The following is a 72089-nucleotide window of genomic DNA, read 5'->3' as shown; positions in this document are numbered from 1 at the left end:
TAGCATCTACCTATTCAATTCTGAGAGACCATGGGCATGTTGTTGAAGGCATAACCCAGTAAATTTCATAACCTAGCTCCATTATGTTAGCTGGGGACCAGTTAGTAGTTGACACTCACTTGTGTTTTATGATTGCCAAGCCAGAAAACACATTTGGAAATGTGTTTCATTATTAGAAAAATCAGCGCGATGAAAATAGAAGCACGCAGACGGAAATCAGCTGACAGTGTTTAGCAGCAGTCACAGTCAGTGTTGGGCCAGTTACTAGCAATTAGAAAATAGTTATATTTACAAGTTCCTCCTTCAAAAGAAACAAAATGTATATGTAGCCCACATTATAAAACCAGTGAGCACATATTGAGAGAAAGGGAGAATGTAGACTTTGACATGCTGTTACGTTTCTAGCCAGTAGGGGGAGGTACCAGTCATCTAACTCACCTACTCTGTGTCAAGCGTCATTACCTGTCTACATTCGGCCCGCCATTTTGCAGCCATTTTAGATCACTCGAGCTCTCGGTTTTTGTCAGATCATAATCTGTGTAGATGAGTGAAGTAATCCTGCTGACCTGTTGAAAGGTGCAGGGATTCTTACGGATCAACGGTGAGTAGTATGACATCTGTAGCTGCTGATTTAGTTGAGAAATATAGTAAATCACGGAGTGAAAAAAGTCCGGTAGCCGCTAAGCTAACGGCTAACATGTAAAACTCCATTCACTTTCGCTAATAGCGTTAGCATGTAGGATCTGGGATATAGTTGTGAGTTAATCACAATTCTGTTACCTCAGAACTGTTTATGATGAATGTGTATTGTATGTATGTGAATATTAAAAGCTACTTGCTAGCTATGTTAAGTATAGAGGTTAATAGTGCAGATTTGAAGCCCTGCTTCATGTTAATTTGTCTAATAGCTGTGGAGTTTCTACTAATTGAACTTAAGTATTAGCATGTAGTCATGTGTCTTACATAGGACTGATGATATGTGTATGAATGAATGTCTTAAGTCAATGTGATTTTGTTTTATCAAATAATACTAATACTTGAACCTTATAGTATTATAATTTAATTTAGCATTGAGTTTGATCTTTGAGAATTGAAGTTGTATTGATACAATCGATATACATGTGTGACCTGTTTATAGGTCAGGTTTTTGATTCTGAGGAAAAGAATTCTCCGGTGTCAAAGAGGACATCGAGGAACCAAGATTCCAGTTAACTGGTGGCGAGCTACCCTACGATTTTTCAGAAGAGATTGGACTTTCACGTTCTGCACTCCACAGTGTGGTAGGACAGACCCTGTAGAAAGACGGATTGGACCCAACAACAATCTACAAACTGACATTTACGACTTGACTGACAGACTTTGAATTGACTTTTTGTGCACACTTTTCTTTTATTTATTTCTGTTTATTTATTTTTCTGTGTTCTATTATCAAACCAAGTTGAACTGCTGTTATGTTTAAATATAAGTTAATTTAAAGAAATTGTATTTTTGTATTTCTCATTATTGATTCTCAACTCCAGGGCTCCTACTTACCTAGAATCTCCTATCCTGGTCCAGACTAACACTTATTCTAGTGTAACCAAGGGTTACATAATAATTATACAATTGGCATAAATCTACATTCTCTGCAATCTTCTCTCTATCTATCTTGTCTGTGTGTGGAAGACATATCTTTGGATCATTTTTAATTCACTTATCAGACAGACACGGACGGCAGGTGCTGCTTCCATCATTGTAAAAAAGAAAATCATTGACCCATACACCGTACACTTTTTTTGAATGCTCTGCACACAAAATCCACAAACATACAATAAAAAGTGACAATACATTATAGAACTGTTTGAGGAGGATACAGTTAACTTAGCTTAGCATAAGCATCCAGACTCTCTTTTAACCTGGTTTGTTAATATTAACAGAAGTGTTAATGGGGAGAGCGTGGCCTAGGGGATAGAGCGGGTGCTCTGCATTAAGAAGGTCGCCGGTTCGAATCCCACTCTATCCCATCTGCATGCCTAAGTGTCCTTGGCAAGATACTGAACCCCTAGACGGCCCCTCATAAAATGATGAGTGTTCTAAAAATGTAAGTCGCTTTGGACAAAAGCGTCAGCTAAATGACATGTAATGTAATGTAAAAGTGAGAACATGGAAATATACTGTGTTATAGATAGGATAACAAACAATCCTCAAATGTAGAGTTTATTGATTTTGTGCTATGCTAATAAGCAAATATTAGCTTTATTTTATTATCTTTAGCATGTTTGCATTTTGTATTAGGGGCGTGTTAGCATGCTGATGATGACATTTAGCACAAAGCACCACTGTGTCTAATTATATTCTCCTTGACTCTTGTTTTTCTGTCTCTAAAATTAAAGCTAAGCCTGACTGTGCCTCAAGTAAACATACTTGAGGCACAGACATGATATGTAACTTCACATCTCAATCAGAAAGGAATTAAATATGCTATGTTTGGTGAACAATGAAACAATCGATCCAATTATAATAACTTTGCACCGCTAAATCTTTAACTTTACATTAAACAAGATATATTGGCTCTGCAAATATTCAAAGCATGGATTAAAGTCAAGTTACCTGCTGTGACATTAAGCGATAACAGGAACAGACAATATGCCCATCAGCAGTTTGTGCATGTTCCCTTCAGCGAGACACTGAACTCTCCTCTGCTGTTGTTGTCAGTGATTACAATTGCAGCCTATTACATCAGTGGAAGTTCAACTCAAAATCCACAAAACAGGACATTTTTGTCTGACTTTTTGCAGATTGCTTGCATTGACTTCCTCCAAGATAAAAATAGTCTTCTGACATAAGGGGAATTCATCTAAATTGGGCAAATGAGGCCCAGACGTCTGAGCTGTGAAAGACGCCCCCCCCACCAAATAGGACTGAATGAAAGGGCCAATGGGTGTGAAGGGGGGTTTGTGTGTGAGAGCACATGCACACGCACACATACACACACACACACACACTAAGTATGCATTTTTATGTGCCAGGGTCTAATTGTTTTAATGTGAGAAAATCTGTCAGTATCTGTACATTAACATATCTCACGTGACCTGCATGTCATTAGCAGAAGTAACCGTGTATTTTCAGCATGTGTGAGCATCAGTGTGTGTGCCTGTGTGTATTTATCTTTATACGCAGCTCTTTGTGTGTGAGAGCGAGAGGCGGCATTGTTGCATCTGCTCCTCATTAAAGGGCGCTAATGAACGCACGTGTGTTCCACCTGGTTTGGTGGAGTGGGGGGTTGATGGGAGCCTGGCCTTTCCAAGCTCTCCAATCGTAAAAACTGTCTCAGGACAAGTAGGGGAGCTCGATCCCCCAGACGCTCATCTGTCTGTGGGAATTCCGCTTGAATTTTCTATCAGGCTTCAACTGCTGTATTAGTGTTTAAAGCTCTGACTAATGTTTTCCGGCGGAATTACCCTTAGATGGTTTGTGTTTTATCTCAAAGACAGAGAGACTTTCTGTTTCCACTCGAAACCTAATCCTCAGCTCCACTGCTTGTTGCCAAAAGGTTCTATTCTTGGTCCAATTTTCTTTTCCCTTACATGATGCCATTAGGAAACTTCATCAACCATTTTTGGTTGATGAGGGAGGAGAGGGAGACCAGGAACACTTTCTCAGTAATCAGCTCTGAGTAGTTATCATGAAAACAATAACAGTGTAAAGATGCTATTGATTATAAATGATGTCAGCAACAGTTCATACAGTAATTAAGAAATAATAGGTATTATTGTTATTAATAACAGTAGAGTAAGAATGATAGTTTGTATTATCCTGCAGCTCTGGAGTCTGAGATTCCTTCAAAGAGAGAGAGAGAAAGAGAGACTCTGGAAGGAAAAAAAGACAGATAGTTAGTGACATGTAAATAAATGAATGTGGGGCAGAGAGACAGAGAGAAGGGGAGAAGTGCTCAGTGTGTGTCTGCGAAACAATAGAAGTTTACGTGATGCTTTCTGATGATGTTGCCTAAAGGGAGCATACATAAGATAAGGAGTATAGCCCCAAGGAAAGTTCCTTGTTGAACACCATGACTAACTTGTGTGTGCAAGGAGGAGTCATGTAAATATGATTTAAACAAGAATAGTGTCGTTCCTTTAATCCCTACATGTTGTTGCTGACTACATGGCAACAGCTGAAGGCTGTTATAACAACCAGTCTGACAGAGCTTAAATATGATTGTTACTTAACTACTCCTTGTCTCTCCAGCCCCTCCACCTCTTCTCTCCCCTCTCTTCCACCAACCTTTCTGCACTCACCCCAACCCGTCGAGGCAGATGGCCTCCCACACTGAGTCTGGTTCTGCTAGAGGTTTCTTCCAGTTCATGTTTTTCTCTCCACAATCGCCAAAGTGCTTGCTCACTGTGGGAACTCTTGGCGTTTCTCTATTATTTGTTTAATTTCTGCCAATAGATCCCTTTCACCTAGATCTTAGACACTGGACCTTTAAGTAAAACTTTTTCCAATGCAAAAACTATAAATAACCATCTTACTGGATGCTTCTGATTTTGTAAGTGGTCGGAGAAGAGAATCAAATTGTCTCATAGTGTTGGTTTCATTTGTTTTGTGGAGATTTCTGCATCCACCACAAAACAAGATGAGCTCACCCTGGAATAAAAGGCCTTTCCCCATGAAAGCTGTTGAAAAGGTGCACTGTTAAATGTAAAACTCTTTAAAGCAGATAAATACCTTGTCCCGAGAATATCAAATCCTTCTGGCCTTGATTAAAAGAAGATAATGCTGACAGTGGATATCAATTGGGCAACAAACGGTGGTCTCATTTGTTGAAGTGTCCCTCTCTGCTGACCCAGACCCTAACAGCGATGTGATCCGGTTTTGTTTGTGAGAATTAATGACCCTGAACACTTCCCACATTTCTCTTTGAGGTCTGACATTTAATCGTCAATGGATGCACCTTTGGCTTTATTATCACAGCATGTTTACTATTTGCATTCTGGCTTAACTAACGCTAAGGTATCAGTCATTAGTGTACCTAATGTATTTTTTCCTACTGAAAAATAAATGCAAATGCATCACAGTCGAAATATGTTCTGTATATCAAATGCATTTTCACATTATACTGAACACATTTATAAAACATTTGTTGTCTCAATTCTGCAGAGTTCCTATTCAAGTAAAAACAATAAACCAAAATGAAAAGTATTAAAACTGCAACAATAAAAGGGACGAGTGATAAAGAACAGTAACAAAATAAACACAAGAAAATGACAATCGTAATGATCATAGCAATCAGTCATACTCAGAAACAGAGCAGAGACAATGTGTAAACGTTTGTGGATGATTTGCAGGAATGAAATATGTTTGACAGCTTCCTGCTCAGAGCTGCAGAGGAGCAACCGCTCTGTTCAGCACTTTCCATCTTAAACAAAGTTTTCTTCAAATACAATTCAACATTATTCCAAGAGAATCAACCCTCATTATGCTGTTCAGTGTGATATTAAGGCGAAGCTGTGTTTTTTTTGTCCTATGAGCAAACCACTTAAGGGAAAAGGGGGTGTGAACTGTTGCTTCAGTTGCTTTGCAAACAGCCTCATGCTGTCGCTCTGCAGCTGTCTGTTAGTCTCTGTGGTGAGAGGCCCTCCCTCATGTTCCCCCCTGAGTCTGCTAAGGTGGGCATTGCTACAACACCCATGTGTGCTCTCCTAACACAGAGCACAGTTGGGAACACTGTCGTCACCATCACACAGAGCGGAGGTGCAACCTTTTTAATGTGCCAAAATTAAATACTGACAGACTTTGTGAGGACCAAAAACAATAAAGATATGCAGTATTTATTTATGCCACCGATGGATGTCTGATGGAGTCATTATTCAGTGTTGATGAGATTATTATTGCTTGAAGGTCATTAATGGGCGGCTGTGGCGTCGAGTGGTCGTCCTCCAACCTGAAGGTCGGCAGTTCCCCAGTCTGACCCATCTGCATGCCGAAGTGTCCTTGGGCAAGATGCTGAACCCCGAATGGCCCCCCATGGAATATTGAAGTGTGGCGATTAGATGCACTGTATGAATGTGTGTGTGAATGGGTGAAAGTAAAACTGTACTGTAAAGAGCTTTGAGTGGTCATCAAGACTAGAAAAGCTCTATATAAATACAAAACCATTTACCACTCTCACTCACTCTCACTCATCGTCATCCGCTTATCCGGGGTCGGGTCGCGGGGTGAGCAGCTCAAGCAGGGGGCCCCAGACTTCCCTTTCCCAGGCCACATTGACCAGCTCTGACAGGGGGATCCCGAGGCGTTCCCAGGCCAGTGTTGAGATATAATCTCTCCACCTAGTCCTGGGTCTTCCCCGAGGTCTCCTCCCCACTGGACGTGCCTGGAAAACCTCCTAAGGGAGGCGCCCAGTGGGCATCCTTACCAGATGCCCGAACCACCTCAGCTGACTCCTTTCTAAGTAAAGGAGCAGCGGCTCTAATCCGAGTTCCTCACGGTTGACTGAGCTTCTCACCCTATCCCTAAGGGAGACGCCAGCCACCCTTCTGAGAAAACTCATCTCGGCCGCTTGTACCCGCGATCTCGTCCTTTCGGTCATCACCCAGCCCTCATGACCATAGGTGAGGATAGGAACGAAGATCGACCGGTAGATCGAGAGCTTTGCCTTGCGGCTCAGCTCTCTTTTCGTTACAACGGTGCGGTAAAGCGAACGCAATACCGCCCCCGCTGCTCCGATTCTCCGGCCAATCTCACGCTCCATAGTACCCTCACTCGCGAACAAGACCCCAAGGTACTTGAACTCCTTCACTTGGGCTAAGGACTCATTTCCTACCCGGAGTAAGCAATCCATCGGTTTCCTGCTAAGAGTCATGGCCTCAGATTTAGCGGTGCTGATCCTCATCCCAGCCGCTTCACACTCGGCCGCCAGCCGATCCAGTGAGTGCTGAAGGTCACAAGCCGATGATCCAATGAGGACCACATCATCCGCAAAAAGCAGTGACGAGATCCTCAGACCACCGAACTGCAACCCCTCCCCACCACGACTACGCCTCGATATCCTGTCCATGTATATCACAAACAGGATTGGTGACAAGGCGCAGCCCTGGCGGAGACCAGCACCCACTGAGAACGAAACTGACTGGCTGCCGAGGACCTGAACACAGCTCTCGCTTTGGGAGTACAGAGATTGGATGGCCCTGAGGAGAGACCCCCTTGCCCCATACTCCCGCAGCACCTCCCACAGTTTCTCCCGGGGGACCCGGTCATACGCCTTCTCCAGATCCACAAAACACAAGTGGACCGGATGGGCATACTCCCAGGCCCCCTCCAGGATCCTTGCGAGAGTGAAGAGCTGGTCCGTAGTTCCACGTCCGGGGCGAAAACTGCATTGTTCCTCTTCAATCTGAGGTTCGACGATCGGCCGAACCCTCCTTTCCAGCACCTTGGAGTAGACTTTACCAGGGAGGCTGAGAAGTGTGATACCCCGGTAATTGGTACACACTCTCTGGTCCCCCTTTTTGAACAGGGGAACCACCACCCCGGTTTGCCACTCCTTTGGCACTGTACCCGACTCCCACGCGATGTTGAATAGGCGTGTCAACCATGACAGCCCCTCAACACCCAGAGCCTTTAGCATTTCTGGCTGGATCTCATCAATCCCTGGGGCTTTGCCACTGCAGAGATGTTTGACTACCTCAGTGACCTCCACCAGGGAAATTGATGACGAAACACCATCAACCTCGAGCTCTGCCTCCAACATAGAGGGCGTGTTATTCGGATTCAGGAGTTCCTCAAAGTGTTCCTTCCAACGTCCGACGACCTCCTCAGTTGAGGTCAACAGAGTCCCATCCTTACTGTACACAGCTTGGATGGTTCCCCGTTTCCCCCTCCTGAGGTGCCGGATAGTCTTCCAGAAACACTTTGGTGCCGACCGAAAGTCCTTCTCCATGGCCTCTCCGAACTTCTCCCACACCCCCTGCTTAGCCTCCGACACAGCAGCAGCTGCAGCCCTTCGGGCCTGTCGGTACCCTGCAACCGAGTCCGGAGTCCTCCAGGATATCATATCCCGGAAGGCCTCCTTCTTCAATCGGACGGCTTCCCTGACCACCGGTGTCCACCACGGTGTCCGAGGGTTACCGCCCCTTGAGGAGACCCTGAGGCCACAGCTAGCAACCGCAGCTTCAACAATGGAGGCTTTGAACACCGCCCACTCCGGCTCAATGCCCCCAACCTCCACAGGAATGCCAGAAAAACTCCGCCGGAGGTGTGAGTTGAAGATACCTAGGACGGGGGCCTCCTCCAGACGTTCCCAGTTCACCCGCACTACTCGTTTGGGCTTACCAGGTCTATCCGGAAATTTCCCCCATTCCCTGATCCAACTCACAACCAGATGGTGGTCGGTTGACAGTTCCGCCCCTCTCTTTACCCGAGTGTCCAAAACATGTGGCCTCAGATCAGATGACACAATCACAAAATCGATCATTGATCTTCGGCCTAGGGTACTCTGGTACCAGGTACACTTATGAGCACCCTTATGTTCGAACATGGTGTTTGTTATGGATAATCCATGACTAGCACAGAAGTCCAATAACAAACGACCGCTCGGGTTTAGATCAGGGAGGCCATTCCTCCCCACCACGCCTCTCCAGGTGTCTCCATCGTTGCCCATGTGGGCGTTGAAGTCACCCAGCAGAACTACGGAGTCCCCTACTGGAGCCCCATACAGGACTCCATTCAGGGTCTCCAAGAAGGCCGAGTACTCTGAGCTGCTGTTTGGTGCATACGCACTAACAACAGTCAGAGTTTTCCCCCCTACAACCCTTAGGCGCAGGGAGGCGACCCTCTCGTCTAACGGGGTAAACTCCAACACCGCGGCGCTCAGCCGGGGATTTATGATTATCCCCACACCCGCCCGGCGCCTCACGCCCTCGGCAACTCCGGAGAAGAATAGAGTCCAACCCTTATCCAGGAGTACGGTACCAGAGCTGAGACTGTGCGTGGAGGTAAGCCCCACCAGATCTAACTGATAGCGCTCCACCTCCCTCACAAGCTCCGGTTCCTTTCCGTCTGGGCCTAGCTCCAGACGGGGGCCCCGGGCTTCCTCCGGGCCGGGTCACATCTCCTCTTTTTTCGTTATTCATTGAGGTTTTTTGAACCATTCTTAGTCTGGCCCCTCACCTGAGACCACTCTGCCATGAGAGACCCTACCAGGAGCACAAGGCTCCAGACAACACAGCCCTCAGGTTCATAGGGACACGCAAACCTCTCCACCACGATAAGGTGACGGTTCCAGGAGAGACCATTTACCAAAACCATTTAATGATCAACACTGCCTGAGAGAATACAAAAACTCTTTAAATCCGCAGGATATAAATTATTTTAATAACAAAACGAACATTGTTATCATATTTTGAAGACAAATTGCTGAAGAGGAAGTTAATCTATGAATTTTGCTGACATGCGCCTGCTACACCCATGTCTCTGTCTGATATGTGGAAATCAAATACATGTAATTGTCAATGATCTGAAAGGACTTATAGTTTTGCAAGACGTATTATTGTCCAAAGGCCGCTATTTGCCAACTACTGCTGTAGTTTATCTGTGGACTGCTCCACTCAGTCAACAGACTAAAGTTGTCACGGATATGGTGAGGACCCAAAAGCAGCACAGGCAGACGAAATACCAGTCGGTAATGACTTTTATTGTTCACTGCAGTCTTCAACAGTTGAAACAGTGGCAGGGTGAAAAGTCTTTGCTCACACTGATCATCTGCGAGATCTGAGCAGGAGCGAGCCTGGTGTCGCTGACTGAAGGTAAAGTCAACAGCTGCTGGGTTACCTAGCTGGCAGACAGGTCCAGTGGTGAGCTGTGTAGCCACAGAGCCGAGCAGGAACATAACCCGGAGGGAATAGGCGAAACTCGTGGTCGAAGACAGAAGGCTGAGGTAATATCCAGGGCAGAGACGAGGCAGGCAGGTCGGCAACAGGTGATCAGTCCGGGGAAAGAACGCTGGAAAGTCAGGCATGACACAAGAACAATCTGGCACTGAAGCAAAGACAGGAGCAGGCTTAAATGCAGCCAGGGCTGTCACAGGTGTGGAGAGTTGCCTTGATGAGGAGGTGTGGCTGACTGGCAGAGTGGAGCAGAGACATGTGAGTGGAAAAATACCAGCAGACAGGAGATGAGCAGACTGTGACTCCCCCATTGACTGCTACAGAGCATATATTTTAATATTATTAACCACCTCAATCAAGTCCAAACAGTGCACTTCCTTGAGCCATTAACAATACACATGACAAGTGTGAAGCTGATAGACATATGTCTATGTCTGACAGACATACACTTGTAGGTAGACGAAAATCAAAAGCATCAGTTTGAAACCTGAAAATTGCCCGAGTTTCATAATCCATCAGAGAGAGCATCAAATCTGCATTAGCTCTTGTCAATGACACATTATTATGATGCGATAATGCAGTTTAACCACAGATTGATTTGAAAGGACTGCACTCCGTTATTAGGCAGTAATTACTGACAAATATTAATGCAATTTTAATGACCTGAGTTTTATGAGTTTAAACGAAATATGTGGAAGTCATTTGTATTTCTAAACCCCAGTAGGAGGATTTGTAAAATGTGAGCTATGATGTGAAGAGTGTGTGACTTAATCCTTCTGTGTGGACCGCTGAACTGCATTTTGAGTAAAAAATTGAACACAGGACTATATGATTATGACTAAAAGAGATTAATCAATCATAGTCATGAAGATTCAGTATCATCAATCTCATGTCTGGCAGTCCTGGCTGAGAAAGCACAGCAGACAAACAGCAGACAAACTGAAAATAGCTGATGAACAGAGTGGAGCAGCCAGAGAGCCTGATATTTTTCTCAGGAGTTTTTGGAGTAATAACCATAACATCCTAATTATTTATTAATGTCAGTGTTGTGTGTAAAGCTTGTTGTGAACCTCCCAAGTTGCCATGAAGTAAAAATAATAATAATGCAGTGCTGAAGGGAACTTACAGCTGCAGGAGTGAGCCAGCAACTGGCTATTCAGGGTTATTTGTTGTGGAAGTGAAACTTGCTCTGCTGGTGTGACACTTAATTCGTTGAGGCAACTGTGCATGTAGTTTTTATTTCTTGAACATAAACATGTAAAATTGTCACTGTATATCAGCGGCCAGGTGTTTAGGAGAGCAACATCAAAGCTGTGTGACCTAGATATAGATAAAATCATAGAGGACTGTTTATATGCTATAACAGCATCACTCTTACTGCTCCTATAAAAATAAATATAAACCCTTTCATGTAGAAAGTTTGATCTAAGGTCAGGTTAGGATCTGTTAAGATTATCAGAGCAAAGCTCATCAGTTGTATTATAACTCCATCATATTGTCTAAACTGGCTGATTGTAATGAAAATCCATTTGTTATCACCAAACTAATGCATCATTCTAACTATAGTTGGGACCGCGGAGGTGGAGGAGACAATACATTTGTTGACTCTGTCACATTTATCTGTCTCTGTGTGTCTCTCTATCTCTGAGCGGACCATTCCTCAACCGTGTCCAACAGTGACAGCCGCGCGTAATGACAGTGGAATGCTCGCTCACTCCTCATTTACTCAGAGCTGGCAGTGTAACAGTTCGCTCAGAACTCTTAAGTGCTTGTTAATTTAATATGCAAATAAGTCTCTTGTCAATCTGAGTGCATTTTAATGAAAATGTTCCTGCTCCCAAAGGGGACGGGGGCTTCTGCAGGTTGACTGTGGCTGTGTGTGAAGGGGAAAACGAATAGGGCCAGAGGGGAAAGAGCACACCAGAGAAGATGTGGTGGAAGAATAGCAGAGGCGCAATGTATGAGGGACACAGATTGGAAGGCCACATATCACGTGTTGAACTAACATGGTGGCTGGTTGTAGCCTTAACATGTGCAACACAAGGAGCTGATGCCTCTGTCACCTGCACTCTGGCCTCCTGTGGTCTGTGTCCACCAGGGTTCCCAGCAGAAAACTGGAAAACAGAATCTGGGGTGAAACATCCGCCTGCACAAGCATGATAGACTGAGACCCACACGCACACACACACACACACACACACACACACACACACACACACATACAAACACACACACAAACACACACACACACACACATCTCTCTGTTAATGACAGACCTTAGCTCAACCTTTGCCTACATATGGGTGGTGCAGCGTGCTGCAAGTAAGGTGAGCGTGTTATTGGGAAGGTGGGGGGGTGGATTGCAGGCGGTGTTAAGTCAACCAGGAACCCTCAATGTTGCTAATTTATTTACAGATTTAATTAGATGGATAGAGCCCTCACAGATATAAGAAAGAGAGGAGAGATGTTGCCAGCGTTACAGCACTTTAATTACGGTAGCAGGCTCCTGATCCCTGTGCTCCGCTGTCTGGGGAGCCAGTTAATTAAAATCCTCATTATTTTACTTTTAATTAGTTCCCCCCTCTTTTGTTTCCTTTCACCATATGGCCGTGTTCCGTGGTCAAATTAACGTAATTGAGCTAATTAAGCCGATCACTTTAATTATTCAAAGCGTTCCGATTGGCCAGGAGAACTTTTCTCCATCCCCGCTCCCTGACATTCCTGTATGAGGCTTGCAGTTGTAAAGTCGCTCTCTTTGTCATTATGCTCCTCTGCTCCATGCTGAAGGCAGTGAATTATGGCTGCAACATGCCTCACTTCCTACATGTTCCAGCCGTGTCTCATATTTCACTCTCATACTATGTAGGGTACACAGTGCAGCACTGGAGACCTCAGTGAGTTCAAAGAGGGTGTGTGTCTGCAGCTGTAAAAACTACTTCTTGACAATAATCTGGTGCTCAGGGATGGGAAGGTAAACCAAAAATAGCATGCACAGCCCAATCAGCTTTCTGGAGGATTGTCAGCACAGTTTAATGCCACAGACTTCTCTCAACACAGGACCATAGCATTATCATGCTTGGGTTTCGAGAATGGTGACAACCAGATGGCGGTTTTACAGCACACATACTTGTATTGAGCTCAGTGCCTTAGGGTGGACAAGACCTGTCTATCAGCATTCATCTGTAGTGCAGGCTGCACACATACTGTACCTCGTTGCTGTCTTTCCCTCAATTCTTCTGAGCATCGTCATTTTTCGCCATTACGGTAAGCGTGCTGCGTCATTTCCTGTTTTCTTGCCACTGGTGGTGGTCGCTCTGCGAATTAGCTCCGCTGCTAAACACAACTGTTTCTCTGTAGCACTACGGCTAAAATCACCGGTCTGTAGTTAAACACTCGCACATACCAACCCTTATTCTATCGTGCTTAGTGATTCTGTGTTCTGTCTGAGCTCACCTTCGTAGCTATATAGCAGCGATGTCTTCTCTCTCTCCCTGTTGCTCTACTGCTCTCTCTTGCTCCGAGTGTCTAATGTTTACCTACTCCTCTGCCTCCCTTAACAGTAGTGGTACATGTAATAAATGTAGTGTGTTGATAGCGATGGAGGCGAGGCTTAGCGACTTAGAAGCTCGGCTCAGCAGCTTAGAAACTCCGTTAGCTGTAGTTAGCCGGCTCCCGCTAGCCGCGGAGCCACCTAGCTTAGCACGTAGCTTAGCCTTAACGAGCAGTCCCCAGACTAGTCCTGTGCAGCCGGGAGCCCAGGGCAGATGGGTGACGTTCCAGAGGGGGCATAGTGCTAGACTTAGAAAGCCCACGATTAAAGAGCCACCAGCTCACGTTTCAAATAGATTCTCTCCACTCAGCGAGGCACCCGCTGATAAACAAACTCTGATTCTTGGCGACTCGGTTCTGAGAAACGTCAGGTTAGCGACACCAGCGACCATAGTTAATTGTATCCCAGGGGCCAGAGCCGGCGACATCGAATCTAAACTTAAGTTAATGGCTAAATCTAAAAAAGGTAAATACAATAAAATCGTAATTCACGTCGGCAGCAACGACTCCCGGCTTCGTATGTCGGAGGTCACTAAATTGAATGTTGATTCGGTGTGTGCTTTTGCTAAAACGATGTCGGACACAGTAGTTTTCTCTGGCCCGCTCCCTAATACAACAGGTGATGACATGTTTAGCCACATGTTGTCTTTTAACCGCTGGCTGTCGAGGTGGTGTCCTGTAAAGGGCGTGGGCTTTATAGATAATTGGCTAACTTTTTTGAGAAAACCTGGTCTTGTTAGGAGAGACGGCGTTCATCCCACTTGGGATGGAGCAGCTCTCTTATCTAGGAATATTACTAAGTCTATAACATGACAACCCATAGTTGGGACCAGGAAGCAGAGCTGCAGTGCTAAACACTTCTCTGCGCTCCCTCTGGATCAGTCACAAAACCCCATAGAGATTGTGTCTGTTCACCGTCCGATTAAATTATTGAAATTAAACAATAATAGAGCGAGAACTCCACACAAAAATTTAATACAAATTAAAACAACCTCTGAAACAATACAGGAAACCCAGACTTTTAAATGTGGTCTTTTAAACATTAGATCACTGGAAAAAAAAGGCTCTTTTAGTTAATGAAATAGTCTCTGATTACAACATTGCTGCTATTTTTAACTCCAGTCTATCAATTAATCCTAAACCTAAACTCAGCTACAAGTCATTTGAATGTCTGGTTCTTAGTCTTCCACGCCAATCCAGGAACTACCAACAGCCAATCATATTTGCCGTAGTTTACCGTGCTCCCAGGGCTTATACTGAATTTTTAAAGGAATTCCCTGAGTTTTTATCAAACTTAGTCCTAAAGACCGATAAAATTATTATTGTTGGTCGTACGGTGTCGCAATTGAAAATTTAACAGTACTTCCGCGCAATCCAGTTCTATCAGACCATAATTTAATAACCTTTGATTTTCAATAACTGAATATATGCCACTAATAAAAAATTCATTTTCTAGATGTCTACCTGATAGTGCTGTAGCTAAATTTAAGGAAATAATCCCAATTACATTTAAACCCGTATTAGCAGTAGATATAAACAACAAATTCTTTAAAACCATGAGCTCCATTGAGATCGACCACCTCGTCGATAGCTCTGCAGACTCATTACGATTAACATTAGACTCAATAGCGCCTCTAAAAAAGAAAAATGTCAAACATAGTAAATTAGCTCCGTGGTATAATTCCCAGACAAATGAGTTAAAACAATTATCAAGAAAACTAGAAAGGAAGTGGCGCTCCAGCAACAATGTTGAAAACCTCATAGCCTGGAAGAATAGTGTTAAAGAATATAAAAAGGCTCTCCACAAAGCAAGAGCCGCCTACTATTCAAAACTAATAGAAGAGAATAAAAACAACCCCAGGTTTCTCTTCAGCACTGTAGCCAGGCTGACAGAGAGTCACACCTCCACCGAACCCAGTATTCCTCGATCCCTAAATAGCAATATCTTTATGACCTTTTTTAATGATAAAATTCAAACTATTAGAAATAAAATCAACCATCTCCTGCCCTCAATTGGCACTAATACCCTCCCAACAACAGAGATCTCAGAAACGGCTGAGAATCCTACCCATTACTTAGACAGCTTCTCTCTGATCACCCGTGATCAGTTTACCAAATTAATCTCAGGTTCTAAACCAACAACCTGTATCTTAGATCCCATTCCTACCAAATTACTTAAAGAAATTCTGCCCCTAATTGATAGTTCGTTACTTAACATTATCAATCTGTCATTATCATCAGGTTATGTACCACAGTCTTTTAAAATAGCTGTCATCAAAACCCTACTCAAAAAACCCACCCTAGACCCAGAGGTTTTAGCCAATTACAGACCAATATCTAACCTCTCCTTCATTTCTAAAATCTTAGAAAAAGTGGTAGCCAATCAGCTGTGTGAGTTTCTCCAGGAAAATAATATATATGAAGACTTTCAATCGGGGTTTAGAGCCAATCACAGTACAGAGACAGCCTTGGCAAAAGTCACTAATGACCTTTTAATAGCCTCAGATCAGGGACTTGTGTCTGTCCTCGTTCTGTTAGATCTCAGTGCAGCATTCGACACAATTGACCATCAAATTTTATTACAAAGACTAAAACAGTTAATTAACATTAATGGAACCGCCCTTAACTGGTTTAAATCGTATTTTTCTGATCGCTCCCAATTTGTGCAAATTAATGATGAGTCATCTGTGCGCACCAAAGTTAATCATGGTGTTCCACAGGGCTCTGTGCTCGGCCCAATTTTATTCTCATTATATATGCTTCCACTAGGAAACATTATCAGGACACACTCGGTAAATTTCCACTGCTATGCGGATGACACCCAGTTATATTTGTCAATAAAACCTGAACAAAGTAATCAATTAACTAAACTTCGAGCATGTCTCAAGGACATAAAAACCTGGATGACCCGCAATTTTCTCTTATTAAACTCAGACAAAACAGAGGTTATAATACTTGGCCCCAAACACCTTAGAGATGCATTATCTAATGATATAGCTGCGCTAGACGACATTGCCCTTGCTTCCAATGAAACAGTCAGGAACTTGGGAGTGATCTTCGATCCTGATTTATCCTTTAATAGTCACTTAAAACAAATTTCTAGGACCGCTTTTTTCCACTTGCGTAATATTTCAAAAATTAGACATGTCCTTTCACAAAAAGATGCAGAAAAACTAGTCCACGCCTTTGTTACATCGAGACTGGACTATTGTAATTCATTATTATCAGGCTCCAGCAGGAAGTCGTTAAAGACTCTACAGCTTGTCCAAAATGCCGCAGCACGTGTCCTGACGAGAACAAAGAGAAGAGAGCACATTTCTCCAATATTAGCATCGCTACACTGGCTTCCAGTTAAATCTAGAATAGAATTTAAAATTCTCCTCCTCACCTTCAAGGCCCTTAATAATATAGCGCCTTTATACCTTAAAGAGCTGTTAATACCTTATAAACCCACTAGAGCACTCCGCTCCCAGAATTCAAGCCTACTTGTCGTCCCTAAATTCTCTAAAAGTAGAGTAGGAGCCAGAGCTTTTAGCCATCAAGCCCCTCGGCTGTGGAATAATCTACCACTTTCAGTTCGGGAGGCAGTCACCATCTGTTCGTTTAAAAGTAGGCTCAAAACCTTCCTTTTTGATAAAGCTTATAGTTAGAGCTAATTAGTGCGCCAGAACGTTACTTGTTCTATTTTATGACACATGACACACGGAGCTTCTCTTTCCAGCTTCTCCTTCCTCTTCTCCATCCCTATCCCCCTTCCCCGGAATCCCTTTGCTTTATCACCCGCAGATCCAGGGCCTCTGTGGCCGCACCATGGATTATGGTTTGTGGATCGCGCACCGGGGGTCGCGGTGTTGGATCCAGTGTGGCGGATTCTGAGTCATGTGGGCTGATCGTGGTGCTGGTGGCGGACCCTGTGTCGCTTTGGCATTGGGCACGGGCGGTGGACCAGGACCGCGGTGGTGGCTTGTGATGGGTCCTCCTGGTGGGCGGCGGTGGACGGTGACTGAGGACTGAAGTGGCGTCTGGTCTGGATGGTGGATCGTGGTCTAGATGGTTGCTGAGCATGGACTGTGCTTCATCAATGCTGCTAGAGACTTTGATTATTGATGATGTTCTCCTGCACGTGGCATCTATTGCACTTCTGTCCGTCCTGGGAGAGGGATCCCTCACATGTGGCTCTCTCTGAGGTTTCTACATATTTTTACCCTGTTAAAAGGGTTTTTTGTAGTTTTTCCTTACTCTTGCTGAGGGTTAAGGACAGAGGATGTCACACCCTGTTAAAGTCCTATGAGATGAATTGTAATTTGTGAATATGGGCTATACAAATCAAATTTGATTGATTGATTTATGTCCTGTATTGATTATAGTAAAATCTATTGAAAAATAGGGCCACATTTTAAAATTATTGGATCCAAATAAAAATTCAGAGTCTTGGCTGAAAGTAATGATCCGTGACATTTTCATGGCAGACTTTTTTTTTTATATTTTACTTATTTATTGGTGTATGTAACCATGTTTTAGTGTTGAGATCAAGAAAGTGTTGATCTTTTATCAGCTGTAAAAATCCTCACAACCAATGCCCTCTACATTTCTAGTCTATTTAGAGAGCATAAGCTATTATATACATCATGCCAAACAGAAACTGCCTGCTCACAAATCACATGATGCACGAGGCCAACTGAACTGGTGGGTACGTAAACTGCATCGCCATAGATCAGTTCACCTAAATACAAGATACAGATTTTCTCACATATATCCGCACACAAATTATTTAGCTTATGATTCTCAGAGTTCGGTTCTTCGACCTGTGATTTATGCACAGATATTACCCTTGTACACTCTGTTGATCGATGGATGTTTTTGTGGCAATTTGAATGAAATATAAAAAAATAAAAAAAATGCAATAAGAATTTACTTCCCAGTCATTGGGGGCACACAAACATGGGTTTTCATGGCAAAAAGCTGCTCCAAAATACTTCTTAAGGTGCCCTTATTTACTCATCCTGTGCCTCAGCGTGATGAGAATTGCAGCAACGAATTTGGAAGCAGAAGCAGTGACATTTTCACAACAGCAGTGAGGCTAAGCAACAAATTATTGCTAATTCTGTGGTGTTTGTGGTAAAAAAGAAGTGGATAGTTCACACAGTAACATGTACGCTTTTTAGTAGAGCTAAGGTCTACTGTTTCTGTCATTGCTGTTCATGTATTACTGACAAGCATTATTGAAGAAAACTGGATTATTTAAGGAAGATTGACCAGAATTTTATTTCGCATAGTAACCATATAAATATAAAAGAGACCGGGATAGCCAGATATGACAAGACATTTAAACATTAAATAGGGCTGTCTAACAGCAGTTAGGTTTTCACTACTTAAAATGACATAAAAATCAAATATTTATGTCAAAATGTTGATTCAGTAAAACTATTTGAAATGATTATAACTATCACAAATATTTATTATTACATTTGAATACTTAGATGGTGAAAAGGGAAAATGTAATTTCAGGCATCAACAAATGCAATGTCTGATGCATTTAGAAATGTCACCTTAATTTTAGATATGAGAAATTATATTTTTACTAGCTGCGAGTCAAAGCCAACATATCAATAACATGACTGACTTATTTAGGGTCTAATCATTATCTGTAAGAATTGTACATATTTGATATGAACATTGCGACACTTGACTTGGTGATATCACTAACATTTTGTATAGTAAAAATCAAGTTATCGTCAAGGAAATATTACATAATACACGAGTCAACTTGGAATCCTAACATGAAAAAAATTCGATTACAGGTATCTGTAATCCAGTTTGAATAGAAGTAGTTGGTAAAAGTTGATCAATAAGTCAATAACAGACATTTCAGTTAGTCAAATATCTATTGTTACTAGTTATTAATTGATACATTTTTAAATCAATATACATTTATTATGAAATAATTTGAATATATTAATATTTTAAAACATGAAAATGTAAAAATTTCGCAGACTTTTTAGAATGAAAACAAGGGTTAACAAGGGATTAATGCAGCTCAAATACACCAAACATAAAAATATTTTAGATTTAAAGATGGTTTAAATGAAAGTAAAAATAAAGAGTGTTGAATTATTGTATTTTTCACAACATTCTATCAATAGATGCCAGAGTTGGAGCTGAGCATCTGCGTTCTTGTACAGTTCAGACATCTGGAGACACAAAGCAGACTGGACTGTCACAGAGATGTTAAAGCAGCACATTGTCTGCTTCCAAAAACTTGGTCTGGCCTCTCCACAAACAGAGGCCTAGTGCTTTGAGCACCTGGCTCACAAACCTGCAGATCACCTTTAGAATGGAAATGGCCTATGTGTAGGCAGCCATCTTGGATCTATATCACATGAAAGTCTGGGCAAAAAGGAGGCTCCATGAGTCCTCTTCATCTTCGTCATGAGCATGTAAAAATATCCTGGCATCATCCTGTGTCTTCACGCAGTGTGAGGTGGAGGAGCTCAGGCAATTACACTCATCTGCATGTGTTAATATGATTAATTAGCAGGAATAAACACTTTCCTATGACACAGGCTACATGGTGAGCCACACACCTGCAGAAGCTCTGATAAAAGACATCGCCTCATGGCAAAGAGCCTTTTCATGGGATCTGCTAATTGGCATCTGAAAACGTTCCATCTAATTAGGAAGAGACAGATGAGGCTTGATTAGTTTGAATTCAAAGTGTAACTTGTGGTGCGGAGGGACTCGGGGATGTGCCGAGATTTTATTTCTACACCATCACAATACAAAGATAGTTGTAGTGATCATTTGCATACGTTAATGAATTTGCGTGACGCTCCTTGATCAGAAGTGGAATAAATAATTGATGCAGTATCAGCACTACCATGACAAGTGGGACTATTGAAATAGCTAAGCGCATTAAGGTGCAAGTTTGATGACTGCCATGCTCCTAGGCAAGGTGTGAAAGTAGAGCAGATGCTATCTCGTGCTTCCTGCACGCTGCAAACTCTACCACTGCTATCACACTAATATTAACTCCCAGCCTCTGACGATATGTTGAGACTTTGAACGTAGCTTTAAAAAGACACATTGAGTTAGAGCGAATTAGACGCAGCCCAAGAAAATAATTTGCAAAAGCCATGCAGAGTGGCAGAGAACAAAGAGCGGTGATGGGAAACAACCCAGGCTGTGTGGGAGCTTTAATTGCAACATGGTAAACAGTAAATACATAGGATTGTTTCAAATGCCCTGGATGAAAAGGGGGCCACTCCCCTTTAATTAGCCTGCTTTCCGATTAGGCTTTATTAGAGGCATGCAGGCCGGCAGGCAGCCACTGAACCAGTCAGCCACGGGATATGCCCAAAGTTCAGCCCCCCAGGAGCTCTAAGAGCACAGATACAGGGCTCATGTTTAATTGCCTCTGTAAATGGTCAGAGCTCAAGCCTCCTAATTCCATTCCTCTGGGTAATCAGGCATGTTTTTGCCATACAGGGCTAAAGAGAGTGAGAGAGTTAGCCACATGCTAGGTACCATGCAACACAATGTCACTCTTAGGCTGTTAAGAGGCTACAAAATGACCCCAGCTCACTTCGCAACACAAAATTAATTTTAATAGGATTTTGTTACCTCCAAATATTTTTCTCACAATGAACTAGAGAAATAAAACTGCACAGAAAAAAAAGGCATAACCATCACTGGATCATTTCAGTTCTTTGTGCAGGGCATCAGAAATATCAGTAATCACACATAATAGCAATATTAGATTATTAGAGTGCTTAAAAAAGTGTCTGGTCAAACCCATTTTAAGGTTTTCCCATGATTTGACATTTTCAGATTTTGCCTGGAACCTCACATTTTTACAATCAATCCTCAGTGTGTAAGATCTCAGATTACCATATACAAGAGAGCGAGATCAAGAGTTCGTTAAAAACCCTGACCTTCAGGGAAAATAATGCCACATGGCGTAAGCAAAGCTTTGACAGTCATGTAACAGCAGTCCATCAAACATTCATTTGAACATCTTTTGTTCCCTCTTCCAGTTGGCGCTGGGTTTCAACGTCATTTTTTTCCTCGAGCTTTCCCTTTGTCCTGTTGAAGCCTTTTGCCAGTGCCCACAAACACTTCCAAGTCTTTGCATGATGCACAGACCACTTTTACATTGAACACAACATAAATGTCACTTTGTATGTTCTATATAGAGTCTGATATGATCTGGAGGGGGATATCTTGGCGAAAAACTGCAGCCTCTCCGAGTAAAAGAGGCAAAGATGGTGATGAAAATCCACAAAGGTGACAGTAGCAGGAGAAGAGGAGGTGCAATGAGGAGAAGTGAAGCTGAGGAGAAAAGGCAGGGAAACACGCAGCAATGCTGGCACTCAGCAAACCTGCAGAGCAGAGAGCAGGAACAGGGTCAGGGTCACTGCAACAACAAACACCTCACAGACAACAATGTGGCCTTCTGGTTGTGAGAGTATAAAACCCCAGAGCAATTTTCTCTGGTTTCTCTTGTTTCATTCCTATTGAGGAATTCTCTTTAAAAAAAAATAATCTAAAATTAAACTCCATTTTAGGTTAAAGAGACAAATAAAACGAAATATACTATTGAGGATTATCTAAATATACAACACATTATGACATAAAACATTATTTAGATTCTAACACTACTAATCATGAACAACATTTTAATTCAAGCAGCTTATGAAGCTACATTTTAAAGATATGTTTTGTTGATAATACTATAATACTATATTATGACTGATGCATTACTATTTATGCTGTATATTAATCTAGTATCTGGTCAAGGTAGAGCTTAGTTTACTTAATCTTACATACATTTAAAAGAGATAGGTATGCGTATAGAAACTTATGAGTACATTAGTAAAGTACATATTATCCTCCGAAATGTAGTGGAGTAGAAGTATAAAATATCAGATATGGAAATGCTCAAGTCAAGTACCTAATTTGTACAATGCTACAGAGCTTTGAGCAAACTGAAATTTGTATGTACATTATTTTTCTGTCTTGGATTATTTACCTATATTCTTTCTGTATTTATTTTTCAAACTTACAATAATATCCTTCCATTCCTGAGCAGACACATAAGATAAACAGTCTTGATCTCATTATAAAAAATAGCACCTCTGATTTTTCTGTCTTCACATTTTACCCTACAGTGCTTCATCGTTTTTCTTCATATTAATACCATGTCCTGCTGCTGTAGCCCCTTTTCCCAAAGGGGAAATCAACAGATTTTATTATTCACATTTGAGCACTGAGATATTGATGTAAGAGAGATTTTACACTCTGCTGTAAATTCAGATTGCTGCGTTGTGTCATGTCAGCAACCCTTTTTATTTACCTTCTGGTCTGTCAACACAGAGTTGCTCTGAAGTGGAGGCATGTGGCTGTTGAGCAAGGCAGCACCGGGTCTGTCGTGCTCGCAGAAGATTGTACCATTGATGTAGTGGAAGCGATCGCCAGGCATCAGTCTGTTTCTACAGGTGGCACAGCTGAAACACTGCAGAGCAGCAGAGAAAACACAGAGGGTCAGAAAACAAAGATAATTCAACTCCTTACAGCATGGTTTACCACATCCGTTCAAGTGCACCTTTTTCTTTTCTCCAAAATGTCAACAAAATGTTCCAACTGCTATGAGAAACTGATACTGAATAAGGTTAATTAAATAATGGATTATGTGTTAAAATGACAGCACGGAACAAAACACATTTAGGAAACTTTTGCTTTCTCTTCTAAAATTAAAAAAGGAAATATATTTCCATCTTGCAGTTTTTGCCACCAAATCTCAGATGTTTCCGTCAAACAAGCAGCAGGAGACAAAATGGAGTTGATGTGAGAGCTTGGGATTTACCTTGAGGTGGTAAACATTTCCCTGTGCCCTCATTACCATTTCGTTGGCTGGAATCGACTGGCCGCAGGCGCTGCACGCCCCGCTGTGCCCGAACAGTCTGCAAACACAACAACACTGACTGCTCAGTCTGTGTAGCCTCCAAAATATAAAACCGGCAACTACCTCTCCTCCTCCGTTTCCTTCACCTCGTCTTAGTTGCCCTCACCTGATGTAGTCGCTCCGACAAAGAATCATGCCCCCTTTGCTGTAGCAGGTGGTGCCAATGTCCCCCAGTTGGGCTTGGCAGCAAGAGCACTTGAGGCAGCGAGTGTGCCAGTAGCGCTCCATAGAGAAGAGCAGGAAGCGGTCTGCGATCTTTCCTCCGCATCCTGCACATGACCTGGGGGCCGTCGGCATGCCTGAGGCCTGGCTGTTCACCATATTGTGATGTTGCCCCTCAGAGGCTCCTACATGTGGAATAGAGGAGCGACAACTGAAACAGGTGCAGAGCTAGACCCTGCTATGTTCAAGTACCCATTTCTTGTCTGACATGAAGCTCTTTAATAATTCCAGCTTGAAAGATTGTGGTGGCAGCTGATTGCTTTGATATACAATATGCCTATTCCAATATTACTGGAAATATATTTATCTTTACAATTGCCGTTGCTGCTCCCTTCATGTCTGTCAGACTTTTTCTATTGTATAAATACTTTAAACAATGATACTCCATTTAAACTCTCCATATATGTTCAACACTGTATTTTCTCATCAATGATGTAAACATTCTTGTTTTCTTGATAAGCTCTGCTTCACGTGACATCTACTGCACTTCGGTCCTTCCGAAGTAACTCTCTCCGAGATGTCTTCCTTCTTTTACCTGTCAGAAATAGTTTTTTTGGTAGTTTTTCCCACTTGCTGATGGTTAAGAGCAGATGTCACACCTTATTAAACCCTAAGTGGCACAATGCTATTTGTGAATATGGGCAATACCTATATCTTTGATTAGATTTTCAATGTTTTTTATTTGATTCTACTGCTGAATATGTACTTAGCCGTTTTAAATACAAAGAGGGATAGTGACCCCCCATCCACAAACACAACCAGTTTTCTTTCCACTTCCTCTACAAAGTAGTTGCAGAACTTGAACATGACTGCAGCAGCATTCAGAGCTCTAACAGGTTGACCGCCACACACTCGCCATTAGAACCGAGTGACGTGTCGAGTCATGCTGCCTGGAGGTGATTGATTTGATAAACACGGTGGAGATGGACTCTCATGCACTAACATCTGCTGTGTGTTTCCATGTGTGTGCGCCCAGAGGAGGGGGAGGCACAGTCACCGAATGGGACTTCAGGAGCAGTGCCTGCCCGGCACTCGATGTAACACTACCAGCGGAATAAAAGCATTCTCTGACATTTCCCTGCCTATTGAACCTGAGTACATTAGCGTCAGTGGCATGGTGTTTACCACCAGGTGATGCTCGCTTCACTCACTACTGTGCGCGCGGAGGGAGAGGAAAAGAGGAGACGTGTTACCTTGACGTGCCGAAGCTTCTCCTCCTGCCTTCAACTTTCAGGAGCTGGGGGGATTTTGACCGGAAACTCGACGCGCTCGAGTTGAACACCAGCTCTTCTTCTTCTTTTAGATTGGACACGTCCTGTTCTCCATGGCTTTTCAGAATAAAAGGCAGCGCCAGCGCAACGTGAAGCCTGGCGGGACGGCGCGGGGACGGAAACGGTTGAGCAAACTCTCCCCCATAGACATCCAGCTCCTGACTAATAACTACAAGGAGCAGACATGACGCAGTCTCTTTCGTCCTCACAGCCCGTCAACATTGCTCCTCCGACTCCACCGCTTCTGACAGCGACACTCTTCATCAAATTGCGCAAGATGTTATTTAAATGAGCAGGAGGGGGACGCAGCCGACGTGAGGCGTGCAGCATCCAATAGGAGCGCGGGGGGCGCGGCCTCAGTCAAAATGATTTACGAGTTTTTAGTGGCTTATTAATATGCAGAGCCCCGTAAGGTATTACTGTGTGTGTGTGTGTGTGTGTGTGTGTGTGTGTGTGTGTGTGTGTGTGTGTGTGTGTGTGTGTGTCTGAACATTGTACATTGTACATTCAACACGCCAGGTTTTTAATAGGTCTTATTGAATAGGAAAATAACTGTGGTAGGAGGACATGCGTTAATAAAAACATTAGTTTGTTCTTGAGGATTGAACTTATTCTAGTTTTAAAGAAAATAAGTGATGAAACATTGTATTCAGCTACATTGCTCCAAAGAATTGGATGGACAATTGTCCAAAGTTCTGTACATTTATCAAGTTGAAGTTGAGAGAAAAACAATGCACACAGATTCATTTTTTTTGAGGATTGGGGAATTTACTCTTTCACGAGATCTGAGCAGGATTTTTTACCTTGATATATGAAGCCATGTGAAATCAAGTTATTATCCAGCACTGTGTGCGTGTGGCTGTACATTTGTAATAGTTCAGATTTTCTACGTAAGCCTAAATACAGGGATGTGCTAGACATTTGAGTGCGAGACATTTGAGTGCGAGTGCAAAATTCGAAATAAACTTTTATTACATAAATTAAGATCAATATGGGTTGACATTGTGTACATCATTAAAAGCAAAAATAAAAAACTAGCTAATTCAGACTCCCAGTCACAATGTAAACTTCTGTTTGGACAGTGTCACATGATAAAGGGCAAAGTGTGTGTGTGTTTGTGTGCGTAAGGGCTACAATATGGTCATTATATAGTATTAACTGACAAACCCAACACTGTTCTAAGGCTTGAGGCCTCAGTAGCTGCTGTACTTCCAGCTGTGTTCCAGTAGAGGACAGCATCCCATATTTCTGTGAGCAGACCTTGGCAGGTCACTGTACATTCTGATACACAAGGTTAGAGAAGATAAAATTAGTGGCAAAACAAACATATTACGAAAAACAGTTACGGGAAACTATTGTCCTTGAAGTATGTCTGTTCCATTTATTTCAAAAGTGATCACCAGAAGTGTAACTTCGGGAGCTAATGTGTGACACTTATGAAGTGACAGATCAGTAAGTTTCAAATAAGTTTCTATTCACATCTGTGATACACCATGAATTAGAAGATATCGTCATCAAGTATTTCAGTTCAATTATGTGACCAAGTAGAAAACACTCATTATTTCTGAATGGATTCCTCTCTGTTTGAGAGGAATCCAAGCATTACAGTTCAAGCATTACAGTTTGTTAAGGTTAAACAGTCAATTTGTACGTTGTGTAACACTTTCAAGTGTGTAGAAAAACAGCAAGCACGAAAACAGTGCTGTCAATTGGTTGCCTAAAGCCTGAAACATGCTTCTGCGACTGCGTCTGCGTCTTTTCACGCCGCTGTGGCGCAAGACTCGTTTTCATTCATGCTTCCCCAACCGTTGCGCGTCTTACAAAGTAATGCTTTTTGTCGAAGACGACCTTAGAGACGCCTTCTTTCTTCTTCGTCGCTTGTTTATTTACATAGCCACTGCGGCTCCTCGTAGCCTTTTTCTGGCGGACAAATCCGCCAGTCAGTGACAGGTTATACAAGTGATCATACTATCGGATATCTTCTGCCAAGTGCTCTTCTATTTGGTCCATATTCGTTCTTCTAAATCTTCCGTGATTTCTGCCGGTATTATGGGGCATGAAACCGGAAATGCAGCTCAAGAAGGGATGTAGAGCAGACCAATCACAGCCTTGCGGGCTGAGTGAGCTTGCGGAGCTTTGACATAAATTTTAGAAAAGGGGGTCGACACCCGTCAGCACGTAAGGAGGGATACATAAGCACGTAAGGGACCCGGAAGGGCCCCTTACGGGCCTGTGAAAACGCAGAAGCATGTTTCAGGCTTCAGGCTAATTCCTTCTTCTTTACTATTGACCAGGGTCTCAGTGTCGCTGTTGTCTTGGTGTTATTTTTTTCACTAGAAGTCTTCAAAGTCTATGCATTTCAAATCTTGTACATAGAGTCTCTACATTTAGTGCAAAGTAGATCATTGCACATGCTCGCAGTGTGATTAGATTCGTAGGTGCACAAGTAGACCAAACTAAAAGCTGCACATGACTACATTTTATGTTCAGATGAATCATCAGAACAATGAAAATATAGGATGCTAAAAAAAGACAAAAGTGTATTTGTCAAATTTCAGACCACAGATCTTGACATGTTCTCTTCACTCAGAGCCCATGTTGTTTAAATAGCAAATGCTCATGGAAGTGTGGTGAGTTGCACATAATACCATATAATCTGCATAGCAATGAAAACGGTCTACACATGATTTGCCCCAGGGGTTGCACTTTGTTAGGAACAACTCTACACCTCCTTATTCATCGAATCTTCCAGTCAACCAATCATGTGTCAGCTGCTCAGTGTTTAAGATCCTGCAGATACAGAAGCTTCAATTATTTTTCTAATCTAAAATCAAAACGATGAAAACATGTGAACTCAGTGACTTGGACTGTGACATGATTGTTGGTTTGAGTCTTTCTGAAATAGTATCTAGAGTTTTTACTCAGAATGGAGCCAATAACAAACAAACATTCAGTGAGCAGCCCTTCAGTGTTGATGAGAGAGACCAGAGGAGAATGGTCAGACTGAGCTGACAGAAAGGCTAAGGTCCTATGGTGCAAGACTTTGTGACCATGACCAGAGCGATGTAAACAAGATAGATTTCTCTTCTCAAAAATATGACTGTTGCTGATAAAGATATCAAACTGTTATCGCACCCTTTCTAACAAACTGTTATAGTGAAGGAAGGTGCGTCAGACTAAATGCATATATTTCTTTTCATGGTGGATTTAACAAGATCAGCGAGAACTCATGTAAGATGCACACCTATGTTTACATGCTACCAGAACCTGCAATACGCAAAAGAGAGAGAGAGCTGCTCACATAAAGTGACTTGTAACATTTAATATTTATTTTTGAATCTTTCTAACAAAGAAGAAAGTGAGTCATTAGTGTAACAATCGTAAGATACATAAAATATAAATGATCGTGTTTTGTGGAGCGGGGAAGCAGTAGAAGCAGTAGCACAAGTGCTAGACACATTGTGAGTAGTTGTTTTAGGTTGTTCTTTGAATCAGTTTTGACGTCACAGTGTTTACTCGACACTGAACTCTCAGTCAAAACAGGATCCTTTGTGGATATGCTGAAAAGATGTTCCATGAAAAGCCGTGGCACTTTTAAAGGAGGTTGAGTCATGCTCCACACATTCATTTTCAGAACAACAAGCCAATAACAAGTCATATAGAGACGTGTTATTGTCCCACATTGTGCTGAAAAGGAACCTCTTAGATACATCCTTTTTCACAGTGCTTGGAGGGTTTGAGGTGGAATTTCCTATGCTGTAGTCAGTGTGGGAGCCCAAGACCAACTCCCACCTCTGCCTGAGGAGCCCGTTGATTTCGGACATATTTCCTGTTCCTCTGTCAAGCCCCTGCTGAAAGCCAAAGCTTTCTCTGAGGCCGGTCAACACCTGTAACTTCCTGTCTGGATTCCTAGCCAATACAAACTGCAATGGAGAATCACAGCACCACAAGCTGCCAAGACAATCACGTTTAGGAAGCTCCCTCTCTGTGATCCTTCCATCTCTCCGGCTCTATTTTTCCTCTTGCACGGGCAAGCACCTCAGTGTTATCTGACTAATGTGGTATTAATGAGTCATTCTAAACGCCTGACGTCTCCTGAGTCCACAGGTATTTGATTGTCATTGAGTCGTGCAGTAGTGTGTTGCAGAAAGAGAAACTCAGCAGTGTGATTACTTCTCAGTGGAGATCAGTGCATTTCATTTATTTTAGTAATGGTGCAAGAACCAACCATTAGTTGTTATACTCCTTGATGCAGTCCATAGTATCATCAGTATTATCAATCAACCAATAACATTTGTTTGTATAGCCCATAGCCACAAATCACAATTCTTCTACAGGGCTTAACAAAGTGCAATATCCCCTTCCCTTAACTCTCAACAAGAGTGAGGAAAATGTCAAAAGCAACCTTTTAACATGGAAGCAACCTTGAAACTTCAGAGAGAGTCCTCTCCCAGGACGGAGAGAAGTGCAATAGAGGCTGTGTGAAGTAGAGCATATCAACAAAATAACAATATTTACAACATTCATGGGGAAAAAAACTGTGTCTAAGAATAATGATATATGTGAGTAGGCATATCAAAGCAAGTGGTAATCTTAATCTACAATTAGCTGCCACCATGTTCCATGATCTAGTAACTACGATCACGATCCAGGATTATTGCTGCAGCCACAATCCTGGATCTGCAATGATAAAGCACAAGGACTCAAGTGAAGAATTTACAGTTTTTCACAATTGTTCACACACATTTTTTTCAAAACAATAACACCTATCTCAAAACTTCACACAGAAAACTGAAAACCTCACACACAAAATCCTAAACCTGTCACCAGTGTTGGGAGTAACGCAGTACAAAGTAACGCCTTACTGTAATTCCACTACTTTTAGCGATAACGAGCATGTAACGAGGTATTTTTTTTAAATCAAGTAACGCAGTTACAATTACTGAAATTTAAATGAGTTTGTTACTCGCGTTACGTCGATCGCGATCTACCGGTCGACCGCGAAGGAAGTGTGGGTCGATCGCACTGGACAAGAGGCAGTCATGAGGACGCTCCGGCGCACGTAACAGCTCTATTTCTTCCCCCCCCCCACACTGTTAAATGACTGAGACAGTTATTTTGTATTAAGTTAAGTATTAAAAGGGATTTTTGTACTACTGCTTTATTTGAAGGCCTGTTGCCCTGTTGATTACAAAAAATATGTTTATTGTGTTTAACTGTTCAGTACTATTCATATTCATTACATTTAAAAAGCAGACATAAAAGTAACTTAAAAGTTACTTTCCCTAGTAACTAATTACTTTTGATATACAGTAACTGGTGAAGTAATTCAATTACTTTTAAAAGAAGTAACTAGTAACTGTAACTAATTACTAATTTTCAGTAACTTGCCCAACACTGCCTGTCACTCCCTTTGCAAGATGACTCTTTGCCATCAAATCTCTTAACTGTTCAAAAAATGGAACTCGTGTTTTCATTTGGTACACACAGCCCTATTTTCAAATGACACACACACATACCATTCATTGGGTACACACAACTAAGCATTTGCTGCACACTGCTAAGCATTTACAGCACAGTGTACTGCAAAATTCAGTATGCAAGATCACCATGGGATCTTGCACCATCATGCCCACCTTTGGGCCTATAACGCTGCCCGTCTCCTGGTCTTCCTGGATGGCCTGCCTGACCGACTGGTACCACCTGGCCAGGTAGATGACCCTCAGCGGATCGATCACGTTGTCATCTGGGACAATGTGAGCTTCCACCGGGCTGCTCGAGTGCGTGAGGGGTTCCAGGACCACCCACTTCCGTTCTATACCTTCCACCTTATTCTCATTTCCTGAATCCCATTGAGGAATTCTTTTTTTCAGCTTGGAAGTGGAAGGTATATGAACGGAACCCACAGGACTGGGTCCCACTGCTCCAAGCTTCATGCGCCACTCGAGCCGTTTCTTCCAACATTGCCTGTGATGTGGATGAGGCCCTCTGGCCAGACAGGAACCGGGGGTTAGATACCTAATTCATTTTTGTGAAGGGGGGGGGGGGGTTGAGCAGGCACTGGACTGTTCTCTGTGTGTACTGATATAAACCTTTTTTTGCTGTATATTTGTAGCTTGGATGCCAGACGAACTTAGCCCCGCCCACAACATTTTAGGTCGGGAAGTTCGGTCTGGAGTCGCTCCGTTGAGGAGAAATTATGCCCGACCGGGCCAATCAGATTGTCAGGGCGGGCTTTATACGATGATGGACAGATGATCAACGGTAACGTAACCAACCACGTCATCAAAGTGCCCTTGTGTTGAATTCGTTTTCAACAACCATGCCTGCCGCTGGAGAGCTGAGATGTGTAGATGCTGCCATTGAGTCTGTTTTAGAAGACATCGACAGCGCATTAATTTTGAAAGAGGAACAGAGAACGTGGAGGCGACGCCAAAGCACCGCGCTAATCCATATCTCGCCGACGCTTGGCTGTTAACACCGGACACTGAAGCGACGTTGAACCGCCGAGCAGCGTTAATAATATCACCCGTTGATCCAGTAGATTAAAAGCATATACTTACTTGTTGCTCCAACATTAAGCAACAGCGTCCCAACATGTGTCCTCCTTGGTGTTATCTTTATACAACATGTTCCGAGGATCATACAAATCACTGTACTTCTCCACTTCAATTATTAATTTAATGTCATCCATGTTGAAGAACTTCGCTGTTTGCTCTGTTAAGTGTCGGGGGTAAATTACATATTCTCCACTCAAGCCTATGTGGAGAATACGTAGCCCCCTCTCTCTCTCTTTTTATCTGTATCACTGATTGTGTGGCTGTAGTGGATGGGCAGAGGGGGACATTTAATAATGTCATTGGTCAAATTAAAACTCCAGGACAACAGAAGGGGACTTCAAAGTATGGGATGCATATTTGATCATTTATATCATATAAAATATGTCATCAATATAGTTTAAAATCGATTTTCAGTGTGTTTCCTGGTGCGATACGCTCGCGTCAAGAGCAAAAAATAGACTCAACGCCGAAACAATCGCTGCACGGCTTTGTGCCGGTCACACCGGAGGCTGAAGCACCGCGCTGCGCCAAGGCTGCCTCGCGGTGCTACAGCCTCCGGTGTGACCGGCACAAAGTTTTAACATGGGAGTGGATGGGAGCCAGCTGTAATTTAAGGCTTGGCGCTGCGCTGAAGCGTCCGGTGTGAACCCGGCGTTAGTAAATAACTCACAATGCGTTGCTTACCATACGTCACATACAAATTTGCTCTGATTGGTTGTAGGTCTATCCAATTGAGCGAAGAGGAATTTTATTTCCTGGTCAGTTGAAACACGCCCCATAATCACAGCCCAATGGAGCGGTCTCAGACTCACATTCTGACTAGAATTGTGAGTCTGACAACGTCAGGCTAGCATATTTGTGTACTGTTATAAATACAAAAATTAGGCCTACACTGAGACATTTTACAAAAGGAGAAATGGCTCATTCTCCAGGCATTGTGATTCATAAGGTGTGTTTTCAATTTTGCACTTCAGTGTGCTGTAAATAGTGTGCAGCAAATGCTTAGTTGTGTGTACTCAATGAATGGTATGTGTTGGTCATTTGAAAATATGTCTGTGTGTACCAAATGAAAACATGAGTTCCATTTTGTGAACAGGTAAGAGATTTGATGGCAAAGAGTAATCTTGCAAAGGGAGTGACAGGTTTAGCATTTTGTGTGTGAGGTTTTCAGTCTTCTGTTAGCAGTTTTGAGAAAGCCGTAATTGTTGTGAAAAACGTGTGTGAACAATTGTGAAAAACTGTAAATGTACAGATGGTGTCGGCTTCCCGAACTGAAAGTGGGAGATGATTCCACACGAGAGGAGCTTGAAAGCCGAAAGCTCTGGATCCTACTCTACTTTTAGAGACTTAAGGAACGACAAGGTATGATGCTGCTATATTATTAAGGGCGTTGTAGGTGTAGAATTTTAAATTCTCTTCTAGATTTAACCGGAAGCCAGTGTAGCGAAGCTAATACTGGAGAATGTGCTCTGTCAAGACACAAGCTGCAGAGTTTTTAACGACTTACTGCTCAAGCCTGATAATAAGGAATAACAATAATCAAGTCTGGACGTAACAAAGGCGTGGACTAATTTTTAAGACAGGACATGTCCGATTTTTTAGATGTTACATAAGTGAAAGAAGGCGGTCCTAGACATTTCTTTGAAGTATTTTTTTAAATTGTATTTAATTTTATTCTTTGAATTAGTCGACTTGTTTTTTTTCCTCATTACTTTTAATAATTCAATTATTATATTAGATATTATATGGATACTATCTGTCGGCATATTTTTCTGTTAATGCTATGCATTTTACTGAAATGTCCAAATGACAAAGGAGCAATCAGACGTTGTCATGGGACACCAGCCTTCATGTCCGACAATTCTGCTGGAAGGATCATTTTCCTGAATGTACACCAACTAAGAAGCCTGAGCAGACAAAGATTGTCATCCAGTGTATGGTCTGGGTCAAATGAGAACCAGTAGCGTCATCAGTGACGACAGCAGATGGTGAGGAAGTCTCCATGGTGAGATGGTATGCCATTTGTGCTTTTAGCTTCCTGCCTGTCGGTGAGATGGTAAAAGAATTTAACCTTGTCTGAAGATAAATGCAGAGAGGAATACTCGACCAGTTGTTGGTTAAATTTACAATAGATATAGTTCCAGTGATAAAACATTTTCTCTAGCCCAGGTTATAACATCCATCAAATAAAGTGTTCTAAGTTTTCACACTATACATACTCGTTTGATCCATTGTTGATATGGAAATAGCGATTGGTCCAATGCTAACTTTTAAACAATTTAATGGCTGTTTTATATGACTACTGCAGTGCTTTCATTTTGAAGACCCATTTGTTTATGGTCCTTTTGGAAGCAGAGATAACTGGAAAAATTACAATTTATTTATTCTTTTTGGCCTTTCATGATGTCACATCAACATCACCTGATAGGGAATACTTCTGTATCAATGTAGGCTTTCAATTATCTCTTTATGTATTTTCTAACAATATTTTAGCTTGATTGAAGGTATTAGTGCATATGTGTTGCTGGGTTATTTTGTGCGCTGTCACACACACAGGGGCAAAAGATTACCCTGCTGAAATGGCTATGCCACTGTGCAGGGTATGTAAAGATATGGCAGACATGGAGCACACACCACTGACTGGGACAGTCAGGAGGTGGGTGTGTTCTTCCTCCTCTCAGAAAGGGGCACAGGCGAGGGTCAGGAATTTAGTAGCCCACTGTAATGTTTGTGCTATAGAGGCAGCCACAGCATTGTGTAAGGCCATGAGACAACACGAACACAGAGTTCTGGCCGAAGTTTTGTACTGAGAAGCTCTTTGATCCAAGATTAGGGGTTCTATCATTACCACAAAGATCTGAAAAAGATCAGAAGTGTACTTTGACTTATTAGTTTGATCCATGTCCTGTCAACCAACATGGAGGAGGTTGGATTTATGATCTATACTGCAACTTGCCAGCAGGTATGGATCAGGACTATGGATTTAAGATTTCATTCAATATCCTAATTCATTATTTCATTAATCAATATATCTGACTTTTCCACATGCTTTAACATTCACTCCAAATATTCAGATTTCATTATATTTATGCAGCTTTCATTCCATATTTAAACATTCAGGTCATCAGCTCAGTGCAGGGCCAACATATAAAGACAAACAACCATTCACACTCACATCAATTTACATATTTTATTTAGAAAACCCACTCAGACACATTTAGAAAATACAAAGTCCACACAGAAAAATCCCTGGCAAATTACCATTTAAACCTGTAACCTTCCTGCTTGGCAACAGTGCTAACCATCACACCCCTGTGCTGCTCCCACCTTAAATCGTATGTGTACATTTATGTATATTCAACTTCCTTAACGGCACGTAAATGCAGTAGAGCCACATCTGAGATCTCTGTCCATAAGAGCACAGTCCTCAGAACAGCTAAGACAATGCACGGAGCCCTTAGGCAAAAAAGAGATTGTGAATGAAAGACTGAAACTCATCTTTGTCTGTGTTCTTGAGCCCATTAGAATACTGGTTCAGCTGAGAGCACAAAGTGCAGTTTCACACGAAACACTACGGCAGTGAATTCTTTCCTCCTGACCCCAGCAGCTTTAACAGGAAAAATGAATAATAAAATCCACACAATAGCAGAAACCCAACAGGAATGGAAAATCATCAAATTGGATTCAAAAGGATGACTCGTCATGCAATGGTTCCTCCTCTAGGTCCTTGCTGGCTTTTGCATTCTAAAAATATTCATACCAGGTCAGAGGAGTTGTGAGGAAAGCTCATATACTGTATTTATGCATTTTACCTGGGCGTGGGTATCAGATTACATTTAAGCCAAAAGATAACACATAACAGGTTGATAAGTTTTTATTATATGTTTTCACTGGAGTTTATGGATATCCGCATACCTAAATATATAGCATATTATATTCTCTTCAAATAAAGCATTGCATGTACAATCTGAAGGACACACAGACGTACAGACACACACGAACAAACACACACAAATACACAAAAAATCAGCACAATCACACCCCGAAAAATGAGGTGATCCAAGAATTTACCACTCCACAAGTAAGAGTGAAGTCTATGTACATCAAATGTCTTAATCTATATACTGTGTGTAGCATAATGAGCAGTATAAGTATCTCATTCTTAAAACACACCAATAGGACAACGCTTTAACCCCCCCCCACCCCCACCCACACAAACACACACACACACACACACACAGGGAAACAACATGTGTAGAAAGCACTGTTAGACAAAGGACAGGACACAATGAGCCCTATAGTCACTAATGAATATGTCTCATGTCATTTACTTCTTCTCATTGGAAAAAAAACATATGTCTCAGTCTCTAAACAAGCTTCTTACTCTATGACAGATGGTTGCGCTGTTGTCTGTGGAGATTACACAAAGTTACAAATAAAAAAAATAAAAACCCTCTGCCAGCAGTCTAACAGAGGAATGCAGTGTGTTTTCCTCAGTGTTGCTTCAGTATCAGCGCTAACACAACTCTTGTGTGGTCAAACTCTCATCATGGCAGGAAGCTTAAAGTGCAAGCAAGTGTGTCACCTGGTTGGAGGCAACACACGTAAACCCTCTGTCTAAAGGGGGGACAGTGGGTGTAGGGAGATGCAGAGTGTTCATCCAGCTTGCCAGGTCAGGGCCGGGCATGATGAGTCAGCCTCAGTGCCTGAAGGTGTGGATGTCATTGTACAGACTGACTGAAGGGCTAGAGGGCCAGCTGTTTGAATGGCAGCTTGTACTGCAACTGCACCGCTGTATCCACATGACGTTCCTGTAGAAGCCCTCTCCATCGGGGCAGTGGAAATGAAGGCTCACCGTCCGGGAGAGGGCAGGCATGCAGCAGCGGCCATCGATGCAAGTCCCACAGGTGCGAGGGCGGTACTGTTGTGCTGTTGAGCATCCAGCAAAGGTGATTCTGATTGGGTCCTTCGGGCGCACAGTTCGCTGACACCTCTTCCCCTTCTGGATGATAGAAGCACAAATTTCATAATTTCCTTGTAATTCTTTTAAACATTTTTGTTTTACACACTAATAGACAATACAATCATCTGAGTAGCTTTTCTTTTCTTTTCAAAGAAAAAGAGATGAATTTACGATGTAATAGCTGTTAGATGCAATAAATATATTGCATTTATCTCCAATTTTGTTTGATGTCCTTTTGGGAATGTTACTCACCTTGTTAGCTACGGGAGGCTGCAGCTCACATTGTCGGACCTGACACAGTCTGGTTTCTCTGAGCATCCGACAGTCTGGGTTGTCATTGGTCACACGGCTAGAAACGCCCATCCCACATGTGGTGGAACACTCAGTCCATGTGGTGGTTTGTGGGAAACAGGTGGATTTGATCAATACCTCAGACATGGGGAAGGACACCATCTCTGAGATTGAGAAGAAAGACAAACTGTTAGAATCAAACAATGAATCCCAACATTCAGGCAATTAGATTGTGCTTATGTGATTTGTATCACATAAGCAAAATCCGAAGAACCAGAGAACAGATAAATGGGATTCAGTTTGGTGTTTTCCTACACTCGGGTGCTAAGCATCATAACAACCAGGACACAATCTCTTTAGGAGATCAAAACGATTTTTTAATTGAACAAAAGAAATAACAAAATCCCTTGTGAAATATGTATTCATACGTACTGAGCATACTCTTGCCCCTCTGAGGTTGAACCTTTTCAATTTCATTCAAGGAGAGTTGAATTGAGGGAAACTGCACATTAGTGGAAACACTTAAAGATGTTTCTACTCTCCTCCAAGAGGACTCTGAGGCCAGGCTATGCTTTAGAAATGTCTCGCCACAATGCTGTCACAAAGGCCTGAATTGTGATTATATACACAGGTGTGTCCTTCTCAACTTTGTCCAAGCATCCTAATTTGTAAAATGTCAACTTCCGACATACCTCAAGGAAGATTAAAGCAAAGAGGATTCACCTGACCACACGTTTTTCACCACAGCAAACAGATTTGTTAACATTTCTACAAACATGTTTTCAGCTTGTTATTATTAGTACAGTGGCAGTTTGGAATGGACTGTTTGCTTGGCCTGTGGTGATGCTAGTTGCAGCTTTTTATCTGAAACTGTAAAAGTAATTGAGCCACAGCAAATAAAGACTGGCTTTTGAAATCAGTCCTCAGAAGCCTGAAGCCACAGCTGCTGCACAAAGAGCTGTTCAACTGTTTTTTAAGTTCAGTGAAGCTCGACATGGTTTCCAGTTTTTTCCAAACTAGAGAATCTGTGGTAGTTGCGTTGTCGTGTTCCACAAAATCACCAACCTTAATAAGTCATAGCTGCTGCTGCCACATAGCACTGGTCACCTGCTTACTCAGTTTATCACTAGTCCAAATCAAACCAAATTAACGATACGTACACCAAGTCCAAGGGTCCCAACGGTTCTCGAAATATGCGAGCCAAAATCAGAAAGAAAGATGAATAGATTGCTGAGTGTAAATTGATATCAACTCATCAATTTGCAAAGAAACTGTATATCTAACTGATACTGCCATGTTTGTTTTTTTGGGGGGGGGGTTACAAAAGTTCAAAACCAATGAAATACAAGATGATTTCTAAAGCAGCTTCAGTAGGATAGTTGCACCATGTTTTGGATATATTGTATTCAATGATTTTAATGCTGACCTTGGCCCATCTCCTATACATCAACATGAGAACCTGACGACATTAAGTGTTAGCGGGACATCAGGAAATGCATGGCTGGGTTACACTGTGATGCTTACCTCTGAATGTGGTCCCTCTGGTCTGCAGCAAGGCACTGATGTGGTTGGGAAGGTGCTGGTTGTCTCGTCGGGAGGTGTGTGTCGACTCTTCTGGCTCCTCACTGATGTGGTTTTGGTCGTCACACACCCATTCCTCGCAGCACCGGCCCTCAAGCCTGACCAGCCAGGGCCTTGGGCAGCGCCAGGTGGGTAGAGGCACTTGTTGAGGACAGAGGGGCATGCAGCCCACCACCCCATCCATACAGGTGCACTGGTGCTGACAATTGGGCTGAAAGTCCTCACCGTGCTGGTACAAACGCCCACTGAACTCGCAGGGCAAACCCTGGGCCTCAGCTGTGAAAGTGCACATACAAGACAGGAAAAAGAGATGAGGAGAGACCTTTCAACTCCATAGGAAGGACAGTCTGGAACACCTGCATTGGCACACTAACACAACTAATATGTCTCATCAAATTTCATTGCAATTCTATATCAAAAGATTTTCAGATTTCCTGTTATTAAACTTTAGTTCAATTATTAGACATCCCCTTCCAACATTGCTGAGACTCCAGACTCAGCCTTCACAAAGCTCTGGCTGAGCCGAGTGCTCCTTTCATAACAATTTACATTTTTGTTTACTCTGGTTTCTTTCCTTGTGATTTATTCATACAGTCAAGCATTGTTTTCCCTTCTTACAAGGAATGAACAATTTGTTTGATGTGTTATGAGTTGTTAAACCAAGAAGTGATTTTCTTCTTGACTTTCAGATTTGTATCTACTTGACAGATATTTTTGAATGACTCATTGTTGTTATGTAAACCCAATCAACTAGTTAGATTCGGTACATTTCATTAAGTTTAGTAGTGTGCTTTTGCTCAGCCTGGGCCTTCATTCTCACCTCGACACAGTCCTCTCTTGGGGTCCCCTCCAGCCCCAAGATGGCAGCGTAGCCCCTTGATGTGATCACAGGGTTCGGTGGCATTGCAGTCCTCATTGAACTGCCGAGCACAAACCTTACAGCAGCCACAGTGGTCTGTCACCAAGCTGATGCCAAGTTGGCAGAGCGGAGGTGAGGAGACACAGGAGCATTGAGCTGGACACTCACTCTCTGCAGACTGGGTAGGGGTCAGAGGTCAGGTCGGGATGTGAGAAATTGGCTGGTATGATTACTTAACAATATTAAACACACAGAAACAAGTACAGAGAAGCTTTGAAAGCAAGTGATCACAGGTCACAGCAACTCACCGTTACTGCCGCACTGCTGAGCACAAGCAGGGTGGAAATGATCTGTTGCACAGTAACAGAGATAAGCATCCTGCTCACATCAAATAAACCAATAGAGAAGTGTAGAATTAAGGATCAGTTCAGATCGACTGTCCAGCGTCCAGGAGAAAGAAGTCTTATTCGTCAGCTCAGGGAGGAGAAGGTATCCACTGTCCAGATTCTGTACACTGAGAGCTACACCAGTGTGCTCTTGTTGGTCTTCTGCAGTATTTTGGTGTTAGCACAGCTCAGCCCTGCTTCACAGAGAGGTCTCCCTGTGCGGGGCCTGTACTTATAGACACACAAGACTCCCTCCGCCCCTTCTCTGATATCACTGACTCTCCCATCCAGATGACTGGAGAGTCTCCAGAGGGAGGAGGTGGCAGGTATACTGGTGTCAAACACTGACACACAAACACTGACACATCACTGTTATTGTGGACGTGTGACTTCAAGGAGAAATGGCATGGTGTCAAAATATATGCAAGAGACAAATCTTTATTAAGTAATATAGAAAAAGTGTATGAAAAGAAAAAAGAAAGCAATGGTAGGTCAGGTGTAATGGAAAACCTGAGCAGGGAATCCCACTCCATATTGGCTGAGTTTTTGGTGGGGAAGTTGTGATGTGGAGAAAATCCCTGTGAACAACTCTTCCAGCAGCGAGGGCCAAGCAGCTGGCTCTGTCCTCTCCACTGCAGTGTTCTGTGGGAAGCTGTGCTCAGGACATCCTGTGTTCCCTCCATCACTTTCCAAATGGGCTGCATTCCAGGAAATACAGACCTATCTTCAGGTTCCCATGATTGGTAGGAAAAACTCTGCATTCCCATTGTCATCCCAGGGGCACGTAGAAAGTGTTTTGTTGGAGAGCAGGAATGTCCTCACATTAAGCGTTGGCTCGCACTGTTATGAAACAAGGGAAATGTACTTTGTCACATTGAATAGGGCTACTGAAGGTCTCCCCTCTGTATCTGTAAAAACATAGTGCTCACACATTTTGCTGATAATGAAACCACCGATAATGGAGAGAAAACCCCATTACATTTACCTAATATTAAAATGTGTACCAAAGTAAGACTAAAGAATCAGCCTGAGAATCCTTTATGTGTCTTCAATCACTTGGGCGTAAATGTTCATTAATTGAACTGTGTTTGTATAGCACCAAATCACAACATAAATTATCTTTAGGCAATTAACATGGTAATATTGGGACCTTCAGAATTATAGAGAAACCCAACAGTTCTCAAAACAAGCAAACAATTTGTTGAATGTGGAGAAAAAACTCTCCCTCGTTAACTGGAAGAAACTTCCAACAGAACCAGACTCAGTGTGGGCGGCCACTTGCCTCGTCCAGTTAGTGTGACTGGAGCTGGAGGAGAGAGAGACCAGGGGCAGTTTTATAACCATCATGTTTAAGCTCCGTCCGACTGGTTTCTGTAATGAAAATAATAAGGGTATAATAATAAGAATTGTTATGAAGTGTCAGAGACCTATGTTGGTCACATTACATGTAATTTGGCAGACGCTATTATCCAAAGCAGCTTACAATAAGTGCATTCAACATATATGAGGGGCCCTTTAGGGGTTCAGTATCTTGCCCAAGGACACTTCGGCATTCAGATGGGAAAGAGTGAGGATTGAAGCGCCAACCTTCTTGTTGGAGGACAACCACTCTACCCCTAGGCCACACCGCCCATTACCATCCTCTCTGTCTTTCTTGCTGGATTGCCACGTCTCTGCACATCACCTCCACCAACTGTTGATCAGTGGATTAACACTGTGGTCTGTATGTGTCCGTACAAACAAAATGAGACAAACTTTTTTTAAAACATTGCTCCGCACCACTGCTAGTGGTCAACACACCCATACGGTGACCTCAGTCCCCCACAGCCCACCCTAAAAACTTGAATCTGTCACTTGACGTCAAACAGGTGAAGGTTGCTGCTACCACACACGACTCTCTTGCTGAGAGGCAGTGCTGTTTGCACCAGCCTGAAGCGGTGATGAGCAGAGAGAGGACAACATCTAACTACACAGACACCCGGCCGACGGAGGTGTAAAACCACTGGGAAGCTGGGTTGGGGGGTCACTGGGGTGAGAGGAGGCATGAGGGGAGATGGGGTGAGAGCACCTTGTTGGGCAGCAGTGGGGAGGAGGGCAAGAGTCTGGATTCTTAGCATTCCTGGCCCACAAAGGCAGGATGTGTGTACTCGCCACGCTGCGTCACTGATGGAGGAGTGGGGTTTTAGTGTGTGTGCGTGTGTGTGTGTGTGTGGGGGGGGGGGGGCTGCCAGCTTTTGCAGCCTCCTGTCTGGCCGTGTTCCAGCCATTGTTTGTCAGCCAGGCAAACATTTCCAAATACATGGAGGTCATGAGTCGTCGGCGATTCATCAAACTGATGTTACCCATGTTTATTGTCTCATGCGGATTTTTGACACCAACCACCAGTATGATGAGTCCTTCCTTTGAAGTGTTCACTAAAAGTCGTTTTAGTACAACTTAACCTGTCGCCTCCAAATCCAAAGGAGCTTGTATCATGGCAGCACAGAGGTTCCCCAGTAACACAGTGTTAGCTTTCATTATCATGTGGTGTCAAGGAGCCTAATTCTACTGAACAGCTCAGAATCACACTCATGGCAGTAATAAAAGGGATAAACAGGAAGTGTGTGCAGCGTGCAGGACAAGGGGCTGTAACGCCTGAGTCAACTGCAGACAGCTCAGAAGACACAACAGGAAGTCAGACCTGAGCCACAACAGTGAATGGATTAGCTGTTGTTTATGTTCACTACTTCTGTCAGATCAAGGGAAATGATGTGTGTATAATTTGTTTGATTGAATTTAAGGAACTGTTGGGCCTTGGTGGGGCTTGTTGTGCCTGTCTGTGAATGCAGCCTTAAGCCTGAAACATGCTTCTGCGACTGCGTCTGCGTCTTTTCACGCCGCTGTGGCGCAAGACTCGTTTTCATTTATGCTTCCCCAACCGTTGCGCGTCTTACAAAGCAATTCCGCGCCAGAACACTAGGCGGAGTAATGCTTTTTGTCGAAGACGACCTTAGAGACGCCTTCTTTCTTCTTCGTCGATTGTTTATTTACATAGCCACTGCGGCTCCTCGTAGCCTTTTTCTGGCGGACAAATCCGCCAGTCAGTGACAGGTTATACAAGTGATCATACTATCGGATATCTTCTGCCAAGTGCTCTTCTATTTGGTCCATATTCGTTCTTCTAAATCTTCCGTGATTTCTGGCGGTATTATGGGGCATGAAACCGGAAATGCAGCTCCAGAAGGGATGTAGAGCAGACCAATCACAGCCTTGTGGGCTGAGTGAGCTTGCAGAGCTTTGCCGTAAATTTCAGAAAAGGGGGTCGACACCCGTCAGCACGTAAGGAGGGATACATAAGCACGTAAGGGACCCGGAAGGGCTCTTGCGCTTACGGGCCCGTGAAAACGCAGAAGCATGTTTCAGGCTTTAGCCTGCAAAGGTGTTGTGAACATGGGAAACAATGTTTTTTAAGGGCCACTAAAGAATACATAGCAATATTAGATGAGAATGACAATCAGTAGAGTGATGCATTCGTCAAGGCCCAACAGTCCCATTACATTAAATCAAGCCAAACCAAATAATAAGTATTCATATATAAGACAAATATTTTAAACAAAAACACACTTGAAATACATGGATGTGACATCACAAATTCCATTTTTGGCAAAGAGATGACTGGCCTAGTAGAGCTGCAATATGGGAGGGGCCTCCAATACTGTATACCTATTCCCTGTATTTCCATAAAAATGTTTTCTTTAAATTACTTAACACAGAAATGCCATCCTCAGGTGTCAGTGGTACAAATCAGTACTGTAGATATTCAAAGTTTTCTTGTGTTAGTAGTCTTTAAGTGTTGGCCTGCTGTTAGGGGCTCATGGGACTAGTGTAGGTTTCTCGTCAAAAGGCTCTGCTGTCATGCAGCATTCGCACTGATAAAGATCTTGACTAAATTGACTACTACTAACGTGGATGCTCTCAGTATTCACACGAATGAAAATGTGTGCTGACCCTGCATGCGGTGGCTGCAGGTGTGGTTGCATACAAAAGGGAGTCATGACTTGAGCTGGCAGCTGCCTAGGACAGAGGGAAGCTGTGGCCTGCACATTCCTCCACAACATCTAATAGGAGTGATGACAGCAGGGAGCCCAGAGCTGCAATAACTCGCCACAGTGCTACCAATGGCCATAACCTGACCATTGTGTGTCTGGCATGAGCAGGTGTGCAGCAGGTGTTGACCGACAGAGGGAGGGTGAGGTAACAAGTGGATTTAACACATAACTTTTACTGCGGTGGCTCTGACTGAACAGCCTCTATGGAAGTAAATCTGTGTCATCGGGATTTGAAACAAAAAAGACATTGAATTTCTAGCACTGAATATTTATGCATGGAAATTATGTATTTGAATGTTTTTCAACGTTTAAAATTCAACCGCAAAAAATTCAACCTCAAAAAATTCAAGCTCAAAAAATTCAACCGCAAAAAATTCAACCTCAAAAATCCAACCTCAAAAAATTCAACCTCAAAAAATTCAAATGCAACATCCGGGGATCCAAGGAGGAGCAATCGATTCCAGATTCAAGATCGGGAGCGTGCGTCAAGCAACGAGGTGCTTCGGTGAGTGTTTAAACTCTTCTATATGCCATCGGTGTAGTTTGTTTCTGTAAGATGTAGTAATAGACAGCTGACATGTGTACATTCACGGACTTTATTGGACATAAACTAAGTGGAACTTAAACGAGATGACGTTTGGATTTTTTTTTTCCGAACGGGCCAGTGACTGGCATGGGTAACGCCAGGATTTCAATTTTGGATGGGCCACTATTTAATAGGAAAAATAATACTTATTATATGATCCCTGCCTGACTTGTTTGTGTTTATCTGCTCCGCTCTCTATCCCGTTAAAAGTGAATGTCGCTCACCCAGCTCTCTCTCTCTCTCTCTCTCGCTCCACTGTCAGCTGTAACCCTCAGCTGTTTTAAGACACGTCATACCAAGACGCTTTGACAGCTCTGACAACGCAGAAGCTACAGCCGAAACAGTAAGGACAGGGCCGGTCTTTCCTACAGGCGACATAGGCCGTTGCCTAGGGAGCCACTCAGAGGGGGGCGCCAAAAACTGCGCCGAGCCAAAAAATTAAAATATATTATATCTTAAAACAGCTGACAGGGCCGGGAAACCTTTCAAAATAAAGTTCCCCAGCCCAGCCGTGCCCGTCCTCCGCCCTCACGCCGCCGGTGGAGAACGGTGTCCCAGGTATGTGGGAGACACGTTACACCAAGACGCTTTGACAGCTCTGACAACGCTGAAGCTAACTCACCTTCGACATGCAACATCAGAGCAATATTGTGTCCCGACGTCGACACCGAGCGACCGTCTTTTCCAAAGAGAGGAAGGGATGTTCGGATTTGATTGTGTGGTAGGCAGCATTGATGAAAATAAATATGTATGCGAGTTAAAAAGAAGTGGTCTACGTATTTCTGATTTGATTTGGCTTTTCGTGCATTTGGTTTAACACATGTAGTAACAGGAGAGAGAGACAGTGGAGCGAGAGAGAGAGAGAGAGAGAGAGAGCTTGGTGAGCGACATTCACTTTTAACGGGAGAGAGAGCGGCGCACCGCGCTGTTAAAGCTCGTCTACAGCAGATAAACACAAACAAGTCAGGCAGGGATCATATAATAAGTATTATTTTTCCTATTAAATAGTGGCCCATCCAAAATTGAAATCTGGCGTTACCCATGCCAGTCACTGGCCCGTTCGGAAAAAAAATCTGAACGTCATCTCGTTTAAGTTCCACTTAGTTTATGTCCAATAAAGTCCGTGAATGTACACATGTCAGCTGTCTATTACTACATCTTACAGAAACAAACTACACCGATGGCATATAGAAGAGTTTAAACACTCACCGAAGCACCTCGTTGCCTGACGCACGCTCCCGATCTTGAATCTGGAATCGATTGCTCCTCCTTGGATCCCCGGATGTTGCAGTTGAATTTTTTGAGGTTGAATTTTTTGAGGTTGAATTTTTGAGGTTGAATTTTTTGCAGTTGAATTTTTTGAGCTTGAATTTTTTTAGGTTGAATTTTTTGCGGTTGAATTTTAAACGTTGAAAAACATTCAAATACATAATTTCCATGCATAAATATTCAGTGCTAGAAATTCAATGTCTTTTTTGTTTCAAATCCTGATGACACAGATTTACTTCCATAAGCCTCTCGTCTGCTGAGCTGGTCATTTCAATTAAGCACTTTTTAGGTAATTAACTTTGCCTTTATTTTATGCTACATTATAGAAGCAAAGGGTAATATTTTGTATAATACAAATTAACCTTATGATGCAAAGGTTGTCTCTAATAATAACAACCAATCATTTTCAGTGACTCTGAATTCAGCTTACTAGCCTCTTTATGCTTATTATTTTAGTTTTTGGGGGGCAGAAGAGTCTATAGAAATTTTAATTTTCAAAATGTTGTCAAACACACAGAGCTAGAGGGCAGCTGGTAGAGCTGTAGTGGCAAAGCCAGAAGGGAGGTGAGGACAAGACTTGGATTTAGGTTCACACTCACAAACAGACAGACGTTTATGGAATTAGTGGGTCAATCTCAAAATGAATGAAAACACAAAGTGTCCATATGCTCAGCTCAATTTCTGTGGTGCCTTATTAATAAATCGTTCTGCGTGGCATCCGTCCGCATCAGTGGCAGGTGTTCTGAGGCCCAGCCCACTACTACAGTTAAGAGGAGTGATAAGATTCCTATTCACCTGGCTCTGCTCTCCTGAGCCACCTGCACACCTCTGTCCTGCAGCTGGAAGCCACCCCACCCCCACCCCCACACTGCGGTCTTGAGCTACAGAGGTTTAAAGACAGAGGGCGAGGGTCTGTCATGAGTGCAGGCAGAATATTGTAGTTAAAGAGTGAAGCTAACAACAACTAGGGACAGCAAAAACATCTGGTTCTTTAGCAGCCTATACCAGCTTATCTGTAGCTAAGTCAAACAAATGTCTCAATTGTGGAAAGAAACAGATATTCCCAGTCATAACATTTGCAGAGTGATTCATGTCACCCATTTGCACAGTAAATATCAGTGTTTCATCTCTGGATTGTGTATATAGATATGGACCACAAGTGGAAAGTTGATCCCTTTGACTCTGACAGCAGGGCAGAAATGGAAATTATATGAAATGTAAATGTATTTTGTGAATAAAAGGGTGGGAGGTCAGCAACATCTAAAACAACAAATGAGCAGAGAAAGTAGAGCACAGAGTCAGGAGATACTTGACTATCAATTTATTTACACTAAATTGAGTAAAATGAGCAGGATTCAGCTGCGAGTGACAGAGGCCAGAGGCATCAACACAGATGCTGCTTCTCCCTCTGGTGAATCTGAGGTGTCGTAAACTGCACACGGCACATTTCATACACTAGAATAAGCAAACTGGGATTTCAAAAGGCCTTTAGTGTGGGAGCTGGCGGCGTAGCCAGCTGACAGAGTGTGTCCTGTTAGTGGGCAGGGGAAGGTGGCACCACTACACAGAGCTGCCTGTGATTCAGAGGGAAAAATGTTATCACAGTAAAGCCGTAAACAGAAAACGTTCCAGGGCTCCCCTGCGAGAACTGGGACACAAGCACATAAAGCTCACTGTGTCTGACTGGAAAACCAATATACAGTAAATGGAAATGAAGTCACTTTTGATCAAGAAATGACAGCACAGAAGGTATTGTATCTGTAAAGAACAGGCCTGGCAACACTCAACCTTTTTCCTTCATACGCCGTTTCCTTCGGCAAACGAGGGAGATAATTTGTTTGCTCAGCAGCGAGCAGCATGCACCAATACCCGATGACAAACATTCAGTGTTATTGGCATCTAAAATTAGGCAGCAGTGTTTGTGCTGATATTGAGGTCATTTATTCAAAGGGCTCTTTGAAACCTCTTCAAGGTTTGGGGTGTGTACATTCTGGCTGTTAACTCGAGCTGCCTGGCAGAAGGTAGGCTAGCAAGACTTCCCTCGCAGGAAGGGATTTGTCAGGGGCATTGCTGTCCTTGACCCAGGACCTGGCACTGACTTGTATATTGATAACTAACTGCTTTGGACACTTGAGGATCACCTGTTATTATCTATACAATGTGTCAGAGGTGGAACTGGGGTCTACGGGTACCAAAGGTAATTGAAGTTTCTGCTTTTGTCTTCAAGGATTCACCAAGCGTCATCACTTCTTCAGAGTAATGCAAAGTCCCAAAACCTCTACATCTTCATGAGTCATTGAAGATTCATGAATAAACAATTGATGTTCACCAAATATGATGGGAATGTCACTTGGGAGTGTATCTGCAGCTGATGTACTATCAGAGCTGATAAGTCAAAGATCAAGAGATGCAAAAAGTTTTTAAAAAATGGTCAAAGAAAAAACACATCTCTGCACATATTTAAGTGTATATTGCTCAGGACATTACACCCGAACTTATGACATCGTATGACGTCATAAAGAAGTCACAAAGAAGTCAGAAAGGAGGCAGAAAATGAAAAGTTCATGCATGGTTGTATAGATCAGAATTAATTTATTATCATATTGTAGAAATTATGTTATCGTGACATCACTATGAAGTCATAAATCATATGGTGTAGTACTGCATTACTTTTGCAAACAGAGATATGATCTTAGGCTTCTATAGATCAACAAATCATTCATCATTATTTGGTATAAACGAATGGACGACATTATTATGGAATGCCAGTCAAATAAGTAAAAGACCATTTGAACCTGGTAATGACATCATCATCTTGCAAAGGTCTGGAGAGCCAAGCAAAGCTGAGGCAACCAGGGAGGACTGTGACCCGACTGTGACATCATACTGTCGACTCCAGCAACAGACACATCAACAACAACACACACCTCTTCATTATGCCACCAGGCAGCCAAAGTGCACAGGAAAACCTTCTGATTCCAGTCAGCACATGAGAGCAGCGTGAACCTGACCTGAGCTTCACAACTCAACATATGGAATAATGTCCTCATCACTTCTTCAGTCTCTATACTTTTCTACTAAATGGAACTTTTAATCTTGAATAAACCTCTCTGTAATAATGAGCATGCTTGCTGATACAAACAAAGGGGATACTTCAATATTCATCCTTATCAGTCCAGACTCTAGCATGTGCTCCTCACTGATTTATTTCTAAAGATGTTGCCCATTTGATATTTTCCCACCTATTAAAAGAGATTGAATATCAACTCATTGTGTCTGAATGTTATTTTATGTATTTAGGGATGTTTTAAAATTGAATATTTTCTCCATATATTTGATCTGTTTTTTGGGGTTGATATTACAGATATTTCTCTCTTATGCAGTTTACCTTCTGTCAACAATGTTCAAACGAGCCTCAGTGACTCAATACTGACACCTACTGTAAACAATACAACAAAAACAACCAGGAACCAGACGCTTGTTCACCACTCACACACTCACAAACGTGTCCTCGGATATAGATTCAATTTACCATTTGTTGGTGAGTGTTAACTTTCTTAGAAAAATGGGGGATTTCTAAAATGAGGCACAGAAATCCATTTTCCTAAAGATTACTTCAAACTAATCTCTATAGACCGACAAGCTAAGGGCCAATTTCAAAATAAATTGTTTAGTCTGAATGCTTTGACTTCAAAGGTTAAGGAAGAGCTGGTGTGAAGCATGAAACAAGGTTTTATCACCCTGATGACTACATCTGATAAAGATAAGACATTTGAGAAAATTCACATAGCTTAACTGGTTATAATGTTCTCTCACTGATGAGGATGAAGAAATGTATTTGAACCTTTATTACAGTTTTTCACAATTGTTAACACACGTTTTTCAAAACAATAACCGCTTTCTCAAAACTGCACACAGAAAACTGAAAACCTCACAGACAAAATGCTAAACCTGACACTCCCTTTGCAAGATGACTCTTTGCCATCAAATCTCTTACCTGTTCACAAAATGGAACTCGTGTTTTCATCTGGTACACACATACCATTCATTGAGAACACACAACTAAGCATTTGCTTGCACACTACCAAGCATTTACAGCACACTGAAGTGCAAAACTGAAAACACAATCATCAAAATGGAACACACCATATGAATGACATTGACTCTGGAGAATGAGCCATTTCTCCTTTTGTAAATGTCTCAATGTAGGCCTACTTTTTTCATAGTCAAACATAAAGCCGCACACAAAAATGCAGCATAAAAAGGTTTATTTCGGTACACACAGAGAACAGTACAGTAAACCGGCCTGCTCAACCCCCCCCCCCCCCCCCCCCTTCACAAAAATTTAAGTTTTTCACAATTGTTAACACACGTTTTTCAAAACAATAGAGGCTTTCTCAAAACTGCACACAGAAAACTGAATACCTCACACACAAAATGCTGACAGGCCTCCTCCATGGCCTGGAGCAGTGTGACCCGGTCCTGTGGGATCGGTTCATATACCTTCCACCTCCAAGCGGAAAATGATTCCTCAATGGGATTCAGGAGAATAAGGCGGAAGGTATACAACGGAGAAATGGGGGTGGTCCTGGAACCACTCATGCACTTGAGCAGCCCAGTGGAAGCTCACATTGTCCCAGATGACAACGTGATCGATCCGCTGTGGGTCATCTATCTGGCCAGGTGGTACCAGCAGGTCATGCAGGCCATCCAGGAAGACGAGGAGACAGGCAGCGTTATAGGCCCCTAGGTGGGCATGGCGGTGCAAGATCCCATGGTGATTCACTGCAGCACACATTGTGATGTTCCCACCACGCTGGCCGGGGACCTCCACAATGGCCCGCTGGCCAATGATGTTTCTGCCCCGTCGCCTCCTCTTCACCAGGTTGAATCCCACCTCATCAATAAAGATGTACTGGCACAGACAGCATGAGAATGCAAGTTACAGTATTGACACAGAGAGGTCAACACAGTGGGCTAACTTTAGTTAGACACTGTAGAAAAGGAACAATATTAGATTACATGTACAATACATGCATGTGTCAGTGCTGAATGTTGGTACTTACAAGCACAAACTCTCGCCCTAACTACTTGATGCGATCTGTGCTCTGTTCAAATGGGACCATGAACACTTGTTTCATCCACATGGCAGTCCTATGACGAATACGCTCCAATGTAGAGAGGCTGATGGTCTGGACGTTTCTAAATGTAGCATGGTCAGCCAGGATCCTAGTTTTCATTTGTCTGAGTGTGATAGCGTTGTTCTCACGAACCATATCTACAATTTCAGTCTCCTGTTCGGCTGTGAAAATGTGGTGAAATTGCTCAACAGACCTGAATGTTTAGAGATTTTAGTATTTGTGTGTTGTAGGTTGATGCTTTGAGATTTTACTTGAGAAGTGTGTGCAACAACTGAACATTTCAAATGTGTAATTGAAATCAGAGTGTAAAGAATGAAAGTCAGAGTCTAATGCAGATAAGTAGTGCCAAATTGGGTCGAGTGAGTACATGAAGTGAAGGTTGTGCAAATTGTGCCGAATTTTTGCTTTTTGTGTGTTAACAATTGTGAAAAACTGTATAAAGACTAAATATATATAAGTAAATTATTTGAGCTTATTAATTTACTTAAATGTCTTTCTTTCTATGTATTTGGTTTTAATGCTGAGCTTGAGCCATAAGATAAAAATAATATTTTGTCTTGTCTTTTTTAATAAGTTTTCAATAAAAGAATTTGTGATGCAATCCACTAAAAAGAACACAAACAGACGCAGCTTGTGTGTTTTCAACGGCCAGATCTAGATGCAAGCAAACCAGAAGCTAGAGAGCGTCAGGATCTGTTACTAGAGAGAGATGATCCTGTCCCAGACTCATGGCAGCAACATTTAACACACTCACACAGAGTTAACAAAGAAAAAACAGAGCACCTGTTTTATTCTTGTAACATGCTTATCCTCACATGGTTGGTTGCAAATCCATTAACACAGACCATGTCACATCTTCTTTTCCACCTTGTCAAGTTATGTCGAACAACAGGCATATTGAATTTCCAGGTTTAAATATCATCCTTAACAGAGTACTGGATTAGTCATGTCACTAAATTTACTCGTGTGAACAAATGTATCAAAACCACCAAGCCGGAAACACTATATACATATGATTTGAACATATTCTAGCTCTTAGTTTAATATTTACATTTAATTATTAATTTAATGGCTACATCTAAATTATTTGTATTACATGTCAACGTTACAATCCTGTATGTTTGGTTTGTATTTTCAACACTGTCTACTTAGTTGTGACTTCTTGAGTAACTGAAGGTTAAATCACTTCTTTGCCTGATCTCTACACTTTGTCGTGTTGAACAGATTTAGCACTTAGTTCTTACTTCCCGCTCTGGACTGAAGCTTCAGTCCATTGAATTAATGAGTGAATGGAATTTCAATGCTGGATAAGGTGAAAACCTGTGGATCTAAACCAGAACAAAAACATATCTTTGCTCTGTGTAAGTGTCAGTGATCTAATACTTGGAGCTCACCTTTGTCTTGACTGGATCAAACATTTTCTTCAGGCTCTCAACTCTAAGCAGTGTGGTACTGTTCATGGTTCGTGCTACTGTTGCTCAGCAACAGAGTAACTTTTGCTAGGGTCTCGAGCACCCCCTGCTGGTCTTTGGCAGAAATCCCAACACAAAAAAGTACACCATATTTTATAAACTGTTGAATTAGTTGACCAATGAATGGAACTTTGTTTTCCTGACAACGCACTCCATGTTCAGTATTTATGGCTGAACACTTAACACAAATGATTAATTATCACAGAGAGAACTGATAGAACACGCACAACAAAACAGAAGAAGAAAAGATAAATGCTATTTATTTCCTGGAATCAATTTCAGGTCAGCAACACCGTGTAAAAGTTCTACTATTAAAGCAGCAAGCTAATTATTAAAAAGCATGGTAGAGTATGATAAGAGGATTACGGCTGATTCAACAAACTCATTTGCTACAGTGCCATGTAAAGGCTCGGTATTAAATTGCATCACTAACAGATGTGGCATTATTAATCATGTTTTACAGACTTCATATTCCAAGCCAAACTGCAGCATCAGATCGTGATTCGTCATGACTCAGATGTGCAGACGTTCATCCTGACTGCTCCACCAGGCACAAAAAGCAGGTCAAAAACCTGCGTCTGATTTTTGTAGAGTCAGAAATAAATACGCAAAATTAAATTATTCTGGTTCCATCTCAGTTCAGCCAGTCCAGATCACCGTCGTCATCCTCCTCTTCACCAAACAGAGGGGCGGGTGGTGGACGGCCCTTCAAGCTCTGGACACAAGCGAGATAAATAAAAAATTGAATGCCGTCCAAAATGTTGTTGAAAGATGTTTACGTCTTTTTGAGGCGATAAAAGAATTCCCTGACTGAGTTCAATGGAAACAAAAGACAAGGGGAGAGCTGGGGAGTAGGGGGTGAGGCAGCTGCAAAATCAAATCTGAGAGCTTTGATCGAACTCTACAGATCCTCCCTTACCATCTCATCCTCCTCTTCCTCCTCGCTGGCTGCTGCGGGGGGTTTGGCAGGAGCAGTGATCTGGAAAAATGGCTCCGTTCCATTTTCCTCACTAATTCCCTCAGTCAGGCTGAGAGAATAGCAAAGAAAGAGCCGACGACGAGGGGTACAAATACACGGTGAAGCAGAATGAGAAGAGGAACATGGGGATGAAGAAAAAAACCGGAGTTGAGAGACAGACCGTTAGTTTGAAGGAATACACATGTACATGAGAACAGATGTTGGGGTGGGGGGTTGGGGGCTTATATGTTACAATTGTAATCTAGATACTAAAAGTAAAGATATGGCCCTTAAGATGAAATCTGACAGTGGGCAAATAGCAAACATGATATTTAATGGCTTCCTATAACAGTCAACGTTTTATTTCAGATCCATTGGCTGCTGCTGCTGGTTTCTGATCAGCTCATCTCAGGTCAGCTTGGGTTAGGGTTAGGCTCTCTCTGAGGTTTCTATGTTTTTTTACCCTGTTAAAGGGTTTTTAGTAATTTTTCCTTACTCTTGTTGAGGGTTAAGGACAGAGGATGTCTCACCATGTTAAAGCCCTATGAGATGAATTGTAATTTGTGAATATGGGCTATACAAATAGAATTTGATTGATTGATCAATGTCCTCCTGGAATTGTTTGTTTGTTAGTGTCGCTATTGTTGTGTTATCATAAAGTATATAAATTCATGTATTAAATAGGATGCTGCATCGCCTCCATCCCATCAGTTATTCTCCTGGAACCACTGGAAACCAAACTTTGTTCTGAGTGAATATTCATCTGATTTTACTGACATCTAAGATCAATTTGCCGTATTAGTAAGCATTCATGTTCCAACTCACCATGAGCTCTTCTGAATTGTGTCTGGTGGTGGAGGTGGTTTGGCTGGGGGTCCAAAAGATTCCTCAGGAGCAGCATTATTTTCTTCTACATGCTCTCTATTGTCCATGTTCTCCTTGTCCACCCCAATGCTCTCTGCAGCACTTTCCCGTCCATCGTCAGGAGCTGAACTCTGATCAGATCCATCATCTGGTTGTGCAGATTTGTTGGAGTCTCTGGACTCTGTTTGGCTTTCAGGAACAGGGGGTTCTCCCTGCTCCTGCTGTCCTTCACTCTCTGCTGCTGCTGCTGCTGCTGCTTCTTCCGCTGGCTCCTCTTCACTGAATGAAACTGGATGGAGATCAGTGGCCTGTAATGTCTCAGATTGGCTTTGTGTCTTTGATTCAGTTGATGTCTCTGTCTCCTCTTGCCCAATGTCCTGATTAATTTGAGTCTCACTGACATGGTGAGAATTCAACTCCTGTTCTTCTTCCTTTTCTTCCTCTTTGAGTTGTCTCTCTCCATTCACAGGCTGACGAGGTTTCTCCTCTCTTTGTTTCACATCGTCACTTGCTTCTTCCTCCTGTTCCTCAGCATCCTCTTCCTTCTTAGGAACGTGAGAAGATCCTTGTGTGCCACCGAGCAGCTGTAGAGTTACATCCTGTGGAGAAGACATTTCCACACGATTTAAGATTGAATTAAAAGATGCTTAGCACATATTCTGTTGTACAAAGTCAAACAGTGAGTGTCAACCAACTCCATCACAGCTAATACCATCGAGTTTCACTTGGTTTAGGAAGTTGGAAGTAGCTAGGACACTGAACTGGAAAGAGACACTAATTTCCATCCCTACATTGTCCATTTAGTAAATGTACTTAGTCAACTTTCTAGACTGCCACATAAAGACTGCTTAGGTATTTTAATTGTTTAAAATACTTAACCTACCTTGATGGTGCTGACAATCACCCCCAGCACAGCCTGGCCTGAGTAAGATTCACTGAGGTCAAACTCCGCTCGCAGAGAATGAAACACTCCATTCATCACACGCTTCACCTGCAGATACACACAGATGGCCTTACTATTATTGCTCAGAAATGATAAGTCAAGGCACATTAACAGTACTTAAATTCTATAGAAATCAATTATCAAACTTCAGAACAGTTGCGCCTCAGCTCTGAGCTGCAGTAGGCAGAACTGGTAGTGCAAAACACTGGCACACTGAGGTAAACTGAAAAGTTCCTGCAATGCACTTTGGATATTTCCTCTACTGTGCTGGTTTGATATCTTGGTGACTCACCATGCACTGTGTTCATAAGAAGGGCACTTTACAGTCTGTGTACCAATAGACAATTTCAAACATGCTGCATGACATGTGATCATGTGAAGAAAGAGGTTGTGTTGTGATCATGGCGTTAATGCGAGACAAACAGAATAAAGATTTACAGATGTCTGGACTGAGAAAAACAATAATAAAAGACTTATCTTAAAAATAATGTATTTGTGGATGACTCTGGATTATCAGGTATCATTCAAATATACAAATCTAGACTAAAACAGAATCAAAAATAAAATGAGGTCTCTATATTAAGGGATCATTTTATCATCCCTGCCTTTTGTACTATAACATATGAAAATCATGTTGATTGTAAATTCATCAACATGTCCAAGAGAATTCAAACATGAATTTTAATTATAGCCATAAGCTTATAATCAGTAATGTTAATATAGTGTACACATGTTAAAGGGGTTGAGAGACGAGAATGTGATTGGCCATTTTTCTCACCAACTCTACCATAGCTGCAGGTAGCCTTGGTAAGAATGACAACAAAAATATCCTTGACCAACACATCAACTGTGATCTTTGCCACCCAAGACTCCTCACCTCTGTTGCAGTGTCTCCCGAACTCTCCTGCTCTGCCAGTTTCTTCACCAGTTCAGCCATTTTATTTTCAAGCTTCTCCCTCTCAGCTCCTGCTTGCTGCTCCAAGGCTGTGTACTTAAAGACAATAACATACAGTGATTTTTTTTGTGTGATAGGGATGTTTTTCTATAGAATGAAGAACAACTCTGTATGTAAATACAATGTCTTGCAAAAGTCCAGTGACATCCCTGACATCATTCCCTGGCAATGGCGATCATTTAACGTATTAAGAGGGATCAGCTCACATGTCATTCATTCTTACTTTTTCCTGAAGGGCCTGCAGCTCCTCAGTCTGCCCGTTGTGCTGGAGCAAAATCTGCTCTTCCAAATCCCTTGACTGCTTCAGATGAGTAAACTATTGAGAGCAAAAAGGTCCAAAAGCAAGGTAATAAAACATCATGTATTTCCATTGATCACACTATATAACTCAACTTCAACTCTACTGAATTAAAAAATGGTAAATGGTAAATGGATTTGTATTTATATAGCGCTCTTCTAGTCTTGATGACCACTCAAAGCTCTTTACAATACAGTTTCACATTCACCCAATCACACACACATTCATACAGTGCATCTATCCCAGCACTTTGTTATTCTATGGGGGCAATTCAGGGTTCAGCATCTTGCCCAAGGACACTTCAGCATGCAGATTGTTCAGACTGGGGATCGAACCGCCGACCTTCAGGTTGGATGACGACCACTCTACCCCTCAGCCACAGCCGCCCAAAAAGACACTATGAGCTGCAAAAAACTGATTATCTTTGAGTGAAAACCTCTCATCAAAAATCTCCATTACAGGACAATTTAGTAACAACCTGGAACCCATCCCAGCTGTCATGGACAAGAAGCGAGGTAGAACTGAACAATGCAAGTAATGGTTTCATATTGTAAATGTATACAATGGTTATACCAAGTTGCATCAAGACAGGCTTGCGTACCTTTTCCTGTAGCTGGGTTAACTTCTCCTGCAGAGTATCTCTCTGCTCTGTAAGTTCAGCCAGATCTCTCCTGTGCTGCTCTTTAACAGACGCCAACATGTGTTCATACTTCCCCTTCCAGTCCTCCTCAAGCTCAGCCTGCAGCTGAGACAACTGCAAAACATACAGGAAGTGTTCCATCAGTGGTCTGATGTAGGGGTGGGAATCCCAGGGTATCTCAGGATACGATACGCGATACAAAGCCAACAATAACGATAATATCACAGTCTAGCTATTCTGTGATAATTGATATATTGGAAGACAATCATATAATGAGACATCATGTCTGAACTTAAAAAAATAGATAATGCCCAAAAGAGGATAAAGAGCAGGCTTTGTGTATTCAGTGATTTGGTGCCAGTTTTACAGACACAAACTGAGATGAAACATGTAAAAAGAACATCAAATCTTAATAGTAATCACACTGTAACTTATCATTTTGCCCATATGACAAAATTGCAATGTAAAACACACATAAAGTGGCAAAAGTCCAAGCTAAACTAAATAACTAAATATCTATATATGATGCCAGCATATGGATAATCATATCTAATTAATTAGGACGAAGATATATTGCCAAATAGATAATTGTTATGCAATGTTAACAATGTGGACCCTTCTCTTTGAATTCAGAAGATTAAAGATAGGGATTTCAGCAAGAAGACAAAGTGCAGGTTATTCAACCATATCATCATCATTCAGGCTCCTACAGTATCCTATCATTGAATGTTACCTGCTCAGATGCAGCATTGTCAGTGCTGGTCCTGGCCTTGCGAAGTTGAGCTCGGAGGTTGTCCAGCTCCTGCTGGCTGCTCTTGCGGAGCTCCTCCACCTCCTCGTCCCGACGTTGACGCTCGGCCTGCCACTTCTTCTTCCTTTCCAAAAGTGTCTTAAAAAGGGCAGAAATAGTCAGATTATACATGACAAAAAAAAAAGAAGGGAACACTTAATCATCACCGTATAAAACCAAGTCAGATCAACTTCAGGGATATCTCTGAATGATGTGAATCAATTTCACCAGCTTTGGTGCAATTTAAAGTGACAATAGGTGCAATGGAGAAGCAAAAGCAAGACAACCCCCAAAAGGGACTGGTTTTACATTTGGTGGCCACAGAAAGCTGCTCTCTCCTTATCCCTTCTGACTGATTCTTCTTTAGTTTTGTTTTCTGCTATTGTCCTTGTCACTACTGGTAGCATGAGGCAGTACTTGCAGCCTGATCAGGTTTCACAGGTAGTCCAGCTCCTCCAGGATGGCACATCCATATGGTCAAAAGAAGGTTTGCTTTATCTCCCAGCACAATCTCAAGAGCATGGAGGAGACACCAGGAGACTGGCACTTACACAAGGAGAGCTGGACAGAGGCGTAGAAGGGTATCAACCCAGCAGCAGGACCGTATATCTGCTCCTTTGTGCGAGGAGAAACAGGAGGAGCACTGCCAGAGCCCCACAAAATGACCTTCAGCTACTGGTGTGCATGTTTCTGACCAAACTGACAGAAATAGACACCAGGTCCACCCCGTTCTCTTCAAAGATGAGAGCCGGTTCACAATGAGCACATGTGACAGGCGTTAAAGAGTCTGGAGACCCCGTGGTGAACGTCATGCTTCCTGTAACATCATACAGCATGACCGGTTTGGCGGTGGGTCAGTGATGGTCTGGGAAGGCATATTGCACAGACCTCCATGTCATGGCCAAAAATTGTTGTTAGGTACCGGGATGAAATCCTTAGAGCAATTGTCAGACCTGATGCCCTGGTCTGGGAGATATTCCCCCAGGACACCATCTGCCGACTCATCAGGAGCATGCCCACACGTTGTTGGGAACGTGGAGACTATACACACTACTGAGCCACATTATGAGTTTAAGTGATAAAGGTCAGCATGTAATTACTTTTTATTAAACAATCGATCCAATTATATCTATATAGCAGATATTCACAAATCACGATTTGCCTCATAGGACTTAAAAAGTAGCAAATTCCTCTTAAACCTCGACAACAGTAAGAGGAAGAAGGACATGAACAAGAAGTAAACTTACTCGTTCTAGACCTTCTTTATCAGTCCTTAGGTCCTGCAGCTCCTCCTCCGTGTTGTTGACCCTCAGCTCTGTCTCTTTGCGTTTTTGCCTCTCTGAGCGGTACTGGGCCTGTGTCCTCTCTGCTGTCTCACTCAGCTCTGAACCACATAACATAGCTTTGTTGCATCATTCTCATTTTCACAAAGTCTTTAGCCTTTTATGTTCCAGGATACTTTGTGCTATTAAAGCAGTGTTCTTATGCTTGTTAAAACGGGTATCAATCATAATCTATTACTTAGATCATGACCAAGAAATCTCACAATAAGCCACATACCTGAACTAATTTTCCTTCAAGGCATCAACAGAAAAATGCTGATATGATCAAACATAGCGGTGAGTGTGAATCATGGTTTTGATCCCAATCAACCCCGCAAAAACTATCTTGCCACAAATAAAGCACAAAATGTGGATTAATCTGCTGCTGAAAATAGTCCCAACAAATTGTTCCACACCTCCTCCTCATGTGTGAGTAAACCAGTAAAAAGCCAAAAACTAAAGTGACAAGTAGCTTTAGGAAACTACTGAGCTTATAAAAACACTAACTGGGTTGTTTTAGTTTGCTGAAACATTATATATCAGGATTTGTTAAACACATATGGAGAACTGGGCAAATGGTAAACTATTAATAAGTGTAACCACATACAGTCCTGTTGCCACTCTAGAAATGTAAGTTTGATGAAGTCGTTTTTGGTGTTGAATTCCTCTTTCATATACTCTTCAGAAAAAGACTGTTGCAATAGTTTTATTTAAATGTAACTTTTAACCTGGAAAATTGGTGCAGAGACTGAAAAAGTGGAGCTGTGGCAAAATATTGTTTGAAACGTTCATAATAATAATCACAATAATAATAATAGACAAACCTTCCAGTTGTGTTTCCAGGGCAGTGATGCGCTTGCCCTGGCTCTCAGTGTCCAGCAGCACTGAGGTCAGTTTACCCTGCAGCTCAACAGCCTTCTGCTGGTGGGAAGAAGCTTCCAACTGCAGCTCTGACAGCCGGGCTGTGGATGAAGCTAGATCCTCCGTCAGACGAACCTGATGGGGACACAGGAGTACAGCGGCAGTGAGAAGCTATAGTAAATCACAGAGCACAAACAGACAGTGTAGCTAAACAGTGAGTGCCTGGATGAGTGGCTACTGGTGAGAGTGGTGTGATCAGCATGAACCTGTGGAAGAAAAACAGAGTAATGACTAATGGGAAAGGACATGGACAGGAATAAGGAAATAGGACATTTTGTTAAAATGAATGGTGAACTCATTATTCCAGTGAAAGCAGTTAGACCTGGGTCAAAAAGTAGTTGCACATAATACTAAGTATTTCGAGCAGAGTATTTGGATCTGGGCGGTAATCGGGGTAGACAAGATTATCAGATCAGTGGTTTGGTCCCAGAATGGCAAAGTGAATGTGAAATGATTGCGAAGAATATAAACTTTCTGGCAGTGAGGGGAGTGACTTGTGACTTGTAGACTGACCATTACTCAAGGACTTGTGTGTTTTTGCTCCATGTAAATAAATCATTTCAACTATTTGGTCACAAAAACCATGTTTTTCTTCCTGAGTAAACCTTTGGAGAAGTTAAACCATTCAAATGTGTCTCTTACTTTGCAAATACTGTTTGACCCTGGTCTGGTAGCAGTACACAGAGGAAAACAGGCTCACCTGGCCAGAGCCCAGGTCCTGAGGCAGTGCAGGCTGAGGAGAGAGAGTAGTAAATGGTAGATTTTCCTCAGCAGTAGAAAAAAAATCAGGAAGAGAGCAATTGGCAAAGATTAGAGTCCTTAGTATTAGTATCAGATTTTTATTGGAAACAGACATCATATACTTGAGAAAATACAAAACCTTATCTTTTTATGATAATCCCCAAATATGATAATTAGTTTAGTTTGGCTTTGTTTCGGTTGTTCTCGTCCCCTCATCTCTAACCTCTACCCATCACGCCCAGATTAGTAGCCTGTATTGCCCTCATCAACCTTTTAAGACCCCAGGCAGGGTGGGTGCTAAACTACATCCCATACAATCATTAGGCCCTACACTGAGGGTCTGGGGGATATTTAAAGGAGGTCTTGGTGCAGCCTCCACCACAGGCCAGGATTATACATTTTACTCATTAAATACCCCTCCCACCAAACTAAAATTTATAGCCACTGCACCCACTTTACATCTGTGTCTTGGCTTTCAGCTCAGAACTTTATTAGGAATACCTACCTGCTTAGTGTTAAACATTCTGCAGATACAGGTCTGGAGCTTCCCTTCATGTTCACATCAAACATCAGAATGATGACAACCTGTGAACTCAGTGACTAAATGTGACATGATTGTTGGTTTGAGTGTTGTGAGAGACTGTTGTGTGTTTTTCACTTAGAATGGAACCAATAACAAAGCCATCCAGTGAGCAGCAGTTCAGTGTTGATGAGCGAGTCAGAGGAGAATGGTCAGACTGGTTGCAGTAAACAGAAAGGCTACAGTAACAGAGGCCCTCCCTCTGTACAACTGTGGTGAGCAGATAAACCTCTAGGAATGAATGTGTTGAACCTCGAGGTGGATGATGTACAGAAGAGACCATGTCAGGTCCCTCTTCTGAAATGTGAGGCTGTAGTGACACAGACTCATTAACACTGGACAGTTGAAGACTGATGAAAATAAATTTCTGCTTAGGTAGCAGATTGCAGAGTCACAATCTGGATGTGTCAACAGTCCAGACTACTGCTGGTGGTGTGATGATGTTCTTGACACATTTTTAGCTCTTAATCCCTTACCAATCAAACATGGCTTGTTAGTGACCTTGTTCATCCCTTCATGGGCACAGTGTACCATCTTCTAATGGCTACTTCCAACAGGACAATGTTCCATGGGACTGTTTCTAAACTACCTCAAACATACAGCATCTGAAACTCAGTGACAGGATGAATCTTCCTCCGTGATATGTGGAAAATGTTTACAGTCTTAAGGCACAAGCACAATCTATATAAAGTATGGGATGGTGTTTGTGCCTCACACACAATTATCCTCTGAAAAACAATGAAGCGAAAGAGAATATTATCCAGCTGAAGGATTAGTAATTCCCTTTTTCAGCACTAGAGCCAGACACTCACCTTGTCTTGCTCAGCCTGTAGAATTCTGGCCTGGTTGTGTTCACTGGATGACTTAAGGGAGTCGTTTCTCTGTTCCTGCAGCAGGTTACTCTGCTCCATGTACCTGGACAAGAACAGCAATTCCATTGAACTCACACTATTTTAATACAAGATCAGATACTGGCCAGCAGAAAACTCAGTAAGTACATAAAGTACACAAAGATCAAATCGTAATCGTTACCTCCGCCAAGCAAGCTATGTTTTGAGCTAAGTAAATTAGTTTGTCAGTTGGAAGGATTAAGCAAAAACTCCTGGAAGTGGTAGAATGTAAGTTCTCATTTTGGTGTGGCTCTAGATCAGGGGGTGGATCCAGGATTTGTATTCACTTTGTTGAGAGATAGGGTGTTCTTCAACACTTTTGTTGGTTTACCAGAGAATATTTCAAAGATCTTGATGAAAAAATATCCAGTATGTTTAGGGGACTGATATTTATATATATTTAATATATTTGAGTGCAGTGCACAATTTGGTGCAGATCCAAATAAATGGTACTAGTGAATTTAAATGTGGCTTCATAATGGGACTGTTGAGTGCCCTTCTAGTTATATCAGTTAGGAGTTTTAATCCACAGATTTTAAGTACACTATCCAGCAATATTTTCATTGGAAATTGTATGAAGACATGAGAGAAAAATCATTTATATTTCTGTTCATGATGAAGTGAAACAATGATGTTCTGGTCAAAAATAAATGTGACCATTTGTCTTTTCTGACTCACCTCTGGTTCTGGTTAATGAGCTCCCCAATCTTTCGATTTTGCTCTTCAATGCGAGAGCTTTTGTCAAAGACTTCCTTTTTTAAACATTCATTTTCCTAGAGACAAAATAAGAGTTTTCAGATTGATTTGAATAAAGCGTCCCAGCACACTGAAAGATAAGACAATCAATGTTAGTGTTTACAATTAGCTGATGAAAAAATGCAAGGGGCAAAGTCTTGTGATGCAGTATTTTCAGGTGTGTACCTGCACAATTCTTTGGATGTTGTGCACGATCATGGAGGTTTCCATCGACATACTAGAAACACCCATTGGAACACTTCCCTGCTTTTGAAGGTCATCTATCTGTTGAAGTTAAATGAGACAAGAACCATGTGTAAGTGCTTTCTATTAAAATTACATCTTCAACTTATTCTTGCACATGTACTTTTGTTACCTTTGAGGCCAGTTGATCTACTTTATCTGCCACTCTTCCAACAGATAACCGGATTTCTGTGTTGTGCTGGCGTGCTTCAGTCATCAAGAAGGAAGTCACATCACTGGAGCCTGGAGTAGACAACATAATCCTGAGTGTAATGTGGCTGAACAATAGACTATGTCTATGACAATGAACGACATCATAGCTCCCCAGAGGTGAAGTCAAATCATCTTGATCGCCCTCTGGTGGCTGCCTGCAGTATAGATCATAAAGCTTTCCTCTTCCATGTATATCTGCGATATGTTTGCTTTATTTGTATGCTACGGGGGGAAGTGCAGATGATTATTAATCTTTATTAATTAAAGGTTTTATTTGCTCTAAACAAATATTTGTGTAACAGACACAACACTCTTGGTTTGATCATAATGGCTTCCTTGTGATTGAAATGAATGCTCTTACCTGTATATGGGACACTCTGTGCAGGGTAGACCTGACCAAAAGGCTGCAGCTGAGACGGACCCATAGAGGTCTGATTGTAGTAGGGCTACGAAAAACAACATGGTGCACTGATATTAACAGGTTTGATTTCATCATGTCATTTCCATACTTTTGATATGTTGGTAAGAAATGTGGTGAAAACTCACCTGAAAGGCATGGTTGCTGCCAGGGTGCGGGGCAACAGTGGTCATAACAGGAAGTAAGGTAGAAGCTGGAGCAGTGTGAGGATGAGGATGTACTGGGGGGGGGGGAGAGAGAATTTAGGTCACGTACCAAGCAACATGCTGTACACCATCATAAAAAATTCTTTCCTTTGAAATCCAGGATGAATGCATATATGAGGAATAAGAAGAAGCTAACCATGTGCTGAATCTGGAGAGGTGGAGATCTGCACTGGAGATGAAGGTAAAGGCTGATCCTTCACTCTGCTGCCACTGGTGTCCTGGAGATCAACGCAGAGTGGGAGAAACTTACTTTCAAACCAAATGTGAGAGATTTTTGTAATTTTTTGGCTTTCCTGTCTGATAAATAACAACTGGGTTTTTTAATCTGGAAAACTGTTTTTAAATCAGGGGAAACATCTTCATAGTTTCAAATAAATAGTTAATTTTTTTCTGATGCAGCTGAGAAAAGCTCTAAGAGCCATGGTATTCTACTTGCTGGCTCATTGTTGAAGCTTACTAATGCTTGGATAGATAGCATATGTTTTTCCAAGTCAAAATATCTGCTGGGAAAAGATTATTGCTGGTTGTACTGAAACAGTTTGTCCACTCATAGATTAACACAAATATCATTAACAACTATGATAATCTATTGATACTTACCAAATAAAATATTATACAATCTGAAGTTGACCATTCAGCAATATGTGAAGTTATGCATATCTCCATTATATAATTTAAATTTGAATACCTTTACGCTTTAAGTATACTTGTAGAATTTAATATTTTATCATATTTTTGATGTTTAATAAATAATTGAACTGAAAATAACCTAAGCGATCCATCAACCATTCCTTAGTAACACAATCCTTTTTGTAGCTTTTCATTTCAGCATATTCAAAATTTAAACTAATTCAAATTTGAAAGCTACCCTTTTATGTTTGGTATGTTTGATGTATTATATATTTTGTTGAAGGCCAAACTGATCCAGATTCTTGGTTACGATTCTTTTTATTTTCTGAGCAAAACTTCATCTGATGCAGCTGATGGGCTCAGCTGACTTTTGCTATGAAGGATTATTCCTTTTACAGCTTGAGCTTCTCTGTATATGGGAGCTGGTATTTTCTATGATGTCTCCAAGGCTTCCAGCTATATTTTTCTTTGTGTCAGCAATTAATAAGGCCGATGAAAAGACCCAAACCACAGTAATCTCAACACTTATTAAAGACCCCTTTCACCCCAGCCATAAACATTTTTGCCTGCTGCCATCTGGCAGATGGTACCGCAGCATCCGGGCCCGCACCACCAGGCTCAGAGACAGTTTCATCACCCAGGCCATAAGACTTTTAAACTCCTCTCCGTGACATATCTGCATATTTGCACTTTTGTTGTTCAGCTGTTTATATATATTTAGATATATATACATTATTTTCTATTTTAAATTTTTATATTCTATTTTATTCTATTTTACACTATTTCCATCTATTTTATTGTATAGGTTGTAATTACTTGAGCATTGTTAGAAGAGAGCCTGACACTCAAGCATTTCACTGCCAGCAACTGCTTAATGTTATTGTTGTGCATTTGACAATAAAAATCTTGAATCTTGAACTTTCTGTGGCATCAGCCCAAAAGCTACTGGTTATTAATGGAGAAATAGATCATGTGGCTCACAAATGAGTGGTTTGTTTTTAAAGGCTAGATAATTCCATAAAGCTCAACAACTATTTTGACATTTACAGGACTGTAGCTCACTGATGGGTTTTTAACAGTTTTTGAAAAACAATTGTGTTCTATGGCTAAGATGAGTAAGATATACTGTATCAGGCTTTAAATACAAACAGATTTCTCATGTTTTTTTTATCAATAAGAAAAACCACATAGTATCACCTTTTTTCCCTTTTAAGATCTTCAGATAAAAAAAACACATTATATACATTACAACCTCAAGCTCAGAGTCACTGGATTCAGGCTGGCTGGCCACTCCTGTCAGAAAGGGCAACATGGGCTGACCCATCTTTGCCATGCGAGAAATCAGCTTGGCTTTAGAAGCATCTGGATTCTGAAGTTTAAAAAGAAAATGACACAACAAGGCTGTGAAATAACTGAATAAAATTATTGGTTTTAAATGCTTCATTGAGAGGGAAATAAAAGCAGTAATGGTGCTTACTGCCAGCTGTTCACTGAGAGAGTTTGACTTTGCACGAAGTTGTGGCTCCCTGGAAAAAAACAAAATAAAACACAGAGGTCAGAGACAAACCAGGCTACGTGTGAAAAAGTTAGAAAATGCTGTTAGCTATTGCCTAGCTCACCCTGGTCTGCCTGTGCCTGAGACAGTCATCTGTACTGCAGACTCTGCGGTCAGATTCTCCACACTGGGAGCTGGGGAAGGAGCAGCAGAGTCTCTGGAGCTGGCACTGGCCCGATCAGTGCCACTGTCCTTGGCAAACTTCACCTAAAGCACAAATCAACAGGAATATTTTTCACTTTACCGATGTAAAGTAGACATGATTAATGTGACATCAGAGTCATCTGGGACGTTGGAGAAGGTTAACTACTAGAGTAGACGAGGCAATCCAGTAAAAAGATTGCTCAGTGGATGTTACCCGCCGAAGTTCTGCTTCAAAAATAAGAGTGCTGTTAGCCGGTACGCAGTTCGGGACTCCTTTGGATCCGTAAGCAAGGTTCGGTGGGATGACAATGAGGCGGTGGCCTGCCTTCTTCATCCCCAGCATCCCTTCCTCCCAACCCTGCTCACACAGAGGAGGAGAGGCAGAGCGATAAGGAGGAAAGAACGTGATAATATAATATGATGGTGATGAACATGATGCTGGTCATTTGAGGGTAGGAAAGTTTATTTAAAAACCCTGCGTTGAAAAATTATTAATTAAAAAGGTTAATAAATAAACATAATTGATTGAAATTAAATGTATAAATATGCAGAAGAAGAAAAAATAAGTCAATAGGAATATTATTTTGTTGTGAGGAATGGACTGAAGCTGCTTTTCTTATTCAGTACTAATATTTTGACTCACTTTAATCACTTTTCCAGCTCCAATTTTCAGTCGGAGCAGCTTGTCTTTGTTCTGGTTGGAGTCAAACATCTAAATTATATTTGAAAAAGGTGTAAGTTGAGCTTCACATGTCCAGAAAATTCACAAGAACTGGAGACAAAATAATTGCAAATGAATCTACAACGGTGGAGCTGTGCGACCTGTCCGATGGTATGGTTCTGCAGGAGCCAGCCTGTGTACACCACCTCCAGGGAGTCTCCATTCTCCACCCCCTGGCCCTCCCCAAGACTCAGATCCTGAACCACCACAGCATCTAAAGAGGCTGCACTGTTCACTTTTGCTAAGCATACCTAGTGCACACAAAAGAAAGTTAGTTCATCATAATTGGTGAGATCTTGAATCCTGAGTATGTTGGACTAAAGGGCCTTTAAGGATCAATCCTGAACCTTGTGGTGTTCCATCAACACATACTTGCTCTTGACTAACAGCTTTAGCTCTGCTCCTGTATCACTCACCTCCTTGCAGAACTCCGATGAAGCTTTCTCTGATTCAAACATCAGGGACCAGTTCTGCCTCTGGTCATCATAAAAAGTGCAATAATGGTTAGGCTGAACCTGCAGGAGCAAAAGAACGTGCGGTCATGAACATAGAACAGACATGACGACGGAAACTTTAGTTCACAGTTTATCAGTTTTCCACAATGATCAGCTAATTTACAAAGCAACTTGCTTTCTCTGGAGGAGAAATCTATTGCCTCATGACCTTTCATTTTTGGTTTCTGTTGCTGTGTTTACCACCAAATGAACACAGGAACACAATGACAGCCTAATATTGAAGCAACAGTATGACATAGACTTTGTAAATGCTTAATTGTAATTATTTTAACAAGTTTATAAGTTTGACCAAAAAAATCCTCAGAGCAGGAACTGATATAATATTGAGAGGCAGAATTAAAAGCTCATAATGTTTATGATGAATTTGTCTAGGATGAAGGTCTCATTTCCTTTATCTGTAAAATATACATTTTTTACACTAACAACTAAAGTGCTGAATACGGCATAGTGTACAACAATAAAACAATCTGTCAGTGCAACATTACAAAGGTGATTTATACCTAGCTAAAAAGATGTACACAAACTTAGGGCTTTGCTCAGTGTTCATGCTTTTTCACACCTACAAATGATTCAAATGTACTTCAATACTTTGTAACCTTCCCAACTTTATGAAAGACTAATCGGCAAAGCATGATATTACTTTGATGCATCCAATTATCTGTTTATCCGTATGTACTTAAGTCTGTGTGTTCACTCACCGTGAAAACAAAGCCCATGTGAATCTTGGCAGTGGTCACTTGTTTCTGTTGGCTCAAGTACAGAAGCAGTTTGTACTGTAGAAATGAAAAGATGAGGAGTATTATTCACAAAACTCAAAAGCCAAACCAGTAATCTCAAACAAGTTACCAGTTAGCAAATCTACAACCTCTTTTGTTGTATGGTTGCCCAGTGCGGCTGCTCCCAGCTTGCCCTGCTTCATATACTGTCCGTTAATACTGTGCAAGACAAAAATGGAGGAAAAGCTTTTGACTTGACATAAGATGAATTGGCAGATTGATTTCTAGAAATTACCATCAAATCTTCAGCTTTGTAAAAAAACTTTCTTTATGCAGAGTGAATATTTGCAGCCCATTGATTTTTGGCATTTATAAAAAATTCAAACAATATCAGAAATGACGTTCAAACAATAAAAAACAGGGTGCTCACTATCTGAACGCTTGGACGGCTGTGGCAAATAACACAGCTGGGGCTCCAGACAGTGAAGCTTGTTTCTGGGAGGCTGGCACTATGAACAGACAGAAATATTCACTTTAAACCCTCATCCTTGTAAAAAAAATTATTCACTTTTGTCTATTTGTGATGATCCTACCTGGAGTGGAGCTCTTCCTGGGCTGTTTGGGAGCTGTATATTGAAATGACTCGTTCCCCTGACTGGTCTCCTGATCTAGACCAAACAGGGAGGCCAACTTAGCCCTGCAAAGAGGAGAAGCGACAGTAAAGATCATCTATGTCTATCTGCAAGCCTGACTCAAGTGTCTGCATGATCTGGTGTGATCTGCTGACGTATGTTGAACTGAATGATTACACGCAGGGTAAAAATGCCCTGAGGTATAATTTGTGACTTTTGAAACAGCACTGACTCTTGAGTCAGGCTTGTTCCCTAACACAAGGTAAAAGCTTCTAATACAGACCATTCATCTACTTTTGGGGGATTTCAGCAGTTACCCTATCTGCCTGCCACAAAAACTGCAGAACTTCAATCTTGCAATGTTATTGTTTTTCATTAACTGGTCAGTTCTTGTTTTATTTTGATAAATGATGAATAATTTAGTCTATAGAGATGTCGAAATGTCATTCTTGAAAAATGGCCATTGCAATTTTCCAGAGACAAAGAAGATGTGTTCAAATTGTGGAGCCTGGCCAGCACGATGCAGCTACGTCACAACTAAGATAACTCCATATACTGAAAACAATTAGTGTGAGATGCTCCGATAAACTGGTTAATAGACCATGCAATAAGAAATTTGTTGTCAAACTACAGTTTTCAAGAACAAAAGTGAGCTTCCATACTTATGATTTACACTGATCCCAAAACTAAAAGCAGAAAATTTGTACACTTGAGGAACAATGTTTTTGCTTGAAAAATATATCAACAGCGAATCAAATAAATATCTTCATGTTGAGTTCCAACAAGACCATAGCATGCTGTAACATTGTCGCAACATTCAAGATGAGACCAATAGTTCAGAGTTTTCCTGGTTTCCAAAGCTTGAAAAACTGCCCGGCTGTCTCGTACTGACCCCTGGAACTCCTTCCACTTGTAATCACTGGCATCTCCAAGGAATGACATGTTGAAAGCCTTGAGGCCCTCATCTCCAACGGCAAGGAGCTGGGATGAGGTGGAGCTATTGGCATGCGCTAGTCAAAATCCTTCTGATAATCACTCCACGCTTCTGACCTGAGCCCCCCCTGATCTCTCAGTGCAGTCACACCAACATGGTAGATTCAACAGCATAACAGAAGAAACCGAGGACCTCCGACATAGTGTTGGGTCTCCGCTGAGCAGAGATGGGCTGTGGCGGAGGCGTTCTCCTTCCTCGTCTAACAAGCAGCATGTGAGAGGAATTAGCCGCCAGACCACTCCTCCCTCTTGGCCAGGCCCTACACTGGTTGTTTAGTCCCCCAGCTCACACACACACAGTGGCCAAACGTACAACTCAGTGGTCAACCTGAGAATGGGGCAAAGCTGCAACTGAATAGCTCGAACTGAATGGCAGATAACAGTGAGTTGAGGTTTATAATAAGTATGAGAGTCTGTAACGTGACAAATAGATCACAGTTTGAAAAGAGGTGCAACTAAGATGGAAAATCTGATACAAACGTCCACAATCACGATAAAGGACGACATACTCATGATAACACAACTGCAAACCTGCTGCAGCCTGTTCAGCTCACATTAATATAACAAAACTCATTTTACACTTTAAATGTGCATTCATGTGTGTAAGAAAAATCACACGAGTTCCAGACTGGGCAAATCTGTTTGAACGCCATCTGAAGTCAGAATATCAACTCAGAGAGATGAAAAAAGTTGGTGCACGAGTTCCAGAGCTGCTGACATCTTCACTTATAATCTAATTTTACAATCAGCTCTAAATAATATCTTTAATGTTTTTTTTTAACATCCCTCTCTCACAAGCATCTAGCACCATCAATACAAAATGTGCAGACATTATAAATCATCTGTATGCCTGTAACGACTTTTTTATTGCTCTTCATGATTATGCATGTTGTAAGAGATGTGAGTGTTTTGCAAATAAATAAACACATTTTGTTTACAGCCTCTGGGTACTTTTCCACATTCTGATTTCAAAGCACATGAACGCACCAAAGTTGGAATAATGACTTCTTATCACAGGGGAATGGGGCTTTCTGAGGACCAAGTGAATTCACAACTAATAACAATAGTATTACTCTATTTAAAGCTAGGGCAAGATGTGGATTGACACAGTACACCTATTGTATTGTCATGTATCTTGGTCCCATCAAGTGATCACAGCTGCAATAGAAGTCAGGCTAGTTTAATTAGCCCAAGGTGGAGAATAACCTGACACATTCAAGTCAGCACTGTTGGACATCAAACGTGAACATGACAGTCTAAGAAGCCTCATTCATACAAACTACAGCGCACACTACAGGGTGAGGGGAAGCCTGTGATCAGGGGACCAGAGATGTGGTTGATATGAGATCGGTGTTATATCTGATATAATCTGCCACTGTTTGGTTTTTCACAGACCTAATCCTCTTAATACAATTTTTTCCCCGCAGCCATTTTGACATGACACACTTAACACAGTTGTTACTAATGATATAAATGAAGGTTCTGTTCAGGTGCAGAGGCTGAATGAATGAGATTAAAAACACATATGTTCAATACCGTTTCTGTCAAGTTGGCTGCTGTTAAAAACACTAACTTGGACATGTCATCAGTCCTTGAATTAGAAATTAGCTTTCAACTATATTCATATCTCCTGCAGGTTAGTGAGGAGGGGCTTCTCACCAAGCAGAATGAATATCAGGAGTCTAATTACACACAGACTTAGTCTTTATACTGCGTAATTTCTCTGAAGTGATTCAACAGAATTACAGACACAACAAAGGCACGTCAAAAACATCTACTGAATCAATTCATGCCAAAAATGTAAGCTGAATTGAATGGCCTCGGCTTTAACTAGTCCTCTGAAACAGTAGTACTTACCAAGGGAGTCGAAATCATCTTTACATTTCAATTTAAAGTGAAATGTGGCTCATCAACGAGCAAAGCTAACCCTAGCTAAATGAGGCAAGCTAGTTAGCCCATAGGCTAAGATAATGAGCATGGCCGGTGGAAATACATAAACAAACGCACCCTCCTGACGGAGACAAGAAGTCTCCTTCTTCATCGCCCCCGACGAACATCCTCTCTCGCGGCCAGCGCCTTCTCTTCTTCAATAAAACAATAGCACAAGTGAATTAGCTGCTTTCTATGAGCAGACTGTTGAACTGTCACTTCCTGTTTGTGGTGGGATCAGCTGACTTTCCACCTGATCCGGGTGTAAACACCGATGACTGCCGCTGGGGGGCCCCAACGACTATTACAGGACATGAACCACACAGCGCAGAGTTTATCCTGAGGCAGCACAGGTCATTAAAAATGCTGCAATCACCAAGTGACTGTCCTTCTGTCAACCCTGACCTCTGACCTCACACATGAGCTTAGAGGAGGAGGGAATGTATTTGTGTGGAATGCAGAGTGAGTGGCA

At 42.0% G+C, this 72089-nt stretch overlaps 3 protein-coding genes across 4 annotated transcripts; all 3 read right to left on the bottom strand.

The window, feature by feature from the left end:
• Positions 1-20997: 20997 nt before the first annotated feature.
• Positions 20998-25132, bottom strand: si:dkey-90l8.3 (LIM domain transcription factor LMO4-B). The gene is made up of 5 exons (XM_062384889.1): positions 24792-25132; positions 23483-23723; positions 23278-23374; positions 22768-22926; positions 20998-21793 (listed from the first exon to the last, which is right to left on the bottom strand). Exons 2-5 carry the CDS (start codon positions 23695-23697, stop codon positions 21785-21787), a joined length of 480 nt encoding a protein of 159 aa, XP_062240873.1. The 5' UTR covers positions 23698-23723; positions 24792-25132; the 3' UTR covers positions 20998-21784.
• A 9473-nt stretch (positions 25133-34605) lies between these two features.
• On the bottom strand, positions 34606-39718 carry ccn1l2 (cellular communication network factor 1, like 2). The gene is made up of 5 exons (XM_062384887.1): positions 39432-39718; positions 39085-39301; positions 38208-38540; positions 36645-36847; positions 34606-36431 (listed from the first exon to the last, which is right to left on the bottom strand). Exons 1-5 carry the CDS (start codon positions 39498-39500, stop codon positions 36129-36131), a joined length of 1125 nt encoding a protein of 374 aa, XP_062240871.1. The 5' UTR covers positions 39501-39718; the 3' UTR covers positions 34606-36128.
• Positions 39719-52308: 12590 nt separating this feature from the next.
• On the bottom strand, positions 52309-71851 carry fkbp15b (FKBP prolyl isomerase family member 15b). 2 transcript variants are annotated; one of them, XM_062384883.1, is made up of 30 exons: positions 71696-71851; positions 68657-68760; positions 68494-68572; positions 68213-68282; positions 68046-68120; positions 67249-67347; positions 66934-67083; positions 66755-66823; positions 66326-66469; positions 66032-66174; positions 65890-65938; positions 65665-65781; positions 63919-64000; positions 63705-63796; positions 63520-63604; positions 63079-63188; positions 62889-62987; positions 62646-62740; positions 61890-61992; positions 60457-60489; positions 59660-59831; positions 58761-58897; positions 57457-57612; positions 56685-56837; positions 56009-56101; positions 55708-55821; positions 54771-54878; positions 53849-54486; positions 52985-53093; positions 52309-52780 (listed from the first exon to the last, which is right to left on the bottom strand). In XM_062384883.1, the coding sequence occupies exons 1-30, from the start codon at positions 71743-71745 to the stop codon at positions 52700-52702; spliced, it is 3609 nt and encodes a 1202-aa protein (XP_062240867.1). In that variant the 5' UTR covers positions 71746-71851; the 3' UTR covers positions 52309-52699. The 2 variants fall into 2 exon arrangements, with proteins under 2 accessions (XP_062240867.1, XP_062240869.1); XM_062384885.1 differs by lacking the exon at positions 60457-60489.
• Between the last annotated feature and the right edge of the window lie 238 nt (positions 71852-72089).

This window comes from Platichthys flesus, chromosome 3, assembly GCF_949316205.1.
Source record: "Platichthys flesus chromosome 3, fPlaFle2.1, whole genome shotgun sequence".
Classification (NCBI taxonomy): Eukaryota; Metazoa; Chordata; class Actinopteri; order Pleuronectiformes; family Pleuronectidae; genus Platichthys; species Platichthys flesus.
Note: the sequence above shows the minus strand (reverse complement) of the source record. Positions and strands in the feature narration are given on the sequence as shown.

Bases quoted from the DNA above. Each gene is read 5' to 3' on its own strand.
- fkbp15b (XM_062384883.1), bottom strand. From the start codon at position 71,745: ATGTTCGTCGGGGGCGATGAAGAAGGAGACTTCTTGTCTCCGTCAGGA. The intron at 66,824-66,933 runs GTCGCACAGCTC...AATATAATTTAG, and splicing joins AGAACCATACCATCGGACAG to ATGTTTGACTCCAACCAGAA. The intron at 55,822-56,008 runs GTAAGAATGAAT...ATTGTCTTTAAG, and splicing joins TGCAGGCCCTTCAGGAAAAA to TACACAGCCTTGGAGCAGCA.
- ccn1l2 (XM_062384887.1), bottom strand. From the start codon at position 39,500: ATGCTTATCTCTGTTACTGTGCAACAGATCATTTCCACCCTGCTTGTG. The intron at 38,541-39,084 runs GTGAGAATGAAG...GCACTTTCACAG, and splicing joins CAAGAGAGGACTGTGTCGAG to CTGAGGCCCAGGGTTTGCCC. The intron at 36,432-36,644 runs GTGAGTAACATT...TCTATCATCCAG, and splicing joins AGCCTCCCGTAGCTAACAAG to AAGGGGAAGAGGTGTCAGCG.
- si:dkey-90l8.3 (XM_062384889.1), bottom strand. From the start codon at position 23,697: ATGGTGAACAGCCAGGCCTCAGGCATGCCGACGGCCCCCAGGTCATGT. The intron at 23,375-23,482 runs GTGAGGGCAACT...TTGTGTTTGCAG, and splicing joins TGTCGGAGCGACTACATCAG to ACTGTTCGGGCACAGCGGGG. The intron at 22,927-23,277 runs GTAAATCCCAAG...GCTGCTCTGCAG, and splicing joins GAAATGTTTACCACCTCAAG to TGTTTCAGCTGTGCCACCTG.